Below are 72,089 nucleotides of genomic sequence, written 5' to 3'. Positions count from 1 at the left end.
AGGGCAGGACAAATAATGTGAGCCAGGTTGATGGAGTCTCAGATATGGTACCTGCCATGCTCTGTGGCTGTGTGGGGGTAGAACTCAGAAGAGGATCAATGGCCTCTGCCAGCACCTCTGTCTGGATGAAAGCTGCCTCCCCTCTCTCACCCTGATGCCATACACATCAGTTCCTCTCTGTATGCCACTGGTACCTTTCTAGATGCTGCCCCAGTGCTGGAGCTCAGCAGGAGTGAGTCTGAGTAACTCTGTGTATGGACCCATTAAGAGGAACTACCTGGGAATCCAGAAGTTTCTTCCACCGACTCAGTCTCCACTAGTTTTTACAGCCAGGAACCATGACGATTTTGTATTCAATTTATCATTACTGAAAAAAAAGTTTTATTATTATTCTTATAACAAAAATTATTTTTTAAATTTTATATGATTTCTTATAGGCCAAGCCTACATATCTGATGTTGTATTATAAAATATGAAGCATATTTAATAAGAAATAACCTCTTTTAATTTATAACAGAAATTGCTGCCCCTGCTAGAATGTAAAAGCCATGAGGACAGGAATCATGCACTATTTTGCCCCTGATTATTTTAAAGGCCTAGGGGAATGTGCCTGGCACATAATCAACACTAAGTAAATATTTGTGGAGTGGCTATTAGATGGATTGAATAATCAATGCACACTTATACCCAGAAAAGAATAACCATGAAAAGACTATTATTTTTCAGTGATTTTCTAATAATATTATTTTGTCCAGTTTTTTTTCATTTTCTGAATGAATATATGGAGAAATTTTAGAAAATTTCTTTATGCAGTGTGTTGAATTTTTTTTCAACTCATTATACTAAGTTTGAATGTGAATTCTATTTATGTCTTAGGAACTGTTCCTTATATATAAGTAATCAAAAACAATGTTGAGACTATAATTTTTTTAATAAAAAAGCATTAACAATGTAAAGAAATGTGAAATATGTCTTCACAATGATTAAACAAATTTATAGGCCAAAAAGGTGGTATCAACACATACTGTCTAAATTTTTTTTGGTGGTAAAGTTTTGAATTCTTAGGATTAATTAGTATAGTTTATATTTTTCTTAAAATTGATCTATCCTCTATGCTAAAATTTATGCCAGACAATTTCATTTCTCCATTTGTTAGTATAAATTAGTCTAAGTTAGGTATATGCACTCCTCTCTGAGCTCCAGACCCATGTCTGTAAATTCCATTGGACATCACCACTGGATACATCACCACATATCAAGTTCAAGCTCTCTGAACCTAAACTAATATCACCAACCTCTCCAGTTGTACAGATCTACCTAACACCTTCCTCTCCCCCATGTCCATCTCTAAGATCTGTTGAAGTTATTCTGTAAATATACCTTAAAGCAATCTACTTATCTCCATCTTGGGTGCAAACTCTTTAGTCCAAACTATCATAATCTATCCTCTGAACTACTGGCCCACCAGTATCCACTCTTGCTTCTCCTCCAGACCATTCTCCAAAATGCACCAATGGTGACTTTTTAACTGAAAATTTGATCACATCACTTCAGTGTGATGAAAACACATCACTTAAACACATCAATGGCTTCTCCTTCTCTTAGAATACTTAACATGGTCTATATAGCCCAATAAGATTTTCCTGTATTTCTCCAATCCTGGATACCCATACTTTCCTCCTCCATTCCTATGCTCCAACTAAAGTTCCTTCAGTATGCCCATACTTCCTCCACCTCAGGGCCTGCCACATGCCATTCCTTCAGCTTGGAATGTTCCCCCTTGCAACTACTGCCCATTCTTTTGGCAAGTTAATGTCAACATAATCCTGCAGATCTCAACTCAAATATCCCTTGATTTCCTTGACCACCACACTGGATCAGCTCCCTTGCTATGCACACACATCCAGAACTTTTATTTCATGGCCGTTGCCATGTTTATAATTAATACTCTGATTTGTTCATCACTTGTACCTAGCACATTGTATCTGATATTTAGTAGGGGCTTAATGTCCAATGTTTTATTGGATGAGTAAATATTTTACAGATAGCTAATAACTCAAGATTTTATTTTAGCATTGTTACTAAAAATATGGATGAACTGAAAGTAGATTAAGAATGTCTTCTTAGCCCTGGCCTGGTGGCTCAGTTTACTGGAGCATTGTCTTGTACTCCAAACTTTGTGGATTCAATCCCTGGTCAGGGTACATACCTAAGTTGTGTGTTTGAGCTCCAGTCAGGGTACCTACAGGAGGCAACCAATCAATGTTTCTTTCACATGGATGGTATTATCTCTATCTCCCTTTGTCTCTCTCTAAAATCAATAAACATAACCTTGAGTGAGGGTTTTAAAAATAGAGAATATTTATAGAAGGATATAAATACCTTGGTATCATTTACATTGCACGCATGACATACGTTATCAGTAGTGTGTGAGAGGATGGCTTCAATAAGACACAAGGAAGTTGAGTGCAACAAGAAAAAAACAGGCTTTCAAGGTTCAAAGCTGCAGCTCTGGCCAGTGTGGCTCACTGGGTTGTACACTCTCCCTCAGCTGAAAGGTTGTGGGTTCAATTCCCAGTCAGGGCACATACCGAAGTTTTGGGTTTGATCCCAGTCTGGGCATGTTGGTGAGGCAACCAATGGATACTCCCTTTCACATTATGTTTCTCTTGCTCCTTTTCTCTCTTTCTAAAAAGCAATGAAAATATGTACTCAGGATAGGATTTTTTTTTAATTTTTTAAAAGATTCAAAGCTGCAGAAAAGAAACTACAGTGAGATGAAGACTGAGTATTGGATCTAGCAATAAAAAAGTCACTGGTTACCTTGCCAATTGGTTACCCAGAGTGTGAGTGAAAGTCAGATTACAGAAGGTTGAGTAGTGAATAGAAATGGAGATAACATTCTTCTTCCAAGAAATTTAAATGCTGAATATGTACTTTATCTAGTAATGCAAAAGTTAACTATTTGATTGTGCCTGCGCAGTATGATTGGGTCTACACAAAAAGTGGTGAGTTCAGAGAAGAAAAAAATCCAGGTTCCAATTCAGAATGGCTCATTAAGATGGAAGCTTGAATATAGAACTGGATCCATAAGATGGCAGAGGAGTAAGTGGAAGCTACGCTAACCTCCTCCTAGATCCAATGTGGAAATACAACTAAATTACAGAGAAATCATACAGGATAAACAAATGAACAATAGTAGGAAAGAAGCCTTATAACCACTTCAGACAGAAAAAAACAGCTTCAGCACAACGTCACTGTTACAGAGCATGGAGGAGACATGAGAGGGATGGCTGGGCTGCCACCAGTGGCAGCTGTAGTGCCAGAGGAACATTTCAGTGGCCAGAGGTTACACCTGAGAAGTGTGGGATCTAAACCCCAAACTGGGCTCCCCAGCCTACAGCACCAGAGCCTGAAAAGAACCCAGATAACATCCAGCTGTGAAAAGCAGCAGAGTTGCTCTCTGCCAGAGAAAGCCAGCTAGAGACAAAGAGAGATTTTTAAAGGGCCAATGTATAAAAGTTCATTTGTAGCCACTTACCCTGGGCTCTGGCAAAGCAGGGTCAGAGTGAACTAGAGATGCTTAAGGAGAGACTGGGGATGATGGCTTTGGGTAGAGAACTGAAAGCAGCCACCAGGATTCTGGTGCTGAGTCATCCCCCATACTACAGCAGCCATATTGCTCAGGCAGAGCAGTCTCCTCCAAGGGGAAGCAATAGCCCCACCCTCAGGAGATACTCTCCTCCGCCCTGTGCTGTTTAAGCCTGATTGCTGAGTGCAGAGTGACTAGATTAACAATTGAAGGAGTCAGCCATAGACTGTAGATCCCTGGTAGTCTCAAACAGGCTGCCTAAGACCAGACGGGAACAACATCTGACATCATCAGAGGTGGATTCAGAAAGAAAAAAACAGTGTTAAATATGAGATGCTATCAAAACAAATTCCACTGTGGTCTTCTTCATGATTTGTGATATTATCTCTCCTGCAAAGCTTTTTAACATTCATTTCTTGTCCTTCAAGTTTGTGCATATTAAATCAATAGATTTTGTATTATAATATATTTCAAATCTCATATTTTGCTCCTCCTTTATCTTACACCATTTTACCTTCTTCCCTCTTATTTTCATTATAAATTTTGTTTTCTCTCTTGCTATGTCTTGTTTCCATTCCACACTCTTAACTATTTCTCCCCCATCCAGCCCCTCAAAAGCATTTTTCTTGTCATTGCTCATCTCACATTCTTTTTCCTGTTCTTAAAATACCGTTGTTCTCTTTCCACATTTATCAACCTTTGCTCATTGGTTGTGGATTGGATAGTTGTTGCATTTCTTCAATTTTATCTCTAAATTTTCACTATTTTGGTATTTCAAATCCCAAATTTTACCCTTCCCCTTTCCTACTCCTTTCTTCCTTCCTCCTGCTCTTTCTTTGTTTCGTCTTAAATTTTAATTATCCCTGTTCTTAACCTGGCTTTCATTCCTCACTCTTAGTTGTCATTCTCCCTCTATCAGCTCAATATCACTTCCCTCTCCTCCAGACATCTCTTAAGTTGTTCTTTGTTTTTTCCCTCTTATTATCATCCTATATTAATCTTAATATCACCTATATTAATCTTAGGTCATTTGTGCTTAGATCATTTGATAGTACTGTAGTTAATCTTTTTCTCCAAATTGGTTCCTATTTTTTATTTACTTACTTATTTTTTCCTTTTTCTTTCTCTCTCTATATATATTTTAAATTTCTGTTTAAGCCTAATACTATATACTTCCCTTCTATTGCCCCCGTCTGCCTTTTTGATCCCCTTTTTTATTTATGAGGTAAATTTTACTTTCTCTCTTCACCTTGCCCCAATTCCCTACTATCATTAATTCTCCTCCCTCTACCCTCTCAAAAACATTTTTCTTTCAGTTCGTCATCTCGTATTTATTTCTCTGTTCTAATAATCTTAATCACTTTAAACCATTATTGATACTGACTCATTTGCTGTTGATAGTGTGACTGTGGGTGGGGGTTATTTCTGCAGGTGTGGGTTTGTTTCCTAGGCTATATGGTTTTGTACTGGCAGCATCTGCATAACAGCATACAAGACATGGAGGGCGGAGTGGCTCTCGTCAGCCAGCTTGAGGGAAGGACTGACCAAAGAACAACACAACAACAATCAAAACTCAATTACAGCCTGGCTGGCATGGCTCAGTGGATTGAGTGCCAGCCTGAAAACTAAAAGGTCACCAGTACAAATCCTGGTTAGGGCACAGGTCTGGTTGCAGACCAGGTCCCCAGTAGGGGAAGCATGACAGGCAACCACACATTGATGTTTCTCTCCCTATCTTTCTCACTCCCTTCTCCTCTCTCTAAAAATAAATAAATAATTTTTTAAAAAACTCAATTACAATTAGAGAGCTAACATAAATGGCAGAAAGGGCATCCCAAGAGTATCAAGTTTAGGAGATCAAGGAGAATGCACCGTTGAATCCCACAGGTCTCCTACCATAGAAGGTCACACCATGAACATAGGGAGTCAAAGCAGATCAATCTAAGAAGCAGGAAAAAAACAAACAAAACCTAAAATGGGGAGACAAAGAAACAACCCCCAATAGAAAGGAGAAGTGGGATCCCCAGAAACAGTGCTAAATGAAATAGAGACAAGAAAACTAGCAGACATTGAGTTCAAAATGATGGTTATAAAGAAGCTCAATGAGCTAAGTGAGAACTGCAAAGACTCCAGGGAAGCTACAAGAAACTTATTGCAAAATACATCAGCATGAAAAAGGACATAGAAACTATCAATAAGAGACAGGAGGAAATGAATAATACAATTTCTGAATTGAAGAACACAGAAGAAGGAATTAAAAGCACACTAGATGAAGCAGAGGATCAAATTAACGAGCTGGAGAAGGCAGAAAAAATTCCCAGACTGAGCAACAAAGCAAAAAAGACTCAAAAAGAATGAAGAGGGTTTAAGGGAAATGCAGGACAACATGAAACATAATAATATCCATATCATAGGAACACCAAAAGGAGAAGAAGAGAAGCTAGGCCAAGAAAACCTGTTTGAAAAAGTAATGACAGAAATCTTCCCTAACCTGATGAGAAAAAACATCATGTGAGTCCAGGAAGCACAGAGGGTCCCAATCAAGAATCCAAAGAGACCCACTCCTGGACACATCATAATGAAAAGGGAAAAATTTAAAGACAAAGAGAATATTAAAAGCATCAAAGGAGAAACAGCTAGTGACACACAAGGGAGCCCCAATAAGGCTGTCAGCTGATTACTTAACAGAAACACTACAAGTCAGAAGAGAGTGGCAAGAAATATTCCAAGTAATGAAAAGCAAAGGCCTGCAACCAAGACTACTTTATCCAGCAAGACTCTCATTTAAAATGGAAGGCAAAATAAGGAGTTTCCCAGACAAAAGAAAAGGCTAAAAGAACACATCTCCACTAAACTAGCATTGCAAGACATGCTAAAGAGACTGCTTTAAGAAGATGAAGAAAAACAATAAGAGGGAGAGGAACACAAGAACAAAGGGGAAAATGGCAATGAATAAGTAGCTAACAATAATAACTTTAAATGTAAATGGATTAAATCCTCCAATCAAAAGACATAGGGCAGCTGAATGACTAAGAAAACATGACCCACATATATACTGTCTACAAGAGACCCACCTCAGAACAAAAGATCCACACAGACTGAAAATGAAGGGATGGAAAAAAATATTCCGAGCAAACAGACATAAAAAAGGTGGGGTACCAATACTTATATCAGGCAAAATAGATTTCAAAACAAAGCATATACAAAGAGACAAAGGAGGACACTACATACTACTCAAGGGAACAATCCATCAAGAAGGTATAACCCTTGTAAACATATATGCACCCAACATAGGGGCACCAAAATAAATGAGAAAAATCTTGGAGGACTTCAAGAAAGATATTGACAGCAACACACTCATAGCAGGGGTTTTAACACCCCATTTCAACAATGGAGAGATCTTCTAAGCAAAGAATCAACAAGGATATTGTGGCATTGAACAACACTCTGGATCAAATGGACTTAACTGATATATACAAAACTTTTTACCCCAAAGCAGCAAAATATACATTCTTTTCAAATGCACATGGAAAGTTTTTCAAAAATAGACCATATGATAGATCACAAAACAAGCCTCAACAAACTCAAGAAAATTGAAATCATATCAAGCATCTTCTCATATCACAATGGCTTGAAACTAGAAACCAACCTCAAGGAAAAAACTCAAACACATTCAAATTCATGGAGACTGAATAACATGCTATTAAATGATGAATGGATTAACAATGAGATCAAGGAAGAAATCAAAGTTTCTGGAAACACATGAAAATGAACACAAAACAGCACAACACCTATGGGACACAACAAAGGCAGTCTAGTCCTGAGATAAGTTCATAGCAATACAGCCCTAATTAAAAAAGATAGAAACATTTCAAATAAACTAAAACTTACATCTACAAGATTAGAGGAACAACAAAAAACAAAGCCCAGAGCGAGTAGAAGGAAGGAAATAATTAAGATCAGACCAGAATTAGAGACTTCTAGCCAAGATGGAGATGTAGGTAGATACACTGTGCCTCCTCGCACAACCAAAAGAAGGACAACAATTTAAAAACAAAAAACAATAAGAACTGACAGAAAACTGAAATGTATGGAAGTCCAACAACCAAGGAGTTAAAGAAAACACATTCATCCAGACAGGTAGGAGGGGCGGAGATGTGCAGCTGGGTGGAGAGGACTTGCGGCAAAGTGGTGGCTGGGGCGAGGGCAGCGGATTATGGAGCAGGATGGGCAAGGCTGCAGCTGGCGGATCCTGGGAGGCAGTGGCTGGTAGACCCAGGAGTCCCACATTCGCACACAGATAAACCGGGAGGAACAAAGGGGGAGCAAAACAGACTGCACAACCCAAGGGCTCCAGTGTGAGAGGAAATAAAGCCTCACACCACTGATTGAAAACACCTGTGGGGGTTGAGGCGGCAGGGAGAGAAACTCCCAACCTCACAGGAGAGTTCACTGGAGAGACCCACAGGGTCCCAGAACATACACAAACCCACACACATGAGAATCAGCACCAGAAGGGCCCACTTTGCTTGTTGGTAGCGGGGGAAGTGACTGAAAGCTGGCAGAGAGCAGAGCAAGCACCATTGTTCCCTCTCAGACCCTTTCCCTACAACAACACAGTGCAGTGACCTGGGTTGCCCTTCTTGGTGAATACCTAAGACTCCGCCCCTTTACGTAACAGGCACGCCAAGATAAACAAAAAATGGGCCAAATGAAAGAACAGATCAAAGCTCCAGAAAAAAATACAACTAAGCAATGAAGAAATAGCCAACCTATCAGATGGACAGTTCAAAACACTGGTAATCAGGATGCTCACAGAATTGGCTAAATTTGGTTGCAAACTGAATGAAAAAATGAAGGCTATGCTAAGTGAAATAAAGGAAAATGTACAGGGAACCAATAGTAATGGGAAGGAAACCGGGACTCATATCAGTGGTATAGACCAAAAGGAAAAAAGAAACATCCAACCAGAAAAGAATGAAGAAAGAAGAATTCAAAAAAATGAGGAGAGGCTTAGGAACCTCCAGGACAACTTTAAACCTTCCAACATCCGAATCATAACGATGCAAGAAGGAGAAGAAGAAGAGCAAGAAATTAAAATTTTATTTGAACAAATAATGAAGGAGAAATTCCCTAATCTGGCAAAGGAAATAGACTTCCAGGAAGTCCAGGAAGCTCAGAGAGTTCCAAAGAAGTTGGACCCAAGGAAGCACACACCAAGGCACATCATAATTACATTACCCAAGATTAAAGATAAGGAGAGAATCTTACAGGCAGCAAGAGAAAAGGACACAGTCACCTACAAAGGAGTTCCCATAAGACTGTCAGCTGATTTCTCAAAAGAAACCTTACAGGCAAGAAAGGGCTGGAAAGAAGTATTCCATGTCATGAAAGGCAAGGACTGACATCCAAGATTGCTCTATCCAGCAAAGATATCATTTAGAAGGGAAGGGCAGATAAAGGAGTTCATCATCACCAAGCCATTATTATATGAAATGTTAAAGGGATTTATCTAAGAAAAAGAAGATAAAAAATATGAACAGTAAAACGACAGCAAACTCACAGTTATTAACAACCACAACTTAAACAAAAACAAAAGCAAACTAAGCAAACAACTAGAACAGGAACAGAATCACAGAAATGGAGATCACATGGAGGGTTATCAACAGAGAAGTGTGAAGAGGAGAGAGGGGGGGAAAGGTACAGAGAATAAGTAGCATAAATGGTAGGTAGAAAATAGGGGGAGGGTAAGAATAGTATAGGAAATGTAGAAGCCAAATAACTTATATGTATGACCCATGGACATGAACTAAAGGGGGGGAAAGGGGGTGGGAGGGAGTGTGCAGGGCAGAGGGGAGTGGAGGAGGGAAAATGGGACAACTGTAATGGCATAATCAATAAAATATATTTTAAAAAAATCAGACCTGAATTAAATGACATAAAGACTAAAGGAACAATTTAAAGGATCAAACCTGACTGCTGTGGTCCAGTGGTTTGAGTTCCAGCCTGCAAACTAAAAGGACACCAGTTTGATTCCCAATCAGGGCACATGCCTGGGTTGCAGGCCAGGTCTCCCCAGTTGGGGACGTGAAAGAGGCAACCATGTATCTCTCACACACTGATGTTTCTCACCCTCTCATTCTCCCTCCCTTCCCCTCTTTCTAAATAAGTAAATAAATAAATTAAATTTTTCTTTTCTTTTCTTTTTTTTAAAGATTCATAGAAAGAGGGGAAGGGAGGAGGAGAGAGGAAAAGAAACATCAGTGTGTGGTTACCTCTCACGCACCCTCTACCAGGGACCCAGCCCACAACGCATGCATGTGCCCCAACTGGGAATCAAACAGCGGCCTCTTGGTTCACAGGTCAGTGCTCAATCCACTGCGCAGCACCAGCCAAGGCAGTAAATAAATAAAATCTTTTAAAAAAGAAACAATTCAAAGGACCAATAAATCCAGGAACTGGTTCTTTGAAAGATAAACAAAATCAACAAGTCTTTAACCAGACTCTTGAGGGAAAAAAGAGAGGACCCAAATAAACAAAACCAGAAACAAAAGGGGAGAAATTGCAACCAATACCAAGAAATACAAAGACTGTAAGAAGTTACTATGAACAATTATATGCCAAGAAATTTGACAACCTGGGTGAAATGGACAAAGTTCTAGAAATATATAATCTTCCAAAACTGAATCAAGAAGCAGAAAGCCTGAATAGACCAATAACAATTAGTGAAATTGAACCAATGAGGCAGTAGTCCAAAAAAACCCTGGCACACAAAAACTGGACTAGACAGCTTCACAGGCCGATTTTACCAAACATTTAGGGAAGAACTAACTCCTATCCTGCTCAAATCATTCCAAACAATTCAAGAAGAGGAAAGACTCTCAAGCTCTTTTTATGAGGCCAGTATTATCCTAATTCCAAAACCAGGTAATGTTACTACAAAGAAAGAACACTACAGGCCAATATCACTGATGAACACAGATGCTAAAACCCTCAATAAAATATTGGCAAACCAGATTAACTAATACATTAAAAAGATCATACACCCTAATCAATTTGGATTCATCCCAGGGATGCAAGGATGGTACAATATTCACAAATAAATAAATGCAATGCACCACATAAACAAAATGAAAGACAAAAATCAATGATCATATCAATAGACATTGAAAAAGTATTTGATAAAGTACAGCACCCATTTATGATTAAAAAACGTTCAGCAAAGTGGGAATAGAAGAAGCATACCTGAACATAGTAAAGGCCATATATGAGAAACCTACAGCCGACATCATACTCAATGGGCAAAAACTAAAAGCTTTCCCACTAAGATCAGGAACAAGACAGGGATGTCTGCTTTCACCACTTTTATTCAACATAGTATTGAAAGTTGTAGCCACAGCAATCAGACAAGAAAAAGAAATAAAAGACATCCAAATTGGAAAGGAGGAAGTAAAACTGTCATTGTTTGCATAGACATGATAGTGTGCATAGAAAACCCTATAAGCTCCACAAAAAAACGACAACCTAGTAAGTGAATTTGGAAAAATAGCAGGATACAAAGTCAATATTTAGAAATCAAAGGCATTTTTGTACACCAACAATGAAATATCAGAAACAGAAACTAGGGGAAAATTCCATTTACAATAGCAACAAGAAAAATGAAGTACCTAGGAATAAACTTTATCAAGGAGGTTAAAGACCTGTACTCAGAAAACTACAGAACACTGAAGAAAGAAATTAAGGAAGATACAAATGGAAGCATATACCATGCTCATGGATTAGAAAAATCAATGTCATTAAAATGTCCATACTACCTAAAGCAATCTATAGATTCAATGCAATCCTTATTAAAACACTGATAGCATGTTTCACAGATTTAGAAGAAATATTTCAAAAATTTATATGAAACTAAAACAACCCCAAATAGCTACAGCAATCTTGAGAAAGAAGAATAAAGTAGGAGGGGTCACAATACCTGACATCAAACTATACTATAAGGCCACTGTAATCAAAACAGTCTGGTAGTGGCACAAGAACAGACACAGAGACCAATGGAACAGAACAGAGAGCCCAGAAATAAACCCATGTCTCTACGGTCAATGAATATTTGACAAAGGGTACAACAGCATAAAATGGAGTAAAAATTGTCTCGTGAACAAATGGTGCTGAGAGATGCAGAATGGTACATACAAAAAAAAAGGAAACTAGACCACCAACATACACCATACACAAGAATAAACTCAAAATGGCTAAAAAGACTTAAACATAAGCCACAATGCCAAAAAAAAAAAAAAGTCCTAGAGGAAAAAAACATAGGCAGTAAAATTTCAGACATCCCCCACAGCAATATTTTCACCAATACACCTTCTACAGCAAGGGAAATAAAGGAAAGATTAAAGAACTGGGACTACATCAAATTTAAAAGTTTCTGCATGACTAAAGAAAACATGATCAAAATGAAAATGGAACCAACCGTATGGGAAAACATATTTGCCAATGATACCTTGGACAAGGGTTTGATCTCCAAAATATATAAAAAACTCATACAACTCAATGCTGGGAAAACAAGCAATCCCATTAAAAACTGGGCTAAGGACCTTAACAGACACTTCTCCAAGGAGGACATACAGAGAGCCCATGAGCATATGAAAGGATGCTCAACATCACTAGCCATCATAAAGATGCAAATTAAAACCACAGTGAGATACGATCTCCTCCCAGTCAGCATGGCCATCATAAACAAATCAACAAACAACAAGTGCTCATGAAGATACAGAGAAAGGGAACCCTAGTGCACTGCTGGTGGAAATCCAAACTTGTGCAGCCACTGTGGAAAACAGTGTGGAATTTCCTCAAAAAACTGAAAGTGGGCCCTGGCTTGTGTGGCTCTGTGGACTGAGCGCCAGCCTGCAAACCAAAAGGTCACTGGTTCAATTCCCTGTCAGGGCACATGCCTGGGGTGCAGGCCAGTCCCCAGTTGGGAGCATGTCAGAGGTAACCAACCGATATTTCTCTCCCTCTCTTTCTCTCTCCCTTCCCCTCTCTCTGAAAATAAATAAAATCTTTAAAAATACACAAAAACTAAAAATGGAACTGTCTTTTGACCCAGTGATTCCACTGCTAGGATTATACCCTAACAATCCTGAAGCATCAGTTCAAAAGAACCTATGTACCTCTATGTTCATAGCGGCATTATTTACAACAGCCAAGTGCTGGAAAGAGCCTAAGTGCCCATCAGTAAATGAGTGGATCAAAAAAATATGGTACATTTACAAAATGGAATACTATGCAGCAGAAAAAAGGAATTCTACCTTTCACAACAGCATGGATGGAACTGGAGAGTATTACACGAAATGAAATAAGCCAGGTGGTGAAAGACAAGTAACATATAATTTTACCTATAATAAGAACCTAATGAACAAAACAAACAACAGAGCAAAATAGAACCAGAAGCATGGAAACAAGGAACAAACTGACAAGGACCAAAGGGGTGGGAGGCAGAGGATAAGGGAAGAAAGGGAAAGAGCCTAGTTAAAGAACAGGTATAAATGATCCAAGGACATGGACAACAGGGTGGGGATTGACTGTGTTAGCATTGTGTGGGTGGGGCAAGGAGAGCAATGGAGGGAAATTGGGACAACTGTAATAGAAGAAAAATAAATATATAAAAAACAAAAATTGCAAAACGTTAAAAAGAACACCTGGATTTTAATAAGGTTTTGACTTTAAAAAAAAATGTATCCACAGTATATCAGATTAATCAAATCCTAAAGCCAACTGGTTTTGCTAAGATATGTGTATATATGTTTGTGTGTGTGTGCTCAAGAATTTTTAAACAAAGAATACTCCTAAAATTAATAAATTTTGTTTAAAAAATCACCATATTTTGTCCAAGTGGGTTTTATGCAAGAGCCATGGAAAGAAAATATGCTTTATCAGAAATGTAGGGATTATCCCCAATGAAAGATTATTAAACAAGTTCAAATATAATACATTTCTAAGAAAAAGGCAAATTAAATATGTAATATATGTTAAGTAACACTCTTCAGAGAAAAATAAGATAAAGTAACACTTTCAATTCATTGATCTTTTCAGCATAATTTTCAAAAAATTAAGCTCCCAGGAGCTCTTTTTTCAGAAAATGTTTTCAGTTAATTCAACCTATCACATATCAATGGCTGCTTGAACCATAAAAGAGATACAATCAAATTATATGCCTCTTTGATGGAAATTTATAATGGTAGTTATGAAGTATTTTTGCCAAAATATCAAAGCTGAAATCACATCCAGACCCTGTTCCTAAATAATAAATTAAAAGAATACAAGTGACAGAAAAAAAAAGTTAAATGTCATCAAGCATTCTGCAAAGTCCAGCCTTCAGAAAGCTATAGAATTAACAACCCAACTCCTGAAAAAAAAACAAATTAAAAGGAAAGGGGAAAAGAAAAATAGGGAACAAAGGAAAGATAGGGAAATATAAACTATAAAAACTGGTACCACATTCAACTAATTTCAATGTGTTGATCTTAATTTTACCTTTATTCAAATAATTAATAACAGTTAAAAGGAAATAAAAAGTGCTATGTCTAAAAGTTGGAGGAGATTCTGTTTTGAACTGAATTGTGTCCCCCCAAAAAATATTCATGTTAAATCTTTAACCCCAGGTGTCTCATAATGTGACTATATTTGAAGATAGAGCATTTAAAGAGGTGATTGAGTTCAAAAAAGTCTGTTAGGGTGGGCCCTAATAAAATCTGATTGGTGTCCTCACGAGAAGAGAAAATTTGGACACACAAGAGATACCACGGGCTTGCATGAACACAGGTTGACTTTGTGAGCAGGCTTTAGGACCCTGACCATCTGCAAGCCAAGGAGAGAGGCCTCAGGAGAAACCAAAACTGAGAAAATAAATTTCTTTGTTTCAGCCATGCAGTCTGTTGTATTTTGGAATGGCAGCTTTAAGAAACTAATATGTTAAAATGATGAATATGTCCACCATTCTACTAAACTTAAGAAACAAGTATGGTGATGTAGAAGGAGATACACTGTGGATCCTGGAGCAATAAATCTCAACTGATGAAATGGAGAAAATCAAGCCTCCTGGTGGGAGGTGGATCATATACAGTTTGAAAAAGCCACGAAAACTGATCTCAAATATTCTCTCCCCACTTAGAAATGTTGTCTTGGATTCAACTATGTGCAAGTTGTGCTACTCCTTCTCTTGGTCACTCAACCTATTCTATTCACACTTTATAGTGAGTTCATACATAGTTTCACCAACTAGAATATAAACATTATCACTAGGGATAATACTGGAACTGACTCTACTCATTCACTTCTATTTACACACAAAATTTAGACCAATTTACCATCTACTTTCTCTCTTCCAGCTTATAAATTATCCATACTATTAAAAGGCACAGCTGTGACAATTCCAAGTTTCAGCTGTCCACTGTGTTCTCATCTATTCCAAGCATTAACAACATGTTATATTTAGTCCTAGAGACAGATGGGTTTCAGGAAGAGGTAAAATGTTCATTATCTTATTCTATTGTCCAAGACAAATGTGCTATTGTATTATGTGTAAAATGTCATCTTTGAAGTCCATTAAGCATATGTTATGAGTTGAGCCATCTGGAAAATACAGTATAGACTGGAAAATACTTATAAGCCAGTTTATTGCTTTTTTTCAGTTAAGCTTACCGTGACAGCTGCTAATAACTATGTGGTGTAAATGATAGATGCTCTGAAGCTACACAGGTTAGCTGCTACCTCCAATGACGATTAGCTAGTATGTAAGTTACTTAACTTCTCTGATACTTTTGTCTTGTCTGTAAAATTAGGATACTAATGCATGCTGCACAGGGGATGAGGATTAAATAAAATAATGCTTGTAAAGCGCTTGGAACAGAGTAGACAATAAATGTAATGTCTTCCCTCTTTTAAATATAGAGGATATTTAATATTCTTTTCCTAAATAATATTAGGTAGTCCAATAATATTTGGAAACCAGATTGAGCACTTTGGTTTTGTAAAGAAGTTCACTGAGCTTCCATGTGATTTTCTTTGAATTTCAGAGGACAAAACGCTTTGGAAGATTAAGTTTGAAGCTTCCTCAGGAATTCTCAGTCTGGAGTGGATTAGGACCACCCAGACATGCATACTAGGGAAGCGCTGTCCGTGGTGCTAGTAATCGTGCATACCCCTGGCAACATTTCCCCCACCCCAAGTTCTTTTCTAATCAACTTGCTTAGCGAAGCTCACATATCTCTCTCATGGTAGCATCTCAGTCATCCTGCCCACTGGGTCTTCACCTTTCTTAACACCTTTTATCTATGTCCCCATTGCCATAATTATCTTCCATCTCTTTATCACCTCTAAATAGTTTTTATTTTCCAAACACTTTGTCCATGCCTACCACTTAAGAAGGTGGCTCACAAATTGGCTCAAGCTATCCCTGGCTGGTGTGGCTCAGTGGATTGAGTGCCGGCCTGCACACTGTGGTTGCTGGTTCAATTCCCAGTCTAGGGCACATGCCTGGGTTACAGGCCAGGTCCCCAGTAAAGGGTGTGAGAGAAGCAACCACACATCAATGTTTCCCTCTTTCTCCCTACCTTCCCCTCTCTAAAAATAAATAAATAAGATCTTTTTTAAAAATAAAAAAATTGGATCAAGCTATCTTTTCCTAACCTTTTTGTTAAGTTTCAGAGAAATACAAGGTGAGAACACAGGAAACAGTTAATTTCCAATGCATTCTCTCTTTTTTTTAAGATTGTATTTATTTATTTTTACAGAGAGGGGAAGGGAAGGAGAAATATAGGGAAAGAAACATCAAGTGCAGGCTCTTGCACGCCCCCACTGGGGACCTGGCCTGCAACCCAGACATGTTCCCTGACTGGGAATCAAACCAACGACCCTTTGGGTTGCAGGCCAGCACTCAACCACTGAGACACACCAGCCAGGGCTCTAATGCATGCTTTAAAGACTGTCCTCAGGTAGCAACTCCTCTACACTTTCCCTTCACTTCCATCTTGAGTTATGTTCCCAACCTCCTTACTCCCCAAATACCCTGTGAACACAAGTCTCAGTAAAGTTATCATATTAAATTGAAACTATTTATTATTTGAGTGCCAGCAGAGAGAGTTTCTTAAAAGCCAGGACCTATATCTTAGTCAAATCTGACTTCCTGGACAGGCTGGACTAAGTTTTGTTGAACTAAATTTAATGACTGGATCCATTAGAGGGAAGGTTGCAACAACACTCCTTTAAAAGGCAACCTGCCTTGTGACATTTGGCTGTGCACCAAATTTCAGGGTAGCTAGGCTGTTCTGATGAAGATATACTGGTCTGAGCTCATTTGCCACTACATCTACCTATATCAGTCTGGTGAGTCAGCCCCTGAGAGCGACCGGCAAAGAACTAATGTCATTCATTTCAAAGACTCTGGCTTCGTACTGTCCATCTTCTATCTTCCTTCTCCCGTTCTACCCACATACCTGTAATTCCCAATATATTGCATGGGGACTGGCCCCAAATACTAAACAAAAACAACTCATTGGTGCTTTTCACCTAAAAGTAGATGTCTATTGCTCTGGCCACACCAAGGAATGGAGACACCATCAACAAATGAAGAGACAATTTCTTTTTCCAGATAGGAGTAGAGAGTAATTAGAAACTGAAAGCTGTCCTGGCTGGGTGGCTCAGTTGTTTGGAGCATTGTGCATATGCCAAAAGGTTGCTGGTTCGATCCCCAGTCAGAGCACATATGGGAGGCAACTGATCTCTCTCTCTCTCTCTCTCTCTCTCTCTCTCTCTCTCTCCCCCCTCCTCCCTCCCTCCTCCCTTCCTCTCTCTCTCTAAAGTCAATAAACAGAGTCTCAGGTGAGGATAAAAAATAAAATAAAAAGAAACAGGTACCTAAGAACTGTGGGTGGGGTGAGACAGAAAAAAACCTGTTACTAATACTGCCTCCTTCCCTTCCTCATCCAAGTGGATTTCTACTCTGTTGAGAGTCAGTCAGTATATCTTCAGGCCTAACCACCACTTCCTTCAAAGAGCTCTTCTTCATTCTACAATGGTTTGAGAGGAGGGGAATCCAAGCTAAGGCATGCTAGAAGAAACATACGAAGTTTCTCATTTGTAAGTAAGCAAGCAATTGCCCCTCCTTTAAGAACCTTCCTCCTTGGCACTCTGAACCAAAAATGATGTGGTAAATAAAAACTACTCAGTGTTAGAAGAGACCCACTTTCATGTAGTTCCTCACCAACATTTTTAGGCAACGGACACAAAATTTTTTTAAATCTTTAAAGCAATGCATGTGTTAATTCAAACTCACCTTGGAAGATTAGGAAGAAAAGCACTTTGCCTTTAAATCTTCAGAAGAGGATTTAATGACAGGTTCAGCCTGTTTAACATCAGGGCCAGCACCACACCCCTGTTTTATTATGTTTCATTATTACTGCATAAATGTCCCTTATTACTCATGACAAATAAAAATAAAATACTTGCTGAGCTGGGTTTTAATAGGTAAGAGTGCGAACAAAAACTGTTCAAATATCGTGAAGGTGGGATCTCAGATTCTTGAAATATATATTTTAAGTATCTAATGTGTACCAGCTCGCCACTCTCAATCTCAAACCAGTTTTTTAAAAGGATTGTACCCATAATTCAAAGATGGAAAGAGTAAAAAGCACATTCAAAACAAGATTCTCGGGATTTTTCACTGAAACTGATTTTTGACTGATTCAAATAGGAAGACACATCCAGAAGAAAAGTGCAAGATACGAAGCTAGTAAAGTTCAAGTACTACCTGAGGGGAAGGGATAAATTTTACCTGCATGACAGGTGCAGAGCTGTCACTTTCGGATATCTTAAGAGAGACAAGAGTGATTTTAAATGCCTCCTTCTCAGCCATTGATTATACAAGGAGCAACTAATGTTTCCAGCGTGGAAACAGTGGGCCCAACTAGGGCTGAAGTAATAAAAATCCTCAGCACCGCCTGCTGGAGGGAGCTAAGCACATGGATTCAACACTTCCAAAAACTTAGCCAAGACTTTGCTGGACACCGGCGGCGTAGCAGGGTGGCCTCCGCGCTCCCGGAGTCTGGCGCATGCGTCCCAGCAAGGTCTGGGCCGGCTCTCCCCACCCCGCCCCAGTCGCTACCTAGTCTTCGGTGGCGTCATCTGCTGACCCCGCCTCCTGGCCAGCCCTCTGCAGTTTGCCGGAGCCCGCCGGCCGGACACGGGAGGAGCCTAAGGGGGTGGGGAGAGCCCTGCCGGGCTGCCTAGCTGGAAACCGTTTCAGTCCTTGCCGGCTTCCCACTCCCCGGGAGTGGAGCTCCTCAGTGAATTGAGGACATTACAACGCGCCTGCACTGTGCAGCCGGAGCCCCTTTGCGCTCGGCTGAGGTGTCGCGAGGCGCCTTTTCCAGGGAGTGAGGCGGGAGCGTCCACTAATTCGCGGGCACCGGGCAAAGCCCAACTTAAAGACGGGCCATTTGGCCTTGGCACCAGCCCCCGAGTCGCAGAAAGACGGCGAAGGAGACTGGAGCTGAGCGAAGCCGTCCCGGGGAGGAGAGAGCGCTCCCGGGCGAGCTGGGGAGGGAGGGAGGGAGGAGTGTCGTGTAGTTCAGGGCCAGCGGCGGATCATCCGGGCCATTTTTTTCCTGGTGGCTACGAAATGTGGGAAGAGGACAAGATCCTGCTCGGTGGTGGCAGCAGCGATGCGGGTCTGACCAGCGCCGCGGCGCGGGGGCAAGTGGAGACTGTGCGGCAGCTCCTAGAGGCCGGTGCGGATCCCAACGGAGTCAACCGCTTCGGCCGGCGCCCGATCCAGGTAACTGGGGCCCGGGGTCCTCGCCAGCAGGGGGCGCACGAACGCGCGGGCGCGGCCTCCGTGGGACGAGTCTGGGATCTAGGTCTCCATTGTTTCTCTCTTGCTAGAGGTGTGGAGCCCAGGTGTGAAGCAGCTTTTTATCCACCAAAAACCCTAAAGAAAGGGAATAAAAAACCCACTGCTTCAGTTTGGTGTTTTGTTTTGTTTTGCTTAATGATGGAAAAAATATCAATATATCCTTTCCCTTCTCTGGATCAGAGAAGCAAGGTGTAGATTCAATTGAGGAGGAAAGTGGAAAGGGAAAGGTTACTTGGGTAGAACTGTTTTGCTTTCTCTAAAGTCTACTTTCACCGATACAGAGAAATTACAACTTACGCATATTGGACAGTATTTAAGGAATCACACAAAATCATAGCACATGAAAAAATTAAAAGTGAACTTCTAAGCTGCAACATGAATTTTCTTGTATTTTTCCCTGCTAGAGGTGAATTGATAAAAGGATCAAGATTCCTAAACCACAATACTTAATTTTTTTTTATTTGATGGCAGCATTATCTCTTGAGTGTTACACAGGAAAAAGATGCTTCTACGGATTTCTACTGTTTAATTACCATACCGAATACCTGTATTACAAAAGCATTCCCACAGCAACTGTTAAGTCTTTTTTAAATGGAAAAGAGTCTTCATAAATAACTAACCTCTTTATGTTAAAATACACTTATTCAATGTTTATTATTCCCACTTTAGTACTGATATATTTTTAATCCCTTTAAAATCTAAGGCGATGTTTTCGTGCTTTACTGTTGACTGTTATGGTCATACTTAGTACTCACCACACCATCACCTTCCAGAACCAAGCTTTTATTAAGGAATCTTGTCAATATTGTAGATTTTAAAGAAAAGATGTATTCATTCCTTTTGAATTCTTATATAAATATTACAAGAAATGGGGGATGGTTCAAAGCAGCCAAAATACGGTAAAGTAGTTCTCAAAGATTTTAAACTATACTAATAGTTGTATAAATAGGTTTTATTCATCATTTTAATTCACCATTTTCTGAGATATGAAGAACCACTTCCCCCTTCTCTGCCTGTGAAACAGCCTGTAATGTCACCAGTAGGGATAATAGCATATCTTGGTTTTTAAGCAAGGAAATGGACGCTTCTAATGTTCAGGAAACAAAAATTTTGGTGTACTGTCTTTCAATTACATGGTGCATTTTAAAACACAGCCACAAGAACAAATAGTTACATTTTGGATATTTAATTATCAAAAATTGTTTTATTGTTAAAATAAGAAAGTAAATGCTTGCATAATGTATATGTGTACAAATGGGTACTATAGAACTACTCCAAACATCATTTTTCTAAGTTACACATTGTTCTGATTCAACTACTAACATCCAAGTTCTTTTTATATAGAAAAACAATTACTACTTAACATTATAAAATCCTGTACAATGTATTTATGGTGTTTATTTTGTTACATTAAGTATATTACCCTCTAAACTTTAGCCCTTCTCCATAAAATTAAGTTAAATATTTAAAATGATGAACTATTTATTCACAACAAATTTTTTCATTATCTTAGAAAATACTGTGTGACTTCCTTTACTTTTTCTCTTATACTTCCAATTTTGGCTCAAGTTGTAGGACCATATGTTTATAAGCACAGACATATATGACTGAAAAACAAAAGCTTTCCACAGAGGATTTACTATGCAAACTGAACCCTATTTTAAATTTAGTTGTTTCTTATTCTCTCCCCTAAAGCATTAATCTAAATTACGTATATACGTGAGCTGACTGCTATTCTAATAAAGATTTTTAGACCCGGATTATGGCTGGGGGATGGGGAGAGCAAGGGAAATAATTTAAGACTTTAAAAGCCTTTAAACTTAACACCAATTATTCTTTTTCTTTCTTTTCTTTCTTTTTCTTTTCCCACAATGACGACAAGTACTTTACCATCAGCTCTTTCTTGTCTCAGCATGTTTGGAGAATAAACTGAACCTCAATTAGTAAAGAGCACAACTGGGGCCGGTGAGGGGTCTGGGCAGGGGGAAATACTGCATCAGCAAATGAAGTTTAACCAGACTCCTGAGGCTCCTGAGCACCTCTGCATTAAGTAGATACTTCATGAATACGTATTTCTCTAAAGTGGCTCTACCTGTCCTTGCCGGGGCCTGCATCTCGCTGTCCCCTCACCCAGACCGTTCTGCTCCCTCCGGCAGGTCATGATGATGGGCAGCACCCGCATAGCAGAGCTGCTGCTGCTCCACGGCGCGGACCCCAACTGCGCCGACCCCGCCACCCTCAACCGACCTGTGCACGACGCTGCCCGGGAGGGTTTCCTGGACACGCTGGTGGCGCTGCACCGAGCAGGGGCGCGGCTGGACGTGCGCGATGCCTGGGGCCGCCTGCCCCTGGACCTGGCGGAGCAGCAGGGCCACCTGGACGTCGCCCGGTACCTGCGCGCAGCCGCAGGAGACTGATGGCCGGTGCGCCCAGCAGCGCACAAGGACTTTTCTTTTCTCCCCAGTTCCCCACCCCCAACTTAGCCCCACGAAGGCTGCAAACGTGGAGCGGCGGAAAACCTAAGCTTTCCTGGGCAACTAGATTCCTCGTGGGGAAGGAGGGGCAGGCCGGAAGTAAAATATTTTTTTCTTCCTGGATCTAACCTTCGACAGACTCCGTGAAGCCAAACTCAAGAGAGGTGGGGCAAGTGGATTTTCAATGAGATTTTGGGGTGTAATGTTTAGTTCCCAGGTTTACTTTAAAGGGTTTTCTGGCGAAAAATGGCATATGAAGAAGTCCACGAAGGACCCCTAGTGATGGGGGCAGAGTGGGAGGCACCAGTGATTGGCATCCGGTGGGAGGTTGATGAGATGGTCATCCCATGGACCTTGAAGCAGCCCCAAGTAAGCCCCCACTCCGGGCTTTAGGCTCTGGGGACTAAACGGGAAAACATGAAGAGTGAAGATAATGATGATGGTCCCTGTGGGTTGCAGTAGCCACCCAATGCCTTACCGGCTGTGTGAGCAAGTCACCTGTAAAAACATGTTCAGTGGAAGTCCTTGGAGACAGCGCCACCGGATGGTGACGAAAAGAGAGGATGGGAACCACTACGCTTATTTGCCCTTATATTTTAAAATCCGTGGGTCACATTGATGCAAGACAGCTCTCAGGAGGGGCGGGCACTTGCTGCTTGTCGGTCAGTCCAGGAGAGCTTCCTGCGGCATTCCAGATGTCAGCGAACAGTAACAAGTGGTGGGTCGTAGCGAGAGAAACTGTAGCGGTTAACTAACGGCTTGCTTTATTTATACAATAGGATACAGAAACACCCCTATAAATCACCACTTGAAAAGACTTCGTGATATTTGGTACATACTTCTGAGATATTCTTCAGTAACAGTCTTACTTAATGGGGAGACTTTAAACAACAAAGTAGGTAACTCGTGGCCCTTGGTAAAGTGATGAGGAAGAACTATAGCTCTTAAGTGAAGCTATTGCACCGTGTCAACGACTACATTACTTTCATCCTTAACCTATTTATTTCTTTGTTAAAGTTTCTGTTTCCTTTCCTAGACTGTCTCAGGGGACCAAACTATGAAATATCCCAAATGTCTTTTACAAGATCAATGCACTGAGCCAGTAATTATCTCCAGATATTTCCCAAAGAGTTACTGAAAGAACAGATTGAGTATAAAATTGTTGGAAATACATGATTATGACTCATGGAATGTCTTAATATCTGCTAAAGATGCACTGCTTTGTGATTTAATTCCCAGTGTTGCTTGATTCATTACAGTATTGAAACAACTGTTACTTCACTGCTTTAATAAAGAAAAAGCAATAGGATTGGACTCCAAGATGTGGGTAAATTAGCTTTAAAAAGTATGTTCATGGATTTACCACTAACTCCTGAGAAATGTTAAAGACTCAAAAATTTATAAAAACTGGTTACACATCCATTGAAAGATTTAGTTATCATGTAGTGTGTGTGTTGTATGACACAAGAGGGAACAGAAAATTAATCTGAGAGGTTTATAGGAAGAGGTGCCTTTGAGCTAAATTAAAAAATCTTTACCTCTCCATCAGTTCTTCATTCTGCAAATGAATATTACTGGGGAAGCTTAGTTGATAATCAGAATATATCGTGTTGGGAAAAATATATAAGCACCTATTACCACATAACTTGTCCCAGGCATGCTTTAAAATTCAGTTGTTCATTTAACAGTTAAAATAAACTGGAAGATAAGTGTTGTTTCCTGTATGAGGAAAATGAGAGAAGTAGCAAGTAGCTTGTCATAGGTCCCAAGATATTCATTCCAGGGCTGTGCAAAGTAACTGTCTGGCTCCAAAGCTATGGTTTGGTTGGGCTGGGTTTCCCCCCTGCACTATCCTGTTCTCCAAAATGACTAATAATAAATATAAAGTCAACTAAAGATTTCTGAAGCAAAAAATATTACCAACATTTGTGCAAGTCTCACTTCCTGACCTTCATTCCAAGAAGATCTGAAAATGAAATAAATTCAGAATTCATTTGGCTCATTTTTATATTTCCTTTTTCAGCTGAGGTGATGGATGAAAAAACAAGTATGATTTACTATGAAAGCAAAATCTATTAAAAATTTCCTGTGCTTTAATGGCTAAAATTAGTCATTTCTGATCTACGGAGTGAAACATTCAAAAGGAGAGCTCAAGATCCATGAGACTCCAAACAGCTTTGGGGAGGTGTCTACATAGGAATGCTTTTTGTGGTATTTTATTTCTGTAAACACAGTATGGTGTCTAAGACCAAATAATTTATCTCATGAAGCTAGGTAACTGACCTTTCAGCAAATAAACAAACTAACTTAACTTACACTTAACATTGAGATTCTATATTGTCCTTCCTTTATGGGAAATGTTAAAAACAAACTACCTGTGTGTTAACATGTAAGTCTAGGGATTTTTTACCACCTCTATAAGTAGTCTCAATTATTTCAAAAAAGACATGCTTATTTTCCTTTTATGCTTTATCATAATCTGGTTACTTTTATAAGAGGGAATAATTTCTCCAATGTTCAAGACATTGGCACTCTACCAAAAGAAGAACAAGTAAAATTAGTTATCTGCAAAGATTATAGAAACCATCTGAAGAAGCACTCTCATGGACTGCTTTCTAGAACAAATACAAGAACCAATGTCATCTAATGTAAAGGAGTCTTGTCTTCATTATTAGCAAACAATTTAGTTATTTTGTGAAAACCTGAAGAATAAATCTTAGGTTGGTGTAATTTCACAGTGTTCTACTACTAAGCTAAAAATAATGATAGATAGATAGAACATGCTTAAAAGTTTTTAAATTAATTTCCTGAAGAAGCCACAGCAGTTTAGTCACAATACACTCATTCTCCTTTTCCCCCCCTATTTTTAACCCAAGGTAAGAAAGAGCGAATGGATGAAAGAGCAATTAAGACCTGGGTTCCACTATTGGTTCTTCAACTAATTAAATACATGACTTACTAAGCCATATAAAAGGTGGGAGTTGGACTATATTACTTTTAAGTTCCCTACCATCACTAAGGTTTTATTCCTTATGAGTTTGTTGCATACACGACTGGCGGGGGGGCGGGGGGGACTGATATCTATTAGTAATAATTTTGCCATGGTATGAGAGGCAAAAAAAGATATATAGAGGAATGGAAAGGAGAGACATTTAAAATTTTTGGAGCCCTAGGAGGGAAATATCTTTATAAGCACCACCTCCCCCAGTTAGTTGGAAAATTACAGAGAAGTTTTGGACACTGAGACAGAAAAGAGGCTTTGTAAAGCAGGTACTTAGTTTTAATTTTAAGGTCTTTCTCACTTCCTCTTACCTCTGATTTTTCCTAATGCTTTTTGTATTTCTCTCATACCACTCACAGCCACTAAAGGAATTAGTTTCTTAAAGTGAGATAAGCAAGTAGATCCAGTATATTCAGAAAATAAAGGTGAGGTAGGTAGTTACAAACTAATGTAAGTGCTCTGAAAGAAAAGGTGCTCTGTAAGCGAGCATGCTATAACAAAGGATTCTGACCTAAGTGGAGTTGGTGTGGAAATTAGAACCTAAAGGTTGGAGATCTTAGAGAAAACAGAAAGTACAAAGTCAAAAGAATGCTAAAATATGTAGAAGAAGTCATTAGAAGATGAGTAACTCTCTGTAAACAGCTGCCATGGACTTTACACACCCATTTCAAAGGGTAAGGAGTTTCCGGTTTGTTTCTATTCAGTTCTTTGAAACTTTAGGTCCTTAAATTTTGCCGGGGTGGTAGTAGCAACCAGCTGTTCAGGGAAGAGTTCCGTATCACCTAAATGTGTACATGCCAACCGTTTCAAAAGGGTAGAAAATTAGGTGAAAAGAAAGCAACAACAGGAATGGAAGGAAGAACAGCATGATAGTGTTTTGTGGAACATGAGTCAATAGTTCAGCTGAATGAATCAAACAAAACCAAAACAAACTGTATATAGCCCACAGACAGGTGGGAATCTGTGAAATGTTTCCAGGCCTAAAATAATGGGAATCCGCTCATTCCCTACTCTTGATTTTCTATAAAACTTTTCTCAACTCGGCTATTAGAAATAGGACGACTCCTTTCTAGACCCTTGAATCCCCCACTCAGGAGGTTTCAATACTATTCCTTGCATAAGGAAAAAATGCTTTACTTTATAGAAATGGTAATTATTATATGTCATCCCTTTATTAACTGTGTACTAAAGGAAAAATTGCTTTGAAGCCAGTGCTAATGAAGTAGATGTAACAGACATGGATTACATATTAAGCACAGTAATATAAATCAACATATATGTCAAAACTGAGCATGCAACTCTGATTTACAAATTTGAAGTTTGAAATAAATAGAAACCAAAGATTTTGCTGCTAGAAAAAAAACCCTATGAGAGATGTATCTACATTATACTCAAAGTTTACAAAGAAACCCAAACACTTATTAATCCCATTCCCACTTAGAAGAGCCTGGTTTGGGCCTCCAGTAGATATATAGAGTCAGTACTGGCACAGAAAATATTTTATAACAGAGTTAAATAAAATGCATAATCTATTTAGCTGCCCTCTTACTTGAAAACATTATGATAGAGATGGTGCTACTTCCTTTGAATCCTTTCATGTTTGACCTCTGGATCCCCCTATCATTTTAAACAACTTCTCTCTACCTTCTCATCCCTTCACAAATGTCTCCATCTCCTTGCCTTAGGTAAAAATTGGGTTTCCCTGAGAATTCCTCTTTCTTTGGCACCACATACTACGTACTGGGCTGTGAACAACGAGAGTGATTCAGGACCAGTAATGAGTGCATACTGCTTAGGTGGCTTCCTATAGTCCCCAACTAAATACATAAGGATTATCCATTATGCTTCAGGTTTCACTCATCTCTTAGAAATAATTGTGTTTTGTTTTCTTCATCAGCTTAAGCTATAATTTCAGTATGTTATTACATATTTTATAATGTCTATAAGCCATAACCATAACATCTAAACATAAAACAGTAAGCAAATTTATTCTGTTGACAACCCCACAGATAGCTCAACAGATATTGACAACATATGGAGTTTTCTTCTGAAGGGTAAGTGTTGGAAATACTTACACCCAATGGTCCTCATTCCATCTATGAATTATGAATTGCTGGGCTCTACCGCCTTTCCTAGGGCACAGTAGTACCCTTTCTAGTAACCTGTATCCCCTCCCTACATGCAACTTAGAGTTATAAACTATAACTTTGCCTAAAATATTTTGACATCCTCTCCTACTCTCTAATCTCTAAACTGCCTTTGAAATTTAGAGTTATCACATATGGGTCTACTCCAGGATTACAGGAGCCTTTTAATCCACTTAAATACTACCATGAACAAAAAAAATGTTATCCCCTTTCTAGGAAAAAAAACTAAATAACATTTAATTTTACATCTACCCCCAGGTATTCATTATATTTGTACAATGATGGTGTTGTCTGCACCAATCATTTCAGACCAATATACAGAGAATTGGTTCTCAACCCTGACACCATATCAGATTCACCCCTGGAGATGGTCTAAATATGGATTTGCTAACCAACTTCAGGTTGTCGGAATTAGAATCTCTTATGTTCGGGGCCCCCAATTTCTGCAATTATTACTTTAATATTCTTGTTCATAGGTAAACTTTCAAACAGTACAGAAAATAAACAGAATTAAGTAAAAATTTCCTGAAACCTCTCTACTGCCCCATTCTCACTTCCCAGCGGTAACCGCTATTTTTCAAAAATTTTAATTAACCTTCCAGAAATATAGGTGCATAGGCAAACACTCTACCCCCAACATTTAGAAAATGTAAATAGAATCATACTATTCTGCAACTAGTAAGAGATATTTGACAACTCCATTATCATGACATATAAATACACTTCATTTTTTATGACTGCATAGTTTTATATTTTATGAATGAACCCCAATTTTTAAAACCAGTCTCTTTTCCACAAACATGCAAATTGCTTTCTTTCTTGTTTTGTTTTTTTTTTTGCTACAACATGTGATGCTCTAAAGAACCTCTTTTGCATCCTTATATGAGCTATCTGTAGCAATTTATAGGAGTAAAATTGCTTATGCTAAGGGTACATCTCCCTCACACACAGAGTTCATCTCTACATATGTATCGGTGTGTAAAATCTATTCAAATCTTTTCATACATGTGAGTCTGTATATACTGTATGTAAGCACATGTATATCTTCAATACTTACTTATAAATGTGTATATATACAGCGATGGGCAAAAGGAGGTTTACAGTTGTTCCTATGGAAAAAGACATGCAGGTTATAATAATACAAGAATAAACTTTGTACTTTGAGTACTTACAACCATAAACCTACTTTTGCCCACCCCTGTATATTGATAACCCATAATTTTATGAGTTATAGAAGAGCAATTGCTGAAACAAAGGGTACATATATACACATACAAGTTTAATAAGTACTGTCAAGTTGCCTTCCAAAACAATTGCGCCACGTTACAATACTGTGTAGGAGTGATTGTTTCCTGACAACTTGGTCGATGTCACTGCTCCTGTTTATTTTTGCCACACCCATAGATGTCATTGTTTCTGTTATGTTGCTTTACTGATAAATAAAAGTAAATATCTTTTCATATATTTTTGACCACTTGACTATTTGTATATCCTGTACTATAAACGTCCCATTATATTGTTCACTCATTTTTACTGGGTTATTTTTTTACTCATTTATGTATTTATTTATATGTTCTAGAAGTTAATCTTTTATTATATATTTAAAAATAGTTCTTAAATCTTGTTTATGGTGTTATTTTTCCCTTATACTGTTGGGGTTTTCAGTTTGAGCATGCATAATATTAGGAAAGTTTCTCATAGAATTTTGCTAATCGAGAGACATGTATGAGAAAACTAGTGTCCTGAGGTGGGGGGGCAGGGAAGACATAAGACAAACTATGTTAAGTAAAATGCCCTCTCCTGTCTCTGCCTATGAGATGAATTTGCTGATCCAAAATAGAAAATCATTTTTCCCAATTGAAAAACTCAGATCTACAGAGTCAGGGGCGGTGTTTTAGGGGTCTGCAAAATATGACCCATTGATCACTCTCTCCCTCTGGCCTTCAGTACGACAGAAGACCACAGGCTTATAGTCCAAAGACCTTCATGATTCCAACAATGGCGCTTGCTGGCCGTAAAGTGTTCGAGATTTGAGCCACTCTGGGTTTCTGTTTTCTCATCTGTAAAATTGGGGTAGTCATCCCAAATTCAAAGGACAACTGTGAAGATAAAGTAAGTAACACACGTGAAAGTGCATATACATAATACTGCTGAGTTCTTAGTCAGACCTTTCTTTGCATTGCACATAGCCAAAAGTCATTTGGAATTCCAGAAGTCTTTGAAATACCACAAATTCATTGTTTTGCTAAAGATTCATCTTCATAATTGTATTTTGCTGAGTCTAACATTAAAATTAGACAGAATTCCCCTGCATACCACAACTAACAAAACACAGGTACTGGGCAGCAGGGGAAAACCAAGGTGGAACTTAAGTTTAAATTTTAAAATGTATAATCATTGAAGGTAGAGTTTACTGTATAATAATCTTGTTCAATCCTCTCACTCAAATGGCATTCCTCTGAAGTGGGCAACTCCCCTTATCCCAGGACAAATTTGGGTAGAGAGGAAATGGTTATAGATTAAGCTATACAGGCCCAATCAACTCAGACATCTCTGAATTTAAACTTAAGTGGGAAACTGAGGCTCAACAGATCCCTCAAGCATAATGGGATAACATAATGTTTTAATTTTATATATCAACTTGGGTAGGCTAGAGTACCCAATTGTTTGGTAAAACACCAATCCAGATGTTGCTGTGAAGTTTTGTTTTGTTTTGTTTTAGATATAATTAACATTTAAATCCACAGACTTTGAATTAAGCAGATTTTTCCTCCATAATGTGCATGGGCCTCATCCAATCAGTTGAAGGCCTTAAATGAAAAGACTGAGATTCCCCAAGGAAGAAGGAATTCTGTCTCCAGGCTGCCTTCTGATTCAAAACTACAACTTCAGCTCTTCCCTGAGTCTCCAGCCCGCCAACCTGTCTTGCAGATTTCAGACTTACTACCCCGCACAATCCGGTCAGCCAACTCTTTAAAATACACACACACATACACTATTGGTTCTTCTTTTCTGGAGAACCCTAATAATTTCAAGAGACGTGTCCTACAGGTCTTCGTGCCCTCACCCATCATAGTTCATTGGTACGGCTAATCACCCTGCCTGGACCCAGGAACCCCTTAACTCTCTGACTTCTCCAGGGCTCTTAGGTGCTACTATGCTGAAATTGGGCATCATTTTTCCTTCAGGATGCTTTCTCTGAACTATCCACTCTCTAAATTGCCCCTCATTTGTCGCCATAAAACGAAATACCCTCATTATAATTGTAATTATAATCTCTCCTATGAAGTTTTCTTTGGGGGGCGGTGCGTCATTGTGGTGCAAGACAAAACAGGATCTGGCTCCTGTGGACTTGGCACACCACTGTGAGATAGAAACAACAGACAATTACATAAGATAATTTCTGTATGCTAAATGCAATTCAAAACAAAACAAATCACGGTGATTTGACGGCCTCTGAAAGAGGAAGAGTCTGGGAGGTGAGAAGGAGCTAGCCTGTGAAGAGCCTGAAAAAAATGGCATTCACTCTAGACACAGGAGTAGCAAGCAGCCTTAGCACCGAGGACGGTGTTCCGGGAAATTCCGAGTCCTGCAGGAGAGCCAAGAGGTGCATTTGTAAAAACTCTAAAGAGCTACTTGGAGTGGCTATTTAAGATTGGTCCCTCACTGAGGGATGGAGTGGAGGAAGCCTGCCGCTAGACCTGGCCAGTCAGATAGGGTCGGATTGTCCAAGCCTCACTTTCCTCCTCCTTCGACTTGTCGGCTCCCGAGCCCCGGATCCACTTGGCAGCCAGGCCACTAGGCCTGAGCACAAGAAGAAGCCAACGAGAGGCGGGCCACCTTTTAGACTCCAAAGGCTGGGCCTAGTCCCACATCCTCTCTTACAAGCCCGGCCTGCCAGGCCTCGCCTCTGGCCCTCGAGGCTCTGGATCGAGGGAGACTAAGTGCACGCCCGGAGGCTGGGGCACAAGGTCTGCCTCGCCGGGCAGAAAGCGGCGTCCTGGGCTCGACTTCCAGCTGCCGGGAGCTGGCGAGCCCGCAGTCAAGCTCTACGCACGCAACCCGAGCGCTGGACCCCGCCAGACTGCGCTCTGGAGCCCGGCTGCTCCAAGTCTTCAGGCCACGACCGTGTCCTCGACACACCCCTGCTTTCTGCTGCTGCTGTCCTTCCCTCGCTTTTCCTGCTCCGAGTGGACAGCGCCGGGGGAGGGGGAGGGGAGTCCAGAAAGCAAGGATCCCTGATGTGGAAGGAAAGCGGGGAGAGGGAGGAGGGGAGCGGAGGGCACAGGAGCGCGGAGAGGATTCGGGCGAGGAGGGGGGCGGGTGCCGGAGGAGGCGGCCGGGCACAGCCCAGGGCCGCAGAAGTAGAACTCGGGGAGAAGGCGGGGTGAGCCGAAGACGCGCGGGAGCAGCCGGTGGGGGAGGGGAGCGCCGGGGCAGCAGGAAAGAGGAAGATGCTGAAAGGTTAAAAACGAAAATAAAAAACTGCCGGGTGAAATGACCAGTTCTCGACCCACCCCGGTGCCCTCCGCAAGGCAGAGAGGAGGGTGAGGAAGGGGCGTCCGACCCGGCGGGGACCCCGCGGTTGGGGCTCCGCCACGCCTACCTGACCGGGGCCCCGGCCCGTCGCTCCCACGGCGCCAGCGCCGCGCCGTGTCGCGGAGTCGCATCGGCTGCGCGCGGAGGTTTCCCTTCATTTCACTCCTTTCCCATCAGAAGTAGAGCATAGCGCCATTTCTTTCAAAACTGATATCCAGCCTGCTGAATGGCGGGTAGAGCAATGACGTGATCTTGCCTGTTTTGTTTCTTTTTCTCTTTCTGAATAACCCGGTTTGGAGAGTTGGCAGACCCTGGGCGAGGGGCACGAGGAATAAAGTAAGGGACGCGGGAGGCTGCGCGCGAAGCCGCGGAAGCGCCACAGTCCGTTCCCGGTGGCAGTCAGGTGACGGGCGCTGAGGGGGCGGGCTGCCTGGAGATGCGTCTGTCGTCAGGACCTGGAGCTGTCACCCCGTGGGGCGCCCGCGCGGAGCGTGTGTGTGTGTGTGTGGAGGGTGGGGGTGGGGGAGCACGGAGAGGCGGGAAAGAGGCGGTGGGGGAGGGAGAGAAAGCGGGGCTCTGGTCTCGGGCGCGCTCACCGCCCTCGGACCGCCTTTCCTGCGCGCGCCGAGCGCCGAGCGGTCCCGAGATCTTGAGAGGTCGGGGCCGAGCGGGCGCGCGCCGGGGGCGCGGGGGCGCGCCTTCGGGGCGGTGATGGGCGCCACCGCGGCGTGTGGGTCTCAGTTTGAAATCGGGGGGAGAGGGGGCGGGCGCGGCGCGGCGCTGCTAACCTCCCGTGCCAAAAGGCGGCGCAGCGCCCGCGCAGCTCGAGAACATGGTGTACACCTATTTGGTCACCGTGCGGATTCGCCGCGCCAGTGGCCCACCGCGAGCGAGGGCTTTCGTGGTGCACATCCCGCGGCCCGCGGGCGAGTGGCCGGCGCCGGCGTTGCGGGCCGCCGCGGCCCTCGTGCTGGCGCTGGTGAGGAGCCAGCGCAGAGCGCGCCAGCCGCATCCTGGAAGACCAGGTAGGACAGGCCTCGAAAAGTCCCGGCGCAGTCGGCCTTCCGAGGATTTCGGTGGGCGTGATTTTAATACACAGATTAACCATCTGCCGGGGTTTGGAGGCTCCTTTGAATCTCTCGGTACGGGTTACACTAACTTAGAGGTGAGGGTCTGTCAATATATCGAGCCCGGAGCCCCTTCGCACAACTCCTTAATCCCGTAAAACTCGGGGGGACGCGGGAGCTTCTGAGCCCACCTCGGAAATGCCCCTGGATTTTCTGGTGGGACACACGCACCCCCCACCACGAAACACACAAGGTGTGTTTCCAGGGCACCTTATATGGTCCTGGAGGGGAGTCTTACTAACGGTCTCAGTTTAATGGAGGCCACCTTTTTTCTCCCCAGCCCTCCTGCTGGATCCCCCTTCCCTTCTTGCAGTAACCCCGTGATCTGACTTCACGAAATAGTAACATTGATCGAAGGATTGCTAGCTAGTGAGTGGAGAATTTGCAGTCAAAAATGGGCTTTCCTAGTGAATGGCAGGTAGTGAGTAGCAGGTTTATTTGGCGGAACATATTCAAATGTCTCGGGACAAAGGCGAAGGCCGTAAGTTTAGCAGAAATCATCTCAGGCCACAATTAACACTTTTCAAAAAATGAGGCCTACTTTTTGAAAAGTAGGCTTCTAAGTAGTTTTGTCTTCACATCAGATAAATCTTGATACAGTCGGTGTAATTTCCTATTGCCAGAATAATGGAAAATATATATAGTTACAATATGCAGAATCCTAGTAGAACTTGGAAAATAAATGTAAAACAATTTAATGAGGTTTCATTTTTGTGACCATCCTTGTTGCATCATTTCCTCTGGAATATATGTTTTAAAATGAAAAGGCCAGCAGAGAGGTAATTAGTTCTTATTGTAACGTTAATAGGCTTTTTGATTCATAAATGTAAAACTGTTACAACTATCAGTGATTAATTAAGTGCCTCAATTTTATTGACAAATGTCTACAAAAAATTTATAAGGTGAATCACATTTTCTTTTTCATATTATTATGAAAGTTCAGTTTTTAAAGAATCAGTAGCAGAAGCTTATAAGGAATTTCATAGGATGATCCTGTTTTTTCAAATCTCCTTTATTCGTAGCAGCAAATGTTTAGACACTATGATATGTTTTTGAGTATCATAGTCGTTAATATTACTCTCTCTCTAAAGCTATTCTATTTAAATTATTTTGTACTAGAAAGCTACAGTAACAAAGTAGAACATTTTTATCTACGTAAATAGTATAATGTGTTTTCTAGTTTAAGAATACATAATATAATATTGTGATTACTTTAAGTTATAGAAAATATTTTATAGTACATTTAATGTATAAAATGTTAAAAATATAAAAGTGATAGGTTCATTGAAAGAAGCCATTCTTTTCTTTTTATTTAGGGGTAAATCAATTTTCAGGAATGATGTATAAAGTTATTTTAAAATCCATTGACTATATGAAAAGCCCAATTTTCAGCAAATGTCTGAACACAAAACACATGACTTTGAAAGAATAGAATGTATTGAAAATATGTGCAATTCTCCAACTTTATATGTGAAATTATACAAATAGATAAACACTTGAAGTATTAATTATAATTATAGTATTAATTTATAAGTAATTATAAATTGGGTAATTATGTTGGAATTTATGCAGTCTTCGAGAGCCACAGTGCTAAAACATAACTGTATTAATTTTGTAATATTAATGTAAATATGTAAGGTGTTATTATTTTAACATAGTTTTAGTTTCTGCAAATACACTCACTATGACTTTATGATTGAAAATGTGTAGAATAAAATTCCATATTACTAGTTTCTTATCACTCATGCCTGATGAATTACATTAATTGATTTGTTACTTCTACGTTGGTGTGTTTACAAAATAGTGATATTTTTATGAGATTAAATATCTACTTGTTGACTACCATTTGGAAACTCTTAGGGGTTTTAGTGCTTTCTCAAGGTAAGCACAGTAGACTTGGCATAAACCATTCTTTGCAGTGAGTGTGTGATCCCCAGCTTATATTACATTCTAAGTAAACAATAACCCTTTCGGGAATCATTTACTTCTTAATATTCATTTACTTCTTAATACTCATTTACTTCTTTGAGAACTCTTGAATTTAAAAAATTCCATTGTCTTCTAGTGTAACAATAATGTAGCCTATTGCTGTCTATTCCAGAATGTTCTACAGGTCTGCTAACCACATATTTGTACATTGCTACTATCATGGTAAAGTTAAACCATTTTCCCAACATGTGAATAACTCCTGTAAGTAAATTGATCCACATCATCTCAAAAATACTTTCTTACATATTTCAGAAGCCTGAACAGCTGGCCCAGTGATTTTACTCTTTTACAACCTTTAGTCCTTTTTTGAGGAACACAATCTCCCTCAGCCCCACTCTAAAGCTGGCTGTGCCTATACACAACGTAGTTTATTTTAAATAACTGGTAAATACAGGATAAATGCATAATTACACCTATTTCCAAGGCACCTGGGAGTTAGGCCTCTGGCTTCAACTCGTGCTTCTCTTCTCCTCAGACTCAGGCTGGGGCTCTCGCCCCTCCGGGAGCCGAGCTAGGGGCTTCCCAGGACCTGAGAGAGCGCACAGAGTGGGAAGTGAGACTCAAGCTGCTTGGAGAGACCTCACCCCTCTCACCTCTCTCACCTCCCCCACCTCCCCCGCCCACCTCCTGCCACCTTTCTGGCCCCAATTCCTAGAGATGACACAGTATCCCGAAGATTTAATTGGCAGGTGGAGTAGGGCTCTCCAGCAAGAGTTTAGACACAGACCCACTTATCACCCCACTCCACAAATGCATTCCTTCTACAGCCTCTCCTGGGCCCTCACCCCATCTTTTTCCACAGGTGACATGTGGTCAGCGTAACAGTAGCTGCAGATCATGGGTTCTATGTAGAGCTGGACTCGGAACCTCACTGGGTGGGGACGGAAGTGGGGGTAAGCACAGTATGAGTGAGCCTTGTGGATTCAGAAGTGTGAAGTATGACGGGAGACTTCTCTAGGTCACCTCCCCAGCTTGAAACTGGCAAGGCCTTTTTTTTCTGGAGAGGAGGGGTCAGAGTGGGTTAGGTACATTCGTGGGAAAAGTGTAGTTTCAAGACTGAAGGTCATTGTGTGCCCTTCCGTTCCAGGTGGCGACCAGAGTGTTGAAGGGCCACATCCTCTTTGTTTTTCTGTCTGGGTTGCAAGGTGGTGTGGAGAATGGCCCATATTTCCCAGTGATGTCTCTCAACTGTTTTCTTCTTATACTGAAACTACCCCACCCTCAGTTAAATAATTCTAATGAAATCATTTATTAGAATGAAAAACATCTGTAAGCCTTATAACAAGATCAGCTTCTATGACAATAAGCCAACCTGTGGAGAAATCCTTGGGAAAAAAGACTTTGTTCAGTAGGGAGAAAGGAAGGTCCTTTTAAAGGCTCTGCTCCATTGTAGAAAATACCTACCAGTTTGGGACCTCCACATTCATCATATCCTAATTCACAGTATTTCAGTGTGTATTCAGCAATACCATGTGTATTGAAAATTATTGAATTTACTAGCTATTAATAGCGTTTGTTTTTTGCAAGCAGGGAGTATTGAAGAAAATCTTTACTTGTTAGTGCAGTTATTTGTTTCATGAGCCCTAGAATGATTGTCGCAGTTGGGCGGAGCTACATAATCAGGAAGAAGTAATAAAAGGGAAAAAAAATAAAACCATCAGTTAAAAAATTTACAATTCCAGTGCCTCAGAGGTCCAAAAGAATACATCGATTTTTATTTTTATATTATAAATAATATAATGGCTTTATTTATAAGAATATGAACATTTTATTATAACTAGCTCTCAGTGTTCCCCTATTACGTTCAAAAAATAAAATCTTAGAATTTATTTAAATGGTTTCAAAGCCTTTAGGAATTTTTTTTAAGAGAAAAAAGGTTTTGTAGAGGTTAAGAACTATATGAGCAAAGATTGGTAATCTCTTAAACAAACTGAAACTAATCAAATTGTGTAGAGTGGTGTAAATATATATGCCTTTACTTTCTTACGCATGAGAAACCAAAGAAGTAGGCAAAGATTATCAGCAGGGCTACTACTTATAATACATATTTCTGTGGCTCATTCCCCAAAAATCTGATGAAGCAGATTTGCTATGGCTCCCAATAATCAGCATTTTTAAAAGGCACTTGAAGGAGATTCTGTTACAGGTGGCTCATTGGGACACCATTGACAAATATGGACAGTGTGCTTTTCACCTTCTTTTTGCTTATTTTTAAATCAAGGTCCAGCTTTTAAATCAGATTTAAAATTTTAGAATCAGTCAATGACATTTTGGATTCTGGGACACTGAGTCTGAGTCATCAGGAGGAACTATTTTACTAAATGAAGGAGAGCATTTGTTATTATGCAATTCTTCATCTGAATTGGAAAACATTGTCTCTTTTAATACTATGGGCCATTCTCCATACTATCTTGCATCCCAGACAGAGAAACAAAAAGGATGAGGCCTTTCAACACTCTGGTTGCCACCTGGAGTGGAAGGGCACAGATTTTCATGATCAGAACATATTTTGGGGCGGGAGGATGTAACAGGATATACTTGTGTGTTAAAGCTTGTAGCATCAGACAGAAATTTTCCACATAAGACATTTATGATATCTAATCTTTTTGAAACACTACATACATGTACCCCTGTTTATATAGAATGAATGGTGCTTTCTAGGAAGGTAGGTAGGTAGATGATACATAGAGTGATTGATTGATTGATTGATTCTGGTTCACATGACAACCTAAAATTATGTAAGTGAGGAAAAACAGAACACAGAAGTGTTTCACAGGTTTAAATTATATGTAAGACCAAGGCAAAATCACAACAAAATGTAGCCATAACAAAATAAAGCATTTATGGACAAAATGATTGGCCTTTGTGTCTCTGAAAAACACACTGATGAGAGGAATGTACATATATATGAATAATGTAAGCTAAAAATAATTTGCTCAAAAACAAGAAAAACTAAAATATTTTGCCTCCCAAATAATAATCCTAATTTTTCTGCTTTGAAATACAATTCATCTAGTGTTACAGCAATTACTTTGCTGATGTATTAAGGTTAAAAGCATATGTTTTGGTTTCTTTTTTTGAGTGCCACCATTTCTTGCTCTGTTTGACTCAGGCTGCCAGATCATCTGACTCAGCAACTGTACAATTCTTTCACCCAATTTAAAGACACAGTAGCTATCTAAAGAACAAATACTAACTGTAATTGAATAACAATAAAAATTTTTTTAAAAAAGAAAAGAAAAGAACAAATACTCCTCCAACTGCAACTTTTTCCACCCCATAAAGCAAGTGGCATATTTTAACTTTAAAATAATTGTTAAATATCTGTACATGGAACAGATTGAATTTTACTCCATTCTCTTTACTATAGAATAGTTGAAGTTTAATATATTTTATGTAATATATGATTTTCAAAAGAAGCTCATTGAAACTTTCAAAAGCACTTGTTCAACTTTTCTTTCTCTTTTTCCTTCACATAATTATAAGGAGCTTAAAAGTAATAGAGGATACCTTACGTTATCTCATTTGTCACATTATCACTCTGTTTTATGGCTTTTCTTTGTCATGTCATAGACTGCAGACTGAGGCTTAGGTAACTTGTTGCATTGTCTGCTGAAAATCATTGTGCTTTTTACCCCAAATGCCCTCACTTGCTACTTTATAACTGCCTCTCAACTGCCTTTCCAGCGATTACAGCTCTTCTACTTAACTGTTGCTTTGTAAGTTGCTTAACTCCCCCTTGGATTTCTTTTTTCTCAGCATTAGCCACATATGTTCTAGTAAACACATATTGATTGAGTGGGTGAAAAATTCTGAAAATATAAAGCAATGTAATAAATAATAAGGGAAGTGCTTATGGGCTCTAAAAGCCACTGAATCTCATAATAAAACAAGAGGGTTAACTTCTTTCAGAAATGTATTTATTGCCCAGACTAAAACTAATGCAAAACTCCCTTGTAAATTCAATATGAAATACTTATTCCCACTTTGATTTAAGAGTAATCCATGGGAAACCTATGCACCAGCAGAGGAATCACTTGAATGATGAAGTGGAAAGACTACTTTCTTAGAATATATGACCTGTGATTAAAGTCCATTTTCTTTACTTACTAGCTGTGTGATATTAGGACTAAATACTTAAAACTCTCAGCACTTTCATTTTCTCATCTGTAAACCTGAGATGGTACTCTATACTATTCACTTATTAGGAATGGGGTCAAATAGTATATATAAAGATACATTATGAACATTCAATTGATATACATCTGTCAGTTATTGTTAAACTGCATAAATAAACTATACCCTTTAAAACACATTAGTTTACTTTTAAACCCCTACTTAAGTAGAATTTAATTATTCAGAGTAGCTAGAAATTCCTGAACTCCATTTTAAAGAATATACATATAATAATAAAAATATATTTATTTCTTCAATTTCTTCAATCCCTGGCACATTCTAAGGTGCCAGGTAAAATTAGTTAAATTTGCTTACTATTTTACCCACACATGTACAGAAGCCCTGTTGGATGGCTTTCACAGTGTGACTCTAAACTCTTCTAGTATTCATAACTGTTAAAAAGATATTAAACAATATGTATGAACTTCTGTTTTCCAAGAAAAGAATTCAAACTCATTTTAGAAACTAAAAACAAGGTTATTTACTTGCCTTTAATTTATAAAAATTTCAATAACCCAGGATAATAATTCTGCAGGGAGAATTGAGGTCATAGACTCTTAATTCCTTCCTAATGGTTGCCACAGTCTGAATATTTGAATCAATAGTTTTAGTGCAGAATTTTCTAAAATTCCTTTAGTATAAATTGTGTATAAGAAGGAAAGAGGGGAAGAAACATTAAAGTCATCCTCAAAACCTCCAAAATGTATGCCTTAAAAGGTGACCTTCAGCTACTAATATCCATATGTAGTAGGATACCAATGAGACAAAATGTATTAAATATGCTTCCTTAAGGCAAGATTGACTTAGGTATGTAAAATTGATGCAGAGTAAACACAGAGTCTATTCTGTTATTACTGTCTTTTTAAAAAGTGAAGTCTGCAAGTTATAATCTTGATCATAAGAAAGAAATATATAACACAACTGTAATTGAATAACAATAAAAAATTTTTTAAAAAGAAAGAAATATATAAAACTGTTCCCTGAACCCAGAGACTCAAAGAAAAGCATGAATGAAAGTGTTTTATTGTAAGTGAAAGGTGCTAAGACATGAGTAGAAAGCATTTTTTAAATTCATTCGAGAAGTTAATTTCTTCCAGAGGAGTTTAATTACATATTAGGTGAAGAATCTGACTTGAGGAAGAATGTTCAACACAAGAAAAAAAATTATGATCTCTTACAATATCAGAGGAGATTCGGGCTTCAGAACACCCAGAAGCATAGAAAAGATGAAAGGAAAAAGAAAAGAAAGGAAAGAAAAAAGAACAGTAAGATTATAGAGCCCCAAGAATGCAGGCCACTTTACAGGGTACTTGTGACAAAGTCTCCATTTGAAGAGCAAAGCTTCAATGTAGATTCCCCTGAAATAAGAGAGCCCCAAATCATTGTTAAATCCACTCAACCATGAACACTAAACTCCCACCCCCCCCCCAAACCTGGATACAATGTTATTTGTTTGTTTCAGCAGTATCTTTGAATTCTAATACCACACACATATCTCAGCAGCATAAGCAAAATGGAATATTGTAGGTGTTCATGATTAGAAATTCAAAGGGCAACATGTGTTTGAAAGGATAAAATTTATCCTTTAATGAGGAAAAGAGGAGGCTGGGAATAGAAGTTTAGAAGGTAAGCTTAATAATTCCTCAATTTGCCTGTAGTTTCTCCCATTGTCCCTCCTACTGGCCTGCACACCAAGGAGTGGTGGTGGGTGGCAGTAACTGCAGAAGAAACATTCACCAGTGACACGCCAGCGCCCCTTCCCATGAGGCAACGAAGGTTTTTGTGGAAGTTCTTTCATATAACCGCCAACTTTCTTACAAAGAAGCTCTGTTTTCAGGGGGTTAGAATTCGAAGAAGGCAGAATTAATCACACCTTTTGGAAGGGAGTTTGCTTGTTCAAACCTTGAACACCTGCAGAATGTACAGTAATGAGCAAAAAAATACCCAAGAGGAAATTGACTTTGATGGTTTAAATGAATAACATGATAGTAAATGTTATATCTATTCTCAAAAAAGTAAGTTCTATTTATTGAGAGCCTACTGTGAGCTTGGGGGTGGGGGGGGAGAGAGAGAGAGAATTATTATTATTATAAGGAAATTCTTTGTTCCTTATAATACCCCTAATGAGGCAAATTTTATTTTCCCCACTTTGAGAACTGAGGAAATGTAGGTTAAGAAAGGTTTTATAATTTACTCAAGTGTTAGATCTGGTAAATAAGGGATCAGGTCTCTCTCAGGATAAAGACTGGGATTGTCCCAATGCTCATGCCGCATTTTGCCTTTTTAAGATTATATTAAGGATATGGTTGACATATCTCACCAACCACATCTGTTCAAGTCAGAGTAAGTAGCTGTGACCTCAGAAAAATATGGAGAGATCACTGAGTTCAGCATCTGCAGCAAACATTTATTTACTGGGTAACCATGGTGGTGTGCCACTCCATTTTCTTATCTGTAAATCAAGGGGGTAGCTTTTGGGAAACTAATTTTGCAATATGTGTCTGTAGCCTTATGCTCTTTGAAAAACTGCAATACTATTTCTTGTAGCAGTTAGAAACACCTTAAATATCCTAAAACAGGGACACCACTAAGCAAACTATAACTTTTTTTCAGTGGAATGTATTGTAGCTGTTAAATATAGTGTTTATGAAGTGATTTTGGAGAAATTATGAAAATGTTCTAATGATAAGTGAAAGGAAAAACTCATTTCAAAATTTTGTTATATCCACAAGAACTGAGCAAGAAAAAAACAGGAAATATTTCAAAATGTTAATAGTTATTGCTTCTGTGTAGTGTAGCTTTTTATTTCCCTATGCAGCTCATTTTTTAATTTTTTTACATATGAGAACTATAATCAGGAAAAATTATTTTTAAATTATGGGACTGGGTTAAGTGACTTTGAGGGGACATCAAGATCCAAATTTCTATCACGTTCCCAAAAGTGAAGAGCTTGTCACCTTGAGCTAGGATTTGCAACCTGCCAGAAGGCACAATTTTCAAAGAAAAGTAAGGATTACTAAATTGCCATTGTGTACTCTACAAATCAGTTTACAGGGAAACATAGTAACAAGAGCGTGGACCTCTCCGAGCTGGGAACCTTGAATTTAAATTCCACCTCCTTGTGCATTGTTACTTCAGTACTATGGGCTTCTTTTTTTTCTGATTTATGAAGAAAAGATATAATTCCATCCCACAGGAGAGTTGTGGGATTAGAAATGATACATGTAAAGCTGCTTAATGCTTCTCACAAAGTTGGGTTTCAGTAAATGGTAGGCATTATTATTTTTTTTGGCAACTTAGAATAAATTTCCTATTGTCTCTATTTCTGTCTTTCTGTCTCTCCTCTAATTATATGCCGTAATACTTATTTGTTCCTCAGGATAAAGCTAATTCTCAATATTTGTGCATGTAAACAGATTATATATATAATATATATAATAATTATAATATATATATAATATAACAGATTATATATACACACACACATACTATAGATATAGGTATATAAATATATGTACATATGCACACATACTGTGCCAATCTTTTACTTTTCTCACCAGGCCAAATAGCTACAAATAGATATAAATAATTCACCATAAGAAACTTCTCAGTATGCAAAAGCAGACAGTTACAAAATAGTTGTGTTAGGAAGTGATTATTTTCATGGGCTGCACAGATTATTCACTTCCCAAGAGTCCACTCTAGAGATACTTTTAATAGTAAACTCCTTACATAGATTTAAAATTATATTTGTTTTGCACACAGTGTAGAAAAGGCTTCTAAGTTATCCTCAAATTGGTCTTGGGAAGACGATGATAGGTACTGCGGGCTCTATGCCCAGTTAATACTTTGGAGACTAAGATTGAAAAACTGGGACTTACCTATAATTATGAACCAAGTTTATAATAAGTTAGGCATTTTGAGTTTTGTGTTCTTATCAAAATCCTGTTTCAGCAGGAAGAGAGATTTTATAATAATTCTGAGTGAACGGAGATGTCAGAGAGCCCCTGAAAGAATGCCTTATTCATAGCAGACCCTCAATAACTGTGCTATATCTGAACTTAATTAGAGAATAGTAACAGGGAGAAGGAAGCATCCTCCACCTTGAATTTTCCATAGATATTATCCTGGGGACACACACCCTTTTCTTACAAACCAGTGGGGAGGTCTGTTCTGTCTTCTCAAAGGCCTCCCTTTTATGCTAAAGCTACCTTTTCTCCTGTTCGAAAAATAATTAAAGGAAGGCCTGAAAAATGGCATTCTTTGCCATTTTCTCCCTAAGAAAGTTCTTCTTCCCCATTGAAAATACTCAGGTTGGACCCTGAGGCCTTAGGATGCATACCCAGGGGCACTTCAAGGGGTACTTCTCTTGGCCAAAAGCACATCTCTTGAGGCACAATTTTTATTATGTCCATTTTGTAGATGGGGATATTGAAGTCAGAGTGAAGTACCTCTTGCTCAAGGTGACAAAGTAGGTGGTGGAAGTTGGCTTAGGGTTCTCTTTTCTTTACTTTATGAACTCTTCCTAAATGAAAAGGGGCATGAAATTATTCTCCCATTGCCTTAGTCTTCAAATACTCCTCGACTGCACTCAGCATTCTATACTAGAGTCCATCTCTGCAGACTTAACCCAGCTACATCTGTAACAAAATCTGTTACAAAGTGCAAACCTGGCTCTGATAAGCTATTTCCTAATCATGGGGTACTCTGCAGACCCTGAAATACAACATCTTTTTCCTGGTAATACAGTTTTGAGGTGTCAGTTTTTAGAACGCATTTTCCTTTTCATAGACTGTTAATGTAGGCTCCCTTCAATAGCTCATCCCAATTCAAGGCCACCTCCCTCCTCCAGAAAAGCAAACCTGATGATAGGTGTTACTAGTGCACCCTCTTGACTAAGGACTGTTCCGTTTTTTAGATGCACAGAATGAAGTCAAGTGCTTGACATGTAGTATGTACTCAGTCACTGTCAATGACGTTATGAATGGTAGTTTTCAGAAAAGAAACTTTTTGGTCTAATACATTTTATTTATTTAGCTAATTAGAATGCCTAATAAATGCACATACCACAGAACTTAAACAACAGAAGTTGAAGATCTGAAAAGAAAGTCTCTGGCCCCTCCCAATTCCTCATTTCCTCCCCCAACATTTATAGATTTCTCTCTGTCTTTTCAGAGATAGTCTATGTACATTTTATTTTAACTATATTCTCTATAACTGTATTATTTAATAACAATACTAATATTAAATGTGGTAAACAGATGTATGCTTTTAAAACAGCTTTTGTGTATCTTTTGTTATAACTTCATGAAGTTTACAGGATAGGATAAGATGGCCCATTTTAAACATATGGACACTGAAGCTAAATACAGTCTCAAAAGATTTCACACTCTAAAAGCAGCTAATTATTCACTAGATACATCAGCACCATCAGTTGGTCCCAATACTGAGCTATTTTCCAACTTTTTAATTTTCTCAATAAGACAATGTTGCATATCATATACTGTGTTTGCATACCATGCGCGTCATCCCTTGCCAATTCCGCCGTGCCTCGTCACAGCCAGAATCTAATTTCAGAGTATTACCTCCTCAGATATCTTTCTGGTGATGTTTTAATTGATACTCACATCTAGAATTACTACTCATTGATTTGTAGGCTTTCTAGAGTAGTGCCATTGCAGGTTTTCTTTACTTTAAATAAAATATTCAGGTGCTCCAATAATGTCATGGTCTCCACTCAGCTGGGTTTTGCAGACTGATGGAAAGGTTACCCTGTCTAAGTCTTGCTCAGCCCATTCCTCTTTTGTCATTAACAGATGTTCTAAACCTTCACCACTCTCACTTCCTAGCCCATCATCTTGTCCTCACTGCAAGCAAGCCAGCCTCTTCCTTCATAGAAGGAAGTGCTTCAACTTCCTCTCTGCCCTGACCCTTTCTCCCTTCTCAAATCTAGCTTTATCTTCTGAGTCCAAATTTATGATCATTTCTTGTGCCTCATATTCCATTTCTTCCTGATTTTTTAGGGACCTCGGATCCTCAGAAATACCCTATTTTGTGTGTGACCTGAATTTCTTTTTTCCTCTTCTAGCTGTTCTTCACCTGGCATTTTTCCTTCAGGGTATTGTATGTGCCCAGATCTCTTCCCCCTTCCCCATGCCTCCCCTTCACCATGGGTCACCTTGAACTATCAGCTAAGCTGTGGAAGAATTGCCTACACACAGCGTCCTTGCTATCTAACTCTTGGTTTTCCTTTTGGCAATCTGAACAGTCCTGTGAGACTCCTTTACAGGTTCCTTTCAGAAGTTTGTTTTTCCAGCTTCTCACCATACATCCTACTAAATTACTTTCAGCCCATTCCCAAACTTCCACACCTTTGCATACTTTCACCTCTGCCTAAAACATCTTTCTCCTTCATTGACATCTTTATAATCCTACACTTTCCTTCAAGACTAGTGCCAGCTTTCAGCATCTGTGTAGCCACCAGAATGAGATTTCATTGTCTCATGTCATTCTCTGTTTCCCTTTGCTCTTCTATGCATGTACTGCCTCGTTTAATCCCTACATCAACTGTTTGAGGCAAGTACTATTATTATCCCAATAATACAGATGAGAAAACTGAGACCCAGATACATTAAGTAACTTTGTTTACAGTTATAAAGCCAGTAAGTAAAAAGTCTAGGTTTATAAAATTCATAGACACAGATGACAGTATAGTGGATACCAGAGGGAAAAGGGGGTAGGGGTATTGAAGGGTAAAGTGGGGCAATTATGTGATGACGGAAGACTAGGTGACGTATCACAGAACTGCACACTTGAACCTATATAACTGTATTACCCAATGTCACTTCAGTGCATTTGATTCTAGGTTTGAATTTAGGCAGTCCAGCACTAGAGCCCATACATTTAACTCTTCCCCCAAATCCCACACTGCCCCCACCATGCTCTATCCTTAGCCTCTGAGCTTGTTGAATGAACGATCAAGTGTTAATCTTTTGCCTTAAAAAACTGGCCAGAATTGAGACAGGTTTAAATTTCATAATACACATTTTCAAAATTGCCACTGTAGCACAAACCTAAATAAGGCCATGACCTTCTCAGTCATGGGAGGAGTAAAAGCTGGAGAATGATAATAAATGACAAACTTTAGAATTTACAATGCTTTGACATACATCATCTTATTTTACCAACCCATGAAATACAGTATGATTCCATTTTACACATGGGGAGCCTGAGGCTCGCATAACCAGCAGTGGGATCTTTCATGTCTATACATAAAGCAGCTAAGGGATGTCTTTATATGGTCCCATCACTCACCTCCTTGAGCAACAGTCCGATAAATTGCACAAGAATTTAAAGAGTTCTTGATGTAGGAATCCATACTTGAGTGTGAGAGGAATTTCTGAATTCCCTGAAAGTGATATTCAGAAATACAAGTGCACACTTTAAAAATTATTGTATACTTAGATGATGCATGATAGAATTGTGCCTGAAACCAATACAATTTTATTAACCAAAGTCACCCCAATAAATTCAATAAACATAAAATTTAAAACGTATTGCATACTTTATTTTTTGAGAAGAGGGTCTGCGGCTTTCAACAGATTCTCAGAGGTCACCTGCCCCTGCCCCAAGATTAAGATCCTGTGACCTGAGAGAAAATGTCTAAAGACCACTGCTCTAGGGCTCTGATGTATTTAAGAATCCCCTGGGAAACTTGTAAAAGCGGCAGATTTCCAGGCATATCCGCCAGAGATCTTACTTTGTAGATCTGGAGAATGTGTGGAGAATGCACTCCCTGGTGATTCTGCATCATCTGTGGACTGGGCTTTGAGAAATCCCACTGAGTTTTCTTCTTAGATCACAGTGCATTTGCAGAAAGCTGCTTACTTACACCATTTTTTTCTGAGCCATCACTAAAACTTCCTTCTCTGAACCATATTTTGTGTCACATCTTTACCGTTCAAAGACTTCCCGCATTTGTAAAGAAAATAACCCAAGACATCATTCATCACCACCAATGTTCTCCAGCCACCACCACTAATTGGCATAATTTCAAAACTCCATGTTTTGCCTGAGCTAACAGCAATGGAAGGTATGGTCAGATATTCTGGGTCTTCAAGAGAAGTCAACGAGAGATTGAAACATAACTTTTAAATAGAGCTGGGTTATCTAGCAGGCAGACTAAGCATTGCTTAAGGCATCAGCAAACCCTGAGCAATCCATTTTAAAGATATATATTTTTTTAAGTGTAAAAGAAAAACACAGGAAAGATGAGAATTTTGTTGGATTTTCTTTTGCTTGTTATACTCGTAGTTTTGTTTAATTTCTCATGAAACATGAGGGTGGGGGTGGAGGGAGCCCAGCAGCTTTTCCGCGTTAAGGTCTTCTCGGACTTGTCCTTTCACAGAACACTGAACTTCTCTCCAGCGCATTTCTCTCTGTGCGTCACAACAGGATTGCAAAAGAACCCCCCAAACAGCTAAGAACTAACAGCTATTAGCTTAGGGTGTGTGTATTGATCTAAGTGCTTACATGTACATTAATTCATTTAAAACTCACAGCAGCCTTAGGCAGTAGGGACCACTCTTACTTCCCCACCGTGTAGCCAAGAACACCGCCAGGTTTCTGGAACAGGAAGAAGTGCAGGAGGGTGGAGGGGAGCGGCACGGGGGCCTGTGTGGGCCTGCTCTCAGAGTCTTCGGGCGACTCTCCAGTGCAGCGCCCAGCGCTCTTTCTGGTCCGGGAGGTAGTTGTGTAGACTGGAGTCGATCGGCCGATGACTCACTCGCCGCCGCGTCCCTCTCTGCGTGCAGGCAGAAATCTCCACCATCTTTGTTAAATACACCTCATCCCCTGCAGGCACGAGTGTGGGAAACCGCCCCCCACGCGCGCACACACCGGTTTGACACGGTGTGAGGGGGACGGCGGGCAGTCTTCTCAAGGAACCTTGCGCGGAGGGGAGAGTGTCTTAAAGCAGGGCGGCCTCTCGGTTGTGCCGGTGCTACCGAATTTGGGCCGGGCTCTGGCGAAGAGGAAGGGCTCTCTTCTTCTAATTCAGACAGAAAGCAATACTTTGCCCGTGACATCAACCCCCCGGCGCAAACGTGGCCGTTGGGAATCCTGCGAGCACTCGAGTGCCCGCATCGGAAGAAGGAAGAGGCGGGGGCTGGGGGGAGTCGGGGAAATTTCGCTTGAAGGAGCGAACTCGCTCCAAGACCCTCGTGCGCCCCTGCTGCAGCGCGAGCAGCGCGAGGCAGCGGCCGCGGGGCGGGGGGCGCGGGGCCGCCCCCGGGCTCCCCCCGCAGCTCGTCGGGCCCCCGCGCGGACCGCTCCCGCCAGTGCCCGGGGCGCCCTGCCCGGCGGCGGCGGCGGCGGCTCCGCGGGGGCCACTTCAGGGGGCGACACGGTCCCGCACGGCCGCAGCCACGGAGGCCTTCTCGGAGGACACGTGCACTGGCCCCCGGGGACAGGAAAACGCGGCAGGAGGAGTCTGGGGGCCGCTTCCGCCGGTCGCTGGGAGGAAAGAGGAGGAGCGGGCTGGTCACGAGAGGCTGGGGCGGGCCGCGGCGCTGGGAGAGCGGGGAGTGGGGAGGCGGGAGCGAGGGGCCCGCGCTGGGGAGCGGCATGGAGCCCTCAGCCGACTGGCTGGCCACCGCGGCCGCCCGGGGTCGCGCCGAGGAGGTGCAGGCGCTGCTCCAGGCGGGGGCGCCGCCCAATGCTCCCAACAGTCACGGTCGGACCCCGATTCAGGTGGGTGAGCGAGTCTGCCACGGGAGGAGGGGTGGCGAGCGGCCTCGGGGGACCGGGTTTGCAAGAGGATCGGTACCAGGTAGCGTTTCAATTCCCGGCAAAGGCGTGACACCCCCGGGAGTTTGCCGGTGAAGTTCGGCGTCGTCGGAGACTCCTCTTAGCCGTGCCCCCCAGCACCGGGGGCTCCGGGACGAAGGGCGGAGAGAGGGATCGCGAGGGCGCAGACCTCTGGGGTGCCGCGAGGGTCTGAAGAGAGATCCATTTGTGCTCATGCAGGCCAGGTTAAACACCCCTTCTTTATCAGACACAAAATTTACAGGCGTTTGGTGTGAAACGTAAGGTTTTAAAGAAATGTTAAGGTTTGCTGGGATCACGTAGTCCCGAACTTACAGGCCCCAAAAAGGAACTGATGATTTTCCTCCCTCCGAGGGATTTCAGTGGAAATCTACTGCTGTGTATGTTGTAATAAACATCAATTGAAATTATTCAGGAGTAACTGCATAGTGTTTTTTTTTTTAATTTTAACTGAGTAAGGAAAGCATATGCTTGTTTTACAATACATGCAAACATACATTAAAAACATTAGTGTAACATCGCCTGAATGGTAATTTAGTTAACATTTTAGTCGTGTCTTCTATTATTGTTGTTATTGTTTAATTACTTGCTATAGATCAATACATTTGAGGTAGAGTTTTTAATTCCTCTTTGTTGAGAAATTTCATTTGTCCTCTCCCCACTCCATTTTTGTTGTTAGTGGTGGGGGTGAGGGGGTAAATCTCAGGCTAAAAACAATTTTTCCTGGCAGCCACTATCCTAGTTTTACAATGATGATCCCAGTGTTGACAATGATTTCTGATTCTGAAAAATAAAATTTTTATAAAACAAATGTACAAAGTCTGTCCAGGAAAAGTCCAGCCATTGTTAATATACTGAGAACTATTTGCACCATATCGATGTAACCTCGCAGCCAAGAAGAGTGGACTGGAATATATATGTGTGAGCAATGATGACTTCGCTGTACTGGTTAGTGGGAGAGTAGACACCATTGAGAGAGCATACGTACCGTGTGGCCTCGGCATTCAAAATGAGCAGGTAGAGCAACGAATCTGCATCACATTTTTCATTAAGCTTGAACATTCCTCCCTGGAAACTATTTGAACTATTCAGAAGGCTTCCAGGGACAGACGATGCAATGAGTGCAGTACAAATAAAACTATGGCACAAAAACCAAAGATGGTTGAGAATCTGTTGAAAGTGATCCACGTTCTGGAAGGCCTGCAACAAGCAGAACACCTGAGAATGTTGACTGTGTATGGCTGGAATCAACAAAGATCGGCAACTGACATGTGAGAACTAGAAGCTGATCAGGGGATTCCAAAAACTACTGTGTCCCAGATTTTGACTTAGGATCTTGGCATGAAACATGTGGAAAAATTCATTCTTTGTCTTCTGCTACCAGAGCAGAAGGAACATGGTGCTGCAGTTGCTATGACGTGACTCAGACCACTGCCAATGAACCAAATTTCCTTAATAAGGTCATAACCCGGAGATGAATAGTGGGTGTACAGCTATGATCTTGAAATGAAGGACCAGTCGTCCCAATGGAAGTTGCCTGGTCCTCCAGGCCCCGGAAAGCGGGCGAAGTCGCAACAAGATTAAGACCATGTTGACTGTGGTTTTTAATTGGGAAGGTGTTGTCCATCACAAGTACACCCCTCCAGGCCAAACAATTAACAAGGAGTAGTACCTCCATGTTCTCGGTCAGATGAGAGATGCAATAGGTAGGAAACGGCCCCAGCTATGGGCAACCGGTGGTTGGCAGCTTCATCACCACAACTCCCCTGCTGGCTCATGCATCACCTCTCCTGTAGGATTTTTTTAGCGAAACATCAAATCACCCAGGTGACTCAGAGCTCCTACAACCCTGATTTGGCTCCCTGTGACTTCTGACTTTTCCCAAAACCAAAAATACCTTCGAAAGGGAAGAGATTTCAGACCATCAGTGAGATTCAGGAAAATATGATGGGGCAGCTGATGGCAATTCCAAAAAGGATTTTGCAAGGTGTTTAGAACAGTAGAAGAGATGCTGGGAGAACTGTGTGAGGTCCCAAGGTGCCTTCTTTGAAGGGGACTGAGGTGTCATTGTCCTATTTATAATGTTTCTTGTATCTTGTTTCTTCAGTAAATGTCTTTATTTTCATATTACATGGCTAGATATCTTATGGACAGACCTCATATATCGCAAAAACTCCAGCATAACAAGACAAAGGAACCCTGGCTGGTCTAGCTCAGTGGACTGAGTTCGGGCTGAAATCCAAAGGGTTGCTGGTTCAATTCCCAGTCAGTGCACATGCCCGGGTTGCAGGCCAGGTCCCCCCCCCCAGTGGGGGCTGATTGAGAGGCAACCACACATTGATATTTCTCTCCCTCTCTTTCTCCCTCCCTTCCCCTCTCTCTAAAAATAAATAAAATATTTAAAAACAGACAAAGGAAAGTAACTCTACTGGGAACTTCACAAACATCACAAGTAAATTTTCCTGAAACTATGCTAATATGATAAATTTTACACACTTTAAAATAAGATATAAAAATAAAACAAAAGTGTCTAAAACATGAAGTTATCTGGGACTTGAAGTATGGAGAGACTTTGAAACCAAAGAGGTTGAGTGTTTGTAGAATGAGTCTATTAAAAATAATGTTTGCCTGATTCATAAGTTGATATCTCTAAAGTATCACCAGCAGCTTGGAAACAGTGAGTTTAGCCTTGGAGCTCTGAAGAGACCTTATAAGAAGAGACCTTATTTGTTTAAATTCAAAACCAGAAAAGAAGGGTGGATGACTAGCTCTTTTTTAAAATAGGGAGGATAAGAATATAGAGAAAAAGAAGCATACTTTTGGTTTGGAATACTAACCAAAACATGTTTTATTATTAACAGGCTTAATTCACTTTATTTTTCTTGTATAAAATTATGTGGTGGCCACAGCTGGAGACTGGGCCCTCTGCACAGAAATTCTGGTGTGGGTTTTTACAAAATGGTCAGTGAATTCCTGACAGGGAGACTTCGTAAGCAGTCTCTTTCCAGAGGTCAGAGGTGACATAGCTGTAAGTCTTAGAGATGGCATCAAAGGTGGCCTTGACGAAGTTTGGGGTGGCAGTGCAGCCCCAAACTGAGGTATAGCAGTCATCAACACCATCCATCAGCAGCAGCTTCTTGGGCACAAGGGCTGAGATGATGCCAGTGCCCCTGGCAGGGATGAGGCACAGCAGCACACAGCCACAGTGCCTTGTCGCCTTGCAAGGGACAGCAACAGGGGTTGGCAATCTTGTTTCCCCAGTAGTCTCACTGCACAGGGACAATAGAGAGCTTGGCCCGGATGATAGCTCCACAGATGGCAGTGTCTACTTCCTTTGAGCACTTAACACCCAGACCAACACGCCCATTGTAGTCCCCATTTGTGACAAATGCCTTGAACTGGGTCCTCTGGTCTGTACGTGCCTTCTTTTGCTTGGGCATAATCTTCAAAACCTAGTCCTTGAGGGATGCCCCCAAGAAAAAGTCAATGATCTCAGATTCCTTGATGGGCAAGGAGAAGAGAGAGATTTCCTCCAGGGACTTGATCATCATGCTCCTGACCAGGTGGCGCAACTTGGTGACGGGGATCCACTCCTTGTCCTGGGCCTTGCCTCCCTGAGCTCAGCGGCTTCAACCTCCATGAGCTCAGCAGCCAGCAAATCATCAAGGGAAACCTGCTTCAGCCTCCCATTCCAGGGTCCCAGGACCTCCGCGCCTTGCCCCGCACCGGGCACCAGTAATCCGCCATCCTGTGTTTCCTTGGAAAAGAAGAGCCCTAATCATATTTGTGTTTAATATAGAAATACTTAGTTGACAGAAAAAATTTAAACTACTAAATTAAATGTGATGTCTTTTCAAATGGATTTAAGCACCCTACAAATTTTAGTTTAATAGATTTATTTCTTTTTTGCATTGGATAGCTATTGGATTTAAATATTTAAATGTTAAATTACTGTTCAGCCTTTAACACTAATATAATAAAATATAATTAAAACATTTAAAGCCAGTTAAATGAGAAGGGACTTCATTGGATAAACATAGTAATAATGTAAAAGGTTTCCCAGTTTTTATTTTAAATCAATACATTGTTCTCTTGCACTGCAATGGTTTTTCTTTCTTCTCTGGAGCTGTAATTTGGTTTATTTATAGTCTCTCTGTTTTGCACTTCCTCCAGGACAAAATCAACAACCATAGCGTAACTTATTATGGATCCTTGGTTTGGACAAATTAAGTAATTTGCACTTACTATAGAATGGAACTAAAATAAGTAAACTCCTTTTTATACAGTCACTATTATCCAGCTAATAGAATTTTAAAAATGGTTATCCTAAAGCAAGAATTGTCCACCACCACCACCCACCATGCAACACTCAAATTGGAAGGTTGCCCTGATTCTGGACACTTTGGTGATGGCTTTGTTTCAAAGATGATCTAGGACTCAAATGAGATCAGGACCTCCTCACTTTTTAACAAGGGCTTGGATATACGGCAGTGAACCATACGTCCCTGCGTTTTACATAATTTTATATTAAAATGAGAGGGAAATACAGGAGGTTAGGCAAGTTTGTTCCTCAGTCTGTCTCTTGCTGCTGTCTATGCCTCCAACAATGTTCTATGTGTGGCTGAAATTCTGCAAAAGATTGGAGAATATAATGGGAATTCTACGTGTACAGAAAAATGGGATGGGTAGAAAAACTGGCTAAGAGAGTCGGTAACTGAAAGCAAATAAAAAAAGTAACTAGATCTCTGTGGCTTTAACGGCTGCTGTCTGCACAGGGCAGGGGCTTCACAAATAATTTCTTTCATTAATCCTGCCTTTAATGCCTGATTCCCCCCGGCAGGTCATGATGATGGGCAGCACTCGCGTGGCGAAGCTGCTGCTGCTCCACGGGGCGGACCCCAACTGCGCGGACCCCGCCACTCTCGCGACACCGGCGCACGACGCCGCCCGGGAGGGCTTCCTGGACACGCTGGTGGCGCTGCACCAGGCCGGGGCGCGGCTGGATGTGCGCGACGCCTGGGGCCGCCTGCCCGTGGACCTGGCTGAGGAGCGGGGCCGCCAGGACGTCGCCCGGTACCTGCGCGCGGCAGCAGGGGGCACGGAAGGCGATTGCCACAGCGCTACAGATGCCGCGGCAGATCCTGCAGGTGAGGGGCCGACCTAAGAATTTGAGCTCAGAGAGCCTCCTGAGCCCAGCGCACTCCCTTTTCGGAAGAGAGAGTTGGCTCCGGGAGAGCAGTGCCTTGGGTCTCGTCTCAGCTCACTGCCAAGCTAATGGGGACAAAGCCCGCATGCCAATCGCGCCGCCTAGCCAGGGCGGAGGATAGGAAACGGCCTTGGACGGACTTGTGCACGTCAAAACCCGTGCCATCGGCCCTGCCCCCTACTCCCCAAACACTCACCCTCCCCGCAGCTCGAGGCGTGAACCTAGAATATTGACTCGGGAATAGAAGTGTAGTGGCCGCATCCATTCAGGCGCCCTCAGTTTCTCCTTTAGGTTACTTTGGTCGCTGGACCAACCTTGGGACTTCCAAAACCAGTTAGGCACGGCATCATCCGGCGGAGATCTCATTCCTGTGTCCATTGCAAAATTCCACTAAATCTACCCCTCCAGGGGCCTCTGGGGGTGCGGTGTCTGGGATAGAGACCTCTCTGACCCTCGCAGTCTGCACACCGGGATCTGCTGCACGTTCTCAGAAAGGGACCCTTTCTTAGCTTTTCCCTCTGCTAAGCTTTCCGTCTGTGCTAGGAGCGCGCTGAGCGGGAGATGGGTATGCGGTTCTCACTCCCGCCGCATCCTACCACCACACTTTCCCGGCGGCTTCACGTCCTCACCTCCAGTCCCGCCTGCCTCCTGTGCCAACTTTAATTTTTTTTTCTTAGGGGAGAACCTTTTAATCAAAATACATATAAGCAATATATGAAGTTAGCACGAATATATAAAGGTAAACGTTGACTTTAAAGATACTGAGATATATTCTCTGAGCTCAGAACGGGGCACTAGGCTCACTGGACCTTAGGGGAGCCGGGGACAGACTGGAGAGGCTCTCTCTGGGCCCTGGGCTGGGAGGGTGCTCGGACGGGGTGGGGGCGACGAAAATCCCCTTTAGCCTGCCCACCCTCTCGCTGCTCCAGTTGAAGCTGGTGTCCCACCGTCAGACGGAGACCTGCACGGGATGAGGGGCCAATCACAGGAGCAAGAATTGGGAGCAGTGGCGGAACAGAATTAGATATTGAATTGAGCGCCAGGCAAATGAAAATTGAGTAATACTTCATAATTAAACCTAAGATTTCTAAGCCAAACATGGAAGCCCTTCCTTCATTATTTCAATCTTCCCTTCCTTCCTTCCCTCCCTCCCTCCCTTTAACTGAGAACCTACTACGTGATCTAGGTAAGACACGAAACCGAAGGATAGAAAACAGGAGCCCTGCCCTCATAGAGCTTACATTCTGGGAAACAGATTTTCGACACTATAACAATGTATTTTTAAGAGAGTGAGTCTGTAAAACCAACGTGATGGATGGGCACGAGGTGTGAATAGGAGAGGCGGCTGTCGCAGAGAGGTCCGAGAGCCGCACCGACGACAGGAACGCAGCCACTGGAAGCAGAGAACTCTCGAGAGTGGAGCCTGCGGAAGGCAGGGCGGATCCAGAGGAGCCAGGGCGGGCGGGCGCGTGGACGCAGGGAGATCCGAGAAGAGGGCAGAGGCCAGGTCACTGTAGGGCCTTGTAGGTTAAAGAAAGGATAATTGGTCAAAATGTACATTTTGTCCCGGAAACTTTAGGAAGCCATTAGCTGATTCGGGAGAGGGCCCTGGGGAGGAACACCCTAGGACTGGAACCGGAGGTGCCCGGACCGCCGGGCGGCGCCTGACCAGGTGTCTGATTCCGCGAGTTCGCGGAGTCGCTCGCCAGCGTCAGGTGCGGGTGGCGTGGGAGGATGTGCGAAGGGCGAGGCAACGTCTTCATATTCCGGTGCCTGGCGTCGTGTGTGGCAAGCACTCAACACCCGTCACACACCGGGTTTCCTCTCCCGGTCCGCGCGGGCCCGCCGTGCTCTCCGTGCCGTCGCCCTGGCGGGCCCGACGAGCCCGAAGCGTCCAGCCGCGCGGTGGCCGCGCCGCGAGATCCGGAGGCCCCGGGGGTGCGGCGGTGCTGGCCGGGCTCGGGCGCAGGGGACAGGCCCAGGGCCCAGAGTTGTTTGATACTGAGAGGTGTCCACGCAGGCGAAGCTATCCTTGTCCCTAAGTGTCTCAGTACCTGGTTCGAGCCCGGAAAAAAAGGAGGGGGGGGGGGGAGGGGGAATGGGTCGCACATCTTTGATTCCTGGTTTCTAACGCCTTTTTTCCTTTCTGCCTTTTGCAGATCCCGTCCTCGACAATCAATAAAAGAAAGAAGACCACCCTGACCTGCGTGACTCTGTGGTTTGCACATTCCGCAGAGTAAAAGGGGCCAAAGGTCTCTGGTTCGATTTGGATCAGGGTGCATGGTCGGGATCTAAAAATAAATAAAAAAATTTTTTTTGCAAAAAGACAGAAGACCTTTGGACTCTCTTGATCTTCGGTCGCTTCACCTTCGCTAAATTTCCATTTATATCTCAATCTATGTATTGTTACAAAAGGTAAAACCACCACCACACTGTGCCTGCCTTTTCATTGGTTTGGAGTTTTCAGGAGCCGGTCCGCAGGCCCAGAGAACACACACATTTATACGGGGGCTTCCTCTTACGAGCCTCACAACCTGGATCGATGAAACGGGGTAAAAAGTGATGAGTGGAAACCTCCCATCAATTTGAAGGGAGACCTCAGAATGACAGACTCTCAGAGCCTGTTTGACCTTCTGTTTGGCTTTCCCACGTCCAGGATTCGAGACCCCCGCTCCACCCCTACTCCCCACATTGGGGTATTTTGCCTAAGGTGCCACAGCCAGCAGGTGGCTCAGGAACACAGAGTCTGGCTCCACAGCCCACTGGGGACCTTCATGAGTTGCCACCCCAAGCCTGGCCCACTGCTCTGGGCCCGCCAGCGGCGACTCCAGCTCCAGCTGCCAGGGAAGTTGCTACTGGCCACACAAACCAAAAGTAGTTCGGTCGGTACTCCTCTGCCACAGCAGGGATGCTGCTGGAACTGACTTCAACTGGGCGTGCCCCCAGTTATTTATTGTTTATTGAGGTGCAATTCACATAATATCAGATTAACAATTTTAAAGTAATTCAGTAGCGTTTAGAACACTCGTAATATTCACCATTTATCTAGTTTCAAAACACTTTCATCACCTCCAAAGGAGACCCCCATACTCATTACCCATCCTCAAGTCCTCCGCACCCCCAGGCTCTGGCTACCACTAATCTCCTATTGTCTCCATGGATTTACCTATTCTGGACATGATTCTACTGATATCAAATGTCCAGAATTTCATGTAATTCCACTTATATGAAATGTCCAGACTATATGTCTTTATGTTAAGTGAACAGTTTGATTAGTGTAGCTATGTCGTATGGTTTGAAATTGGAAAGGGTGAATACTCCAACTTTCTTTTTCTTTTTCAAAATTATTTTTATTTGTTTCAAAGTTGTACCTGGGGTCCCTGGTAATGCCACATAGATTTTAGAATCAGTTTTTCCCACTTCAGCAAAAGAAAAGGGGCCACTGAGCTTTTCACAGAGATTGCACTAGATGTGTAGATCACTCTGGGAACTGTTGCCGTCTGGATGACATCAAGTCTTCCAAACCACGAACACAGAATGTCATTCCACTCATTTTTGTCTTCTTTAATTCCAGAAATGTTTTGTCATTTTCAGTGTACAAGTATCACAACTACTTGGTTAAATGAATTCCTAAGTATTTTATTCTTTTTGATGCTATTGAAACTCAATTGAGGCCTTGGCTGAACAGCAAAGTTGGTTAGAGCATCGACCCCACACAGCGAGGTTTTCAGTTCCATCCTTATTACCCCGTCAGGGCACAAACAAGAATTAACCAATGAGCGCATAAATAAGTAGAACAACAAATCAATGTTGTTTCTCTTTCTCTCTCCCCCATTCTCCCCTTTCTCTCAATTCAATCAATAAAAACATTAAATTATTTTCTTAACTTCTTTTTTGGATTGTTCATTGCTAATGTATGGAAATACGACTGATTTTTGTGTTGATCCTTTATCCTGCAGCCTCACTGAATTTGTTTGCATCTGCAAAGTGGGGCAGTGGACGTTTTACTTGTTTCTTTTCAATTTATATGCCTCTTATTCTGTTTTTCTTGCCTAGCTGTCTAGCTAGAACTTTCAGGACAGTGCTGCTTATAGGATTTTGAATGAAAGTGGAAGCAGACTTTCTTGCCTTATTCCTGATCTCAGTGGGAGATAACATTAAGTCTTTAACCATTGAATATATTAGCTGTAGTTTTTTTCATAAATGCCCTTAATCAGATTGAAGAAGTTCTCTTCAATTCCTAGTTTGTTGAATATTTTTATCATGAAAAAGCATTGGAGTTTGTGAAATTATTTTACTGCAATTAAGATGATCATATTTTTTCTTCATTTTATTAAAATGGTGTTTTATACTGATAGATTTTCATATGTGGAATCCCTGGCACTCCTGGGATAAATCTTACTTTGTCATGGTGTGTAATCCTTTTAACATTCAGTGGATTGAGTCTGCAAATATTTTGTTGAGGAACTTTTGCATCTGTATTCACAAAAGATTGGGTCTGTCATACTCTTTTCTTGTCATATCTTGGTCTGGTTTCCACATCGGGCAATGTTGGCCACATTGAATGATTTGGTCTCACTGCTCTTTTTTTTTTTTTTTTTCTTGGAAGAGTTTGAAAAGAACTGACGTTAATTATTCATTAAACCTTTGGTACAATTCACTAGGGAAGCTACCTGGTCCTGGGTTTTTCTTTGTCACCGGGTTTTTGAGTACTGATTTAATTCTTTGCTTATGTCTTCAGATTATTTTTCCCCTCTTGAGTCAGTTTTGGTAGTCTGGTTTCCAGGAATGTGTCCATTTAACATAGTTGCATAGTTTTCTCGTATAGCCCTTTCCCCCCTTAAGGTAGCTATTAATATTTCCGTTGTGTTGTGGTTAAGTCATCTTGTCCTTGGTCTAACGTTCGTTTGGTTGCTATAAACCTTTGACTGTCTTCAGAATCCTCCCAGTGTCGATTGTCACAGTTACTTTTTGGTGTTTCTGTGTAGGGATGGGCCCTTGGAGCTTCCTATTCTGTTTTCACTGATGTCACTTCTATTTTTTGTTTTGTTTTGGCTCAGAATGACAAAATGCCTCTGATATTCCAACTTTCTTTCTCAGACGTCCCCTGTGATTACGACTCAGTGCCCTCCGCGCTGCCTTCCCGCTCTCTGGGTATCTGTCCCCACCATTTCTCTAAACCTCTCTACCTCCAACACTCAGCTATCGCCCTCAAAATTTCCGCGCTGTCCCTCATCCTTCTCCGTCCCCTCTCCACCGCAGTAACTGCCGCCTTCCCTCAACTGCACACACACTCACACCCCACCCCTTCTTCCGTTTCGAAGGTTCTTCAGACGCAGTCACTCCCCTCCCCCTTGCTTGAAGGCTCAGCTGGTGTAGGGGAGGCCGGGGGACCCGCTAGTGCGGGGGCAAGGTCCCCGAGGTCTGCCGCGGGGCAGGGCGCGTTTCCCTGGCCTGCGCTCGGGCACGTGCTCGCAGGGCCCGCGCCGCGCGGCTGCGGAGCGCGCGCTCGCCGGGGCGGGCGGCTCCGGGGAGGGGCGGGTAAGTGACTTGCGCAACAGGGCACGGGTCTTGAAAGTGCAGACTGGGAAACCGGGCTTGGAGGCGGGAGGGAGGGCGCAGTTTCTGGTTTTTTAAAAAAGTAGAAGAAGAAAAAAAGAGACCAGGAAGGTGAAAGAAAAAGAAGCTGCGAGGGCCTTTCCCTTTTGATAACGGACGAAACTTCGGAGCCAACCACCCGTAGCAGATTTAAAGAGGCACTGCTGATCTGATCCTGAATTGAAAAAAATTCAGCTTCAGGGGGTCAGCTAGGAGCCCTCGGGCCGGGAGAGCCGGTGTGGGCCAGTGGCATCCTCAGTCCGGTCCAGGGACGGAAACTGGCTGTGGATCCTTGGTCCCCGCTTACCCCAGGGCAGCAGGCAGGGCTTCCTGCACCTCCTCCCAGATCTCACAAACCTGACTTCAGCAATAACGTTCAAGTAACAAGCATGAGTGAGAATCTGTTTCATGGTCTCCCTCTTAGCTTCTGGAGTTTGTGAGACTCCCCGGCATTCCTTGGCTTGTAGAGGCCTCCCTGCAGTCTCTGGCTCCGCTTCGTATGGCATTCTCCTTCGGGTCTCTCGGTGTTGTCAAATCTCCCTCTCCTTTCTCTTGTAAGTACAGCGGTCATTGGAATTAAGGCTCACTCTAAATCCACAATAATCTCATGCTGAGATCCTTAATTTAATTACATCTGCAAAGGCTCTATTTTAAAATAAGTGTACATTAATAGGTACTAAGGGTTTGGACTTTGGACATATCGTTTTGGGAGATACTATTCAACTTACTACACTGCCTAATTCATTGCCTTTTTCCCTAGGCCCTGGGCGGAGGGAGTACACAGGACCAGGGCTAGATTTTTCAAAGATGAGCCCCAAAGCCAAAGCTCTTGCAAGACTGGCCTAAGACATCCGGACTCTCCGGTGAATAAAATTGGAGCACTAATTTGATATGAATTTTTAGAATAAGCCAAAGAAAATAAGGATTTGACTTTTGTGGACATCATAAAAAAGAATACTGGACAAGATTTCTCCCCCACAAATTTGGGCGAGGACACTAACAGAAATGATCTCTTAATAGGACCAGGTGGATACAAGAAGATGGATTGGCACACGAGATTAACTCAGACTGGTATTAAAGAGAAAAGGTGAAGAGAGCGGGGCTTCTTTCCTCATGCAGAGCCGGGGCTGTCTTCTTCGTGAACCCACTTACGGTGCATTCAGACACAGTTACAGGACACAATCCTGGTTCAATGTCACCAAAGACAATTAGCATTACTTTCTGTGTTTCCGACCAGTTTTGTAAATAATATAGCTCAATGAATTGTTGCAGCTCCCTATAAGGCACTGCTATTTCATCTTTAAAATCAGAAAATAGAGAATCTGAGGGATCACACAATTTGCTGAAGGCATGGGAATCCTCCAGGCCTTCCATAGTGAGTGATAGAGATTGACTGTACAAGTTTCCTCAACTAACTGCTATTACTCTACCCATTTTACAAACTTGGAAGCTGAGGCTTTGAGTTGTGCTTTAACTGGGCAAACAACACACATTTAGTGAATGGTGGAGCCAGCATTTGATTCTAGTTCTGTCCAGGAGAGCATAGACTATGCCCACTAGGGCTCACATTGCTGTAGACTGGATAGTCTAGGTCTTTTGACCACTCTCAAAAAGACAACTGCGATTAAAGCCACCCTGATTCTCACGCCTGTTTTCCTGAGTCAGAGACTTCACTATAAGCAAGTATTCGTGATCAGTTTCCTCCGCCTCCCCTTCATTCCCATAATGCTTTATACTTCTTTGTCCTTAACCCAGACTTCTTCCACCTCCCAAACTTTGCACTGTGTTTCCTGGTACTTCTACATAATTAACCAATGCCCTATAGCCTCAATTTCTTCTTAGGTAAGTTTTTGAATCCTTCTTGATATAAATGCAACCCTATGAGAAAGTCAGGAGGTAAACGTAAGCCCTTCATTACTTCCCATTTTCTCTTCTCCAACTGTTATGGATTAAATCATTTGTACATATGTTGAATACATATGTTGAAGAACATATGTTGAATACATATACATATGTTGAAGCCTTAGCCTCAAGTATCTCAAAATGTGACCTTCTTTGGAAATAGGATTATTGCAGATACAATTAAAGATGACTAATTCAGTAATACCAGTGGTGTCCTTGTAAAAAGGGAAAATTTACATACAAATGCACCCACAAAGAGAGTACTATGTGAAGATGAAGGCAGAGATCTACAAGCCAAGAAACATAGATAATTGCCAGCAAAGAACCGGAATCTGGGGGAAGACGTGGAACAGATTGTCCCTCATCACTCTCTGAAGAAACCAATCTTACTGTCGCCTTGATTTTGGACTTCGAGCATTCAGAATTGTGAGACAGTAAGTTTCTGTTGTTGAAGCCACCTAGTTTGTGATACTTTGGTGTGTCAGCCCTAGGAAATTAACATAGCAACCCTCTGTTAAAAATCCTGTTTAAATCTCAGACCATTCAACCAAACTTATCCAGTTTAATGCTTATTTCTTTGAGGATACTTCCTTGATCATATTCTTTGATAGGAACTCTCATGGAAATATTGTACTTCTTTTTGGAGCACTTATTTAACTCAGTTTGCAACTGCACATATTCTAGTGTTGTTTGATTAATATGTGGCTTTACTTCTAGGTCCTAAACTCTATGACCCCAGGAAAGGTTCCTTTTTGCTCACCATCATATCCCCAGAGTAGGTGCTCAGCAAATATTTGTTGAGTAAATTAAATCATTCCATTGTTGTAGAAGCTAATTCCTTTTTGAAATACAAGTAACCTTTGGCAAATATAATCTGCCAAACCTTATCAGTCATCCCACATTTAATATGTACAAGACTCTGAGTTTTGTGTTATCAGATAATTGCTTCCTAAATGACTCTAGACTTCTTTTCCAGTTCTATTTCTTGCTCTTGTCTAGTTTGACCACCATTTTATTTTGACTTTTTTTGGCTTATGTATTTGAATTTTTTATTGACAGTCCTGTTGTCTCCAGAATCTTCTTCATAGCCTTTTAGCAGCAGTTGCCTCAGGTGGAGTTTGGGGGCAGCAATTGCCACATTTTAATTTTTTGTAGCCATCACATGGCATGGCATTTTTGCCATCTTCTTATGTCTGACCATGTTTGTCGTCAGTCAATATGTTGGAACATTAAGAGACAGGTGATCTAGCATTATTTTTAGCCCCAGGTAGAGGAAACTTGCTCTTTCTTAAATGGCAGTCAAAGATAGCTAGTGATATCTTGAAATTAGTCAAGGATGCAGTCAATTAGTCATTATGCAACTTGGGACAGACATTGCCTTGGTGATAAGTTGTGGGTACAAGGGAATCATAGCCTATGAGGGGCTTCTTAGATTTTTTTATGGGTGTTATCTTCCCAGTGGGAAGAGAGATGGAAGATGTTGTACAAGGGGTTCAGACATGATGGTACATTAAGATACTAGACAAAATAAAGGGAACGATTCAGCTGCATATTTTTTTAAATTTAGAAATGCTGTATCTACTGTATTTGCAAGGTTCAAATATCAAATATTTCTATATGATATTGTGGTATAGTGAGAAATATATTTGGACTTTGCTCCCCACCCCCTTCCTATCAGGCACAGATTCCATTGGAATCTTCTGAGTGATGAGTGTCTTTGTGTGTTAAAGAAATGAGTCCTACTGGAGCTCCTAGATAGCTTCAGATTAGGGACCAGTCATAGGAAGACCAAGCCATGATCTCCTCAGGCAAGGACAGAGCCTCTGCAGATGAGTTCAATCACCAAAGGCCAGTGATTTAATCAATCATGTCTGTGTAGTGCATACAGACCCCTACAATGAGGTTCAGAGAGCTTCTGAGCTGGTGCACATACTGAGGAGCTGGGAGGTAGAGTGCTGAAGAGGGCATGGAAGTTTTATGCAATACCCCCACACACATTTGTGTAGCCAAATGACAAACTGATACACAAAATGTGGTATTTTTCAGCTTAAAAAGTAACAAAGTATTGGCACATGTTACAGTGTGAACCTTGAAAATATTTAGCCAAACAGAAGAAGCAGACACAAAAGGTCACATATTATATAATTCCTTTTACATGAACTGTCCAGAATCAGCAATTTGACAGAAACAGAAAGTGAAATTGTGGTTTCCAGTGACTAGGGGAAGGAAGAAATGAGGAGCAACTGCTAAGATATGGGGATTCTTTTTGGTGTGGAGAAAACACTTTGGAGTTAGATTGTGATGTTGATAGCACAATTCTGTGAATATGCTGTAAACCAGTGGTGCTCAACCTTTTTGGCACCAGGAACTGGTTTGGTGGAAGACAATTTTTCCACGGATGGAGCGGGGGATGGATGGTTCCAGGATGATTTAAGCACATTATATTGAGTGTGCACTTTGCTTCTATTATTATTACATTGCAATATATATTGAACTAATTGTACAACTCACCATAATGTAGAATCAGTGGGAGCCCTGAGTTTATTCTCCTGCAACTAGGCGGTCCCATCTGAGGGCGAGGGGAGATAGTGACACCCAAAGTGTGTTGTTTATCTCTGGTCTACTCAGTAATCTCATTTTGGTTGCTGTCACTGCAGAAAACCCTGCTCACAAAGATAGGAGGTTAGAAATGGACGCAGGCTTTTCACTGCTTTTGTGGCAATCTCAGAACATCCCACCTAGACTTTAACAGGACATATGGAGATTTGAAGTTGAGATTTGAGGTTGTCTCACATATTTTTAAGGTCATCGTCATTTGCCATCTCAAGGAGCTGATCCTCTTTTAGCACGGACAGAGTTGATTCACCTGGCTTACTCAAATGGGTCAAATGAGTCACAAATCCATTCCTGTCCCATGGGAATCTGGAGTCTTTTGTGGTCAGGAGGTAATGCTCAAACTCTTTTTTTTTTTTTTTTTAAAGATTTTAGAGAGAGGGGAAGGGAGGGATAAAGAGAGGGAGAGAAACATCAATGTGTGGTTGCCTTTCACGCGACCCCCACTGGGAACCTGGCCCACAACCCACAACCCAGGGTTGTGCCCTGACTGGGAATCAAACCAGTGACCCTTTGGTTCACAGTTTGTGGTAAATCCACTGAGCTACACCAGCCAGGGCACTCAAACTCTTTTGAGAGCTGAGATAGGTGATCATGCACCAGCTGGGAGAAAGAGGCCCTGGCTCAGTCTCTTTCAAAATCTCTGCTGTTTGAAACATATCAAAATCTCAGTGTTCACTCATCACTCTCATAATTCTAGTTTGGCTTTGAATACAGCCACTTTATCAGCTGACTTGAACACAGTTGTAGTTCTCTCCTGAGGTGACAGATTGAGTTCATTGAGCAGGTTGAATATGTCACACAAGTAAGCAATTTGGCAGTCCATTTTGTGTCACTGAAATGTGCTGCGAGTGGTGACTATTTTCCCAAAAGAAATCTCTGGAGCGGCTCTTGTAACTGAAAACTCAGGCCAGTGATCTAGCTTTAGAAAGCTGTCTCACTTCTGTGTATAAGAGAGGACACATGTGCTCTGCGCCCCTCTCCTCACAGAGCTGCACATACAGACATGAGTTAAGGGTGTGTACTTTAATGTGGTTGATTATTTTATTTTATTTTATTTTTATTTATTTATTGTCAGAGAGAGGAAAGAAGGGAAAAAGAGAGGGAGACAAACATCAATGTGTGGTTCCCTCTTGAGTGCCTCCTACTGGGGACCTGGCCAACAACCCAGGCTTGTGCCCTGACTGGGAATGGAACCAGCGACACTTTGGTTCGCAGCCCAGGGCTCAATCATCTGAGCCACACCATCCAGGGCGATAATTTTAATCACATCCGGCAAAACATTAAGTTCAGGTGACATTTTTTGGCTAGCCAGCATTTCTCTATGGATGACACAGTGCATAGACTCCCATTCAGAACTAATCTCTTTGACCCAAGTAGTGAAACCAGAAAGCTGTCCAGTCACGGCAGCCGTTCCATCCATGCATATAGTGACACAAAATGACCAATTCAGTTTTCCTGATATGTAATCACTCAAAGACTTGAATAGTTCCACAGCTGTGGTGTTAGTGGGCAACGAAAATGCACATAACATATCCTCATGCACATCCTCCTGAAAAATATATCGCACAAAAGCAAGCCTTGTTGCCTTCTTGTCAGCATTGGTAGAATGGTCAACCTGACTGCATACCACAGTGACTCATTTCCCCTCTCTAACAATTCTGCCTTTGCTATTTTATCGATTCATCTAGTCATGGTGCTAGCTCAGGGAGGAACCCATGCCACCTTTTCAACCACTGCCTCTTCTAAAAGTTCACAACAAATATCCTTTCCAGAAGGCGGGATCAACTCTTCAGCAATAGTAAAGGGCTCCTTAGCTTTAGCAATGCGGTTAGCCACTAAGAACAAAAGAAAAAAGCAAACAAAATATGACCAGAGACATTGAAATTAAGAACAATGTAATAATAGCCAGAGGGGAGTGGGGAGGGGATAGTGGGGAGAGGGGTTTACAGGAGCTACTATAAAGGACACAAGGACAAAATCAAGGGGGAAGGTAGAGGTGGGGGAGGGAGGTGGGATTGGCTGGGGTGGGGTGGAGGGATGGGGAGAAAATGCAGACAATTGTAACTGAATAACAATAAAGATTTTTTTTTAAATGATGCTCTCAGTACAGACACATTTGATAAAGTGGTGGCCTTCAATAATTGTTTCTGTTCTTCGTGTTCACATTTTTTCTTTTTAAAAATTCCAAAGCCTTGTCTTTTAATGCATGGTGCTTGGTCTCCATGTGGGGAAGCAGTTTTGAGGGTTTCATGGCTTCGTTGGATAGCCTGTTACCACATATTATACAAAGTGGGCTTGGAGAATGTGAATCACCTGTTGCAATGAACCCGTAATTTAAATAGGACTCTTGGTATTTTCTCTCTTTTTTTTTAAAGATTTTAAAAATTTATTTTTTAGAGAAGGGGAAGGGAGGGAGAAAGAAAGGGAAGGACACATTAATGTGTGGTTGCCTCTTGCATGCCCCCAACTGGGGTCTTGGCCCGCAACCCAGGCATGTACCTTGACTGGGAATTGAACCGATGATGATTTGGTTTGTAGGCAGGCACTCAGTCCACTGAGCCACACCAGCCAGGGCTTGGTATTTTCTTTTAAATGCAGCTTTCTTTTTGTTGACAGTCTTTGTCTTCTACTGTCTCATCATTGGGCCTTTCCCTCCATTCAAAGAAGCTCTCCAGCAATGTTTGTTTTTTACTCATTTTGGCTGGGAGTAGCTTGAGGACTTACCAAAACTGTGACCGAGACAAGTACACAGTGCAGAAAGGAGGGGTGGATGGAAGTGGTAAATAAAATAATGGGCGGGCCATGCGCAGACGAAAAATAAGTGTCAGATTCTGACTTACAGCCTGCCACCAGATGCAGCCGTACAATTGAAGTACACCAACTCACTTGCCACTATGAAGTCTGCCATCAGATGCACCTTAATTGTCACTTGCCCCTCACTGATAGGGTTTTCATATGAGTCTGCAAGCAATTTATTTATTATGGTCTCTGCAGTCAAACTTCTCTGCTGATGACAATCTATTTGCAGACACTCCCTAGCACTAGCATCACCGCCTCAGTTCCACCTCAGAGCACCAGTCATTAGATTCTCCTAATCTTGGGATCACACACCCTAGATTACTAGCTGTGCAGATCATAGTAGGGTTCGCACTCCTATGAGAATCTGAGGCTGCAGCTGATCCAACAGGAGGCAGAGCCCAGACGGTAATGGGAGCAGCGGGGAGTGGTGTAAATACAGATGAAGCTTCACTCACCCACCACACACCTCCTGCTATGTGGCCCAGTCCTAACAGGCCAAGGACCAGTATTGGTCTGTGGCCCAGGGGTTGGGGGCTCCTGGTCTAAATAGCCAAAATCTACATTAGTTGGCCCCAATATCTGACATTGTACTTAGTTATCACATGCTATTCCTTCAATAAGCATTTCCAACTCCCCACTTGACCCTTAACCCAACCATATCACTTTATAGAATCACATAGCCTTAATTAGTGGAAAATACCTGTGATTTTACATTGGTTTCAACTGCTGGGTTCAGCCTTCAGTTGCCAGGCTATTCATGAATTTACTGAATTACTGCCAAGCATTTATTGACAGGAAAAGAGATGACTTAACTTCTTTTTTTCCTCTAGAAAGGAATTCATTTTTAAAACCACAGGGGCATGGTCCGCTGTGTAGTCTGGTTATTCTTTCCCCTGATTTATAACTTCTATTGCTGCTGCTGTTGATGACATCTCTGCTGTTAACTGATGTGTCCTTTTTTAGTAATCTTTTATCATTACATGCTGTTAAGAATTTTATTTTATCTGGAATTCTGCAGCTTCACTACCTTTAAATATGATTTTAATCTCTCAAGCCTGGATCTTACTTTATTTCCAGAATCTAAGTATTTAAGTGTCTCTATAATTTTGGAGAACATTTCAGCCTTTATATTTTCCTCAAACATTGCATATCAATCCTCCATTCTCTCATTCTCTCTGTTCTTGCCACCTGACACTCCTGTTAGATGTTATGTTAGTCGTCCTCTACTCCATTTCACTTAATACCTCCCCTATATTCACCCTCTCTCTCTTTCTCTTCCCACACCCCTCTCTTATTCTAGGTATTTCTTCAGGTCTATTACCCAGTAGACTAAATTTCTTTTCAGTTTTGTTCACCTGTTTACACTGTTCAGTGCTATTTTTTTTACTTTTAATGACTATATTTTTCACTTCTATAAATTCACTTGGTTTTCTAAAATACATTTTAAAATACATATTTTTATATTTTAATCATGTTCTTATCTCCTTTGTCATCTTTTTTGATAATTTGAGCAGATGTCTCTATTATCTCAAGTTCTTAGGAATTTAGTCTGGCTATCTCTTTATCTGCTGCCATTTGTTCATGGAAGATTGCGCCTTTTGAGTTTTTTATTTTGGAAAATGGGTTCCATAGAAACCCTGTGTAGCCTGGGTTTTAGGTGGATCCCTCCAGAGCATTTTGCTTCTGTTTGTTTCTTTCAAGCCTCATGAGAATATTACCAACCTATAATTAGTTAATTGCTTGGCTTGAAGGTACCCAGATCATGCAATTAAAATAAATACCAAACCGACCTAAAGGCAGACTTTCTCACGAGATGTTTTCCCCACCCAAAGTCACTTATGGCTAAAAGTGGCACAGACTGATGCATCGTCATGTACTCTTTGCAATGCTCTCCAGGGCCTCCTAGCCGTCAGCTTATAGCTCCTCAGTAGATCTGATTCTGAGTTCCATTCTGATGTCTCGCTTTCATAGTCTCAATGTCTTGTCTCCATCAGTGAGTGGCTCTTATGATCCATATATTGATGGCTGATACCCGAATCTCCCCTTCCCATCTTCTTACTGCTTTGTTTTTCTGCTTCCTTGTTTTGGAGCCCTTGGAAATTCCTTCACTTTATTGAAACTCACCTGTGCACTTAACAGAAATTTGCTACACTTTGTCCAGCATTTCTAACTTTCTGTGGTGAAAGATTTTCACATTTCCTAGTCTTCCATATTACTGAAAAAGCCAGTGATTGTGTGTGTTGTGTGTGTTTGTTATAATTAAGAGTATTAATGGGAAATTGGTGGGAAAACATCACCAATCTAAACTAATAGCTTTTTCTGAAGGTATATTGGCTTTAATTTATTGCCTTCTACTCACTAAGGAATAAGTAGATCAAAATCTCATAATATTATCTCTAAGAAATTCAACATTTTCCTCCAAGAAAGGACACTCTCTGAACAGTGTTGACCCTAATAATATTCTAAATAGGGTGAGACAATTATATGCTGAGAATATGGTGTAAAAATCAATCCTCTCTCTGGGCAAAATGGCCAGGGGGTGAGAGGGTGGAGTGACTCTGGGCTGCCTGCACCTTCCTCTCCAAAATCTTGCCACCTTGGATGTTACCAAATTGATGCCACTTTCACATGAAGTTATCAGCAAAGAAACCACAGTTAATGTAGGCACAATCAGTCATATTGTTCATGGCAAAATCACAGTTGTAAAAGCTATTTCTGGAGTTCACAGCGTCAGATTCAAAAATTAACTAGAAAAGAATATTACATTACAATCAAGCTTGGATATGCTAATGTTAAGATTTGTAAACTTGATAACTCAAGATGTCCTCAGACAGAATGCTATAGATCCTGTGGAAGTAGTACACCTGATGAGTTTCCTACAGACGTTCCAGGGACCAAAGGGCACTTCAAATTAGTCAGACACGATTCCCTTGTTGACTGTCCTGGCCACGATATTTTGATGGCTACTGTGCTGAACGGGTCGCAATGATGGATGCGGCTCTTCTGTTGATAGCTGGTAATGAGTCTTGTCCTTGGCCTCAGACTTCTGAATACCTGGCTGCTATAGAAACCAAGAAACTGAAGCATATTTTGATTCTATTTAATACAAAACAAAATGCATTTGGTAAAAGACAGCCATAACAGTTTGACCAGATCCTTGCATTTGTACAAGGTACAGTAGCAAGAGCTACTACCATTTCAACTTCTACTCAGCTGAAATACAATATTGAAATGTCTGTGAGTACATAGTCAAAAAAATTCTGGTACCCCCAACAGACTTGATGTTATTAGGTCTTGTGGTATTAACACACTTGGCTGTGAAGTTGATGACTTTAAGTGGGGAGGTAACTGGTGTTCTAAAAGGAGTGCTAAAGGTGGACAAGGAGATAGAAGTCAGACCTGGCATTGTTTCCAGAGACAGAGAAGGAAAACTCATGTGTTTGTGGAACACAATGGTGTTCAGTGTGCTGCTCCAGGGAGTCTTACGGGAGCTGGAACAAACACGGACTCCACGTTGTGCCGGGCTGACAGAAGGACGGGGCAGGTACTCGATGCAGTTAGAGCTTTACCTGAGATCTTCACAGAATTGGAAATCTCCTTTTTCCTGCTTCGAAGGCTGCTAGGCTGTATGCACTGAAGGAGACAAGAAAGCAGCAAAGGTGCAAAAGCTGTCGAAGAGTGAGGTGCTCAAGGCGAACACAGGAACCCTGTCCATGGAGGAAGTTAATGTAGTTGAGGCCGATCGGGCAAAATCACTTGGACAAATCTTGTGTGCACAGAAGTAGGAGAAAAAGTTGTTTTTAGTGGAAGGACTGAGAAACACTAGTTTAATTGGTTGGGGTCAAATAAGAAGAGGAGTGATGGGCCAACAGTAGGTGACGACTGAAGAATTCCAGTTCAAAACTACATTTAGAAAAAGTCAGATTTTCTGTGGACAACCCAGGTCTATACTTTCAAAGCAATACTGGGGAATGAATTTTCAGTTCATTACCTTAATGATAGCTGTTATTCTCATTTTTTGGTGGTGAAAATTTAACCTCTAGTACTTCAAGTAGGGTCTACCATAAATGCAAATGTTGGCATAATGTTGGACTGAACCTACATTTTAGCAGAAATTAATCTGTGCCAAATAATATCTGATTTATATGTCAATGCAGGTTTGAAATAAAACTATTTGCTATAACCAGACTTTGCTGTAGCACACACACCACTGAACCTGTCTGAAATAAAGTTTTCTTCAAGTATTTGTGATTCATCCTTGAGCAGCTTCTGGCTTGAAAGGATTTTTATTCCAGTAAAAATTGAAGATACAAATTCTTGAAGACCAGTCACCCTTTGCCTGTTTTATATTGCTTTATCTTTGCAACATTAAGTGAAAAGAAATTAATAGGTTCAAATAAAATTATCCTATAGAGCAAAAACAAATCAATCCTTATTAATTAGCAGCAACAAGGACCAAAACAATCTCATGTATTATTAGGTAATTTTCTTTCTCTGCTTTATCCTGGCTGTGATGTCTAAGGTACAGGGGTGGGCAAAAGTAGGTTCACAGTTGTGAATATATGAAACAGAGTTTATCTTGTATTATTTATTTTTTAGTTATTGTGTTATTTATTTTTTATTATTTGTCTTCTTTTTATTTTTATTGTTATTGTTATTATTTCATCCTTACTTATTATTTATCTTTTATGTAATGATGTCGGGTAATTTAACCTCCTTTTCCCAATGCTGTGGGTGTGTGTGTGTATATACACACTTTTTTATATATAGTATAAAGTACATGTAGTATATACTTTATATAAAAGTATATATACACTTTTTAATTTTAATTTTATTTTTTTAAACATTCTTTTATTGTTGTTCAAGTGCAGTTTTCTGCCTTTCCCCCCCACTCCTCCATACCCCCCAGCCCTCCCTCCCTCCCTCCCCTGTTTCCACCCCCCTTGTTATTGCCCATGTGTCCTTTATAATTGTTCCTGCAAACCCTTCACCCTTTTCCTCTATAATCCCCTCCCCTCTCCCCTCTGGTCACTGTCAGCCTGTTCTCAATGTCAGTGTCTTTGGTTATATTTTACTTGCTTGTTCATTTTGTTGATTAGGTTCCTGTTAAAGGTGAGATCATATATACTTTTTCTTAAGTGAGTCAGGAATTGTTTGTTCACGCCATTTAACAATTACGAAGGCC

At 41.3% G+C, this 72,089-nt stretch overlaps 2 protein-coding genes, 1 long non-coding RNA gene and 2 pseudogenes across 4 annotated transcripts; 3 read left to right on the top strand and 2 right to left on the bottom strand.

Annotated features, from left to right (window-relative positions):
• The first annotated feature begins 19,194 nt into the window (after positions 1 to 19,194).
• CDKN2B (cyclin dependent kinase inhibitor 2B) lies at positions 19,195 to 23,138 on the top strand. Its single transcript, XM_024558391.3, has 2 exons — positions 19,195 to 19,427; positions 21,662 to 23,138. The coding sequence occupies exons 1-2, from the start codon at positions 19,272 to 19,274 to the stop codon at positions 21,920 to 21,922; spliced, it is 417 nt and encodes a 138-aa protein (XP_024414159.2). The 5' UTR covers positions 19,195 to 19,271; the 3' UTR covers positions 21,923 to 23,138.
• LOC128780981 (uncharacterized) lies at positions 19,436 to 32,071 on the bottom strand. The gene is made up of 3 exons (XR_008426917.1): positions 31,734 to 32,071; positions 28,185 to 28,236; positions 19,436 to 19,580 (listed from the first exon to the last, which is right to left on the bottom strand). It is a non-coding gene; the product is annotated as an uncharacterized lncRNA (long non-coding RNA).
• A 343-nt stretch (positions 32,072 to 32,414) lies between these two features.
• LOC123479526 (cyclin-dependent kinase inhibitor 2A) lies at positions 32,415 to 56,328 on the top strand. 2 transcript variants are annotated; one of them, XR_011651282.1, is made up of 3 exons: positions 32,415 to 32,691; positions 53,624 to 53,930; positions 56,149 to 56,328. XR_011651282.1 is itself a non-coding variant. In XM_053924875.2 (3 exons), exons 1-3 carry the CDS (start codon positions 48,583 to 48,585, stop codon positions 56,169 to 56,171), a joined length of 456 nt encoding a protein of 151 aa, XP_053780850.1. In that variant the 5' UTR covers positions 48,536 to 48,582; the 3' UTR covers positions 56,172 to 56,324. The 2 variants fall into 2 exon arrangements, 1 of the variants encoding a protein (XP_053780850.1); XM_053924875.2 differs by lacking the exon at positions 32,415 to 32,691 and adding an exon at positions 48,536 to 48,708 and having other exon boundaries at positions 56,149 to 56,324.
• On the bottom strand, positions 51,676 to 52,349 carry LOC112302886 (small ribosomal subunit protein uS5 pseudogene; annotated as a pseudogene).
• Positions 56,329 to 69,432: 13,104 nt separating the features above from the next.
• On the top strand, positions 69,433 to 70,779 carry LOC112302795 (eukaryotic translation initiation factor 2 subunit 3, X-linked pseudogene; annotated as a pseudogene).
• The last annotated feature ends 1,310 nt before the right edge of the window (positions 70,780 to 72,089 follow it).

Source organism: Desmodus rotundus, chromosome 1, assembly GCF_022682495.2.
Source record: "Desmodus rotundus isolate HL8 chromosome 1, HLdesRot8A.1, whole genome shotgun sequence".
In the NCBI taxonomy this organism is placed as follows: Eukaryota; Metazoa; Chordata; class Mammalia; order Chiroptera; family Phyllostomidae; genus Desmodus; species Desmodus rotundus.
Note: the sequence above shows the minus strand (reverse complement) of the source record. Positions and strands in the feature narration are given on the sequence as shown.

Excerpts from the sequence above, each read along its gene's own strand:
- CDKN2B (XM_024558391.3), top strand. The coding sequence starts at position 19,272 with ATGTGGGAAGAGGACAAGATCCTGCTCGGTGGTGGCAGCAGCGATGCG. Across the intron at positions 19,428-21,661 it reads TCGGCCGGCGCCCGATCCAG|GTCATGATGATGGGCAGCAC; the intron begins GTAACTGGGGCC and ends TCCCTCCGGCAG.
- LOC123479526 (XM_053924875.2), top strand. The coding sequence starts at position 48,583 with ATGGAGCCCTCAGCCGACTGGCTGGCCACCGCGGCCGCCCGGGGTCGC. Across the intron at positions 48,709-53,623 it reads ACGGTCGGACCCCGATTCAG|GTCATGATGATGGGCAGCAC; the intron begins GTGGGTGAGCGA and ends TCCCCCCGGCAG. Across the intron at positions 53,931-56,148 it reads TGCCGCGGCAGATCCTGCAG|ATCCCGTCCTCGACAATCAA; the intron begins GTGAGGGGCCGA and ends TGCCTTTTGCAG.